At 46.6% G+C, this 72,089-nt stretch overlaps 1 protein-coding gene and 2 pseudogenes across 2 annotated transcripts in view; 1 reads left to right on the top strand and 2 right to left on the bottom strand.

Annotated features, from left to right (window-relative positions):
* Window positions 1–602, top strand: part of LOC136501715 (E3 ubiquitin-protein ligase XB3-like) — a 3,353-nt gene extending 2,751 nt beyond the window's left edge. For both annotated transcript variants that reach the window (XM_066497242.1, XM_066497248.1), the window contains exon 8: window positions 1–602. This exon is cut by the window's left edge and continues 183 nt beyond it. In XM_066497242.1, the coding sequence (XP_066353339.1) occupies window positions 1–213 (213 nt within the window). In that variant the 3' untranslated portion in view covers window positions 214–602.
* Window positions 603–52,620: 52,018 nt separating this feature from the next.
* Window positions 52,621–53,993, bottom strand: LOC136466987 (uncharacterized; annotated as a pseudogene).
* Window positions 53,994–66,966: 12,973 nt separating this feature from the next.
* On the bottom strand, window positions 66,967–69,895 carry LOC136501704 (probable protein phosphatase 2C 31; annotated as a pseudogene).
* Window positions 69,896–72,089: the final 2,194 nt, after the last annotated feature.

Genomic DNA, 72,089 nt, shown 5'->3' with positions numbered 1-72,089 from the left:
CTGGTGGTGGCGACGCGGACGAGGGCTGGCGACGACGACGACGAGGAGCGGGGCAGGCTGGACTCGCCCAGGCACCGGCGGTCCCGCCGGTCCATGAACCTCAGCGGCGACGCGGGCAGCACCAGCACACTCATGGGCAGCATCGCCTCCTCCATCGGCAAGATGGGCCGCCGGCGAACAGATAGCAGCGAGCAGGTCGACGACAAGCCGTAGCAAGATCATTGTTTGCTTTCAGGCATCCATCCATTCATAATCCACATGAAATCGGTGCATATGATCATCCTTCGCCGCCGCCGCCATCCCATCCATCAAGGAACGAACAAGCCGCTGTTTTTGTAGATTATATTTTTGGCAAGCGAGTTATTCACCTGTGTAGATTCATTCAAGAGAGAACCTGTCCTGTGCTGACGTGCTGTAGCTAGGCTAGATCCGATCAGCGATCATCCGAATAAGCAGCTCGTCCTTGCCTGGCAGCCCCATGCGGCCATGCCCCCCGTGGATGGAGTTCTTGAAAGGCTGCTGTACATGTCTGATTCGCAGAGATCTGGCCCGGTCTGGTAATGAGATGAGAAGCCGGTACAGATCCATGTGACCGATTCATATACGATTGCCCCAATGGGGGCTGCGCCGCTCAGGGTTTGGCCAGTTGCTGCCCTCAGAATTTGTCCCAATCTCGTCAAGGTCTTGGTTCCGGTCTGAATTCTGGTGTGGTGAGTGCCTGCCTGAGTGATGGGTGGCCATTGCCCATTGGGCTTTGGATCCCCTGAACATTAGTGGAAACTGGGGACAGCGATCGTCGCAAGTTTCCTCTTGGATCTAACCATCTCCCGTCTCCTCCACCTCGTTCTTTTGTACTAATAATTACATTTTTTTTTATCATGGAGAGGGGAGATTGGACCAACGAAATGAGATTGGGAGAGGGGCAACTGCTGCCACTCATTGACGTCATGGCTTCTTTGTCCCCAGTCAGCAGGTGTTAATGTACAACTATTTAGTACTACTGGCTGCTGACCGTCGTTTGACTTGTTGGACCAACTGTATTGCTTGGGGCCCACGGTGAAATGTGGTTGAGAAAAAAAAATGTAGGACTCACGGTAAGACGTTGAAAGTTAGATTATTAGAGAGCTCTTCTTATATACTATATTTTTTTAATAATACAGTAAAATATGAGCTCGTTTGCTAGCTTAGTTGTTAGAGGTGCCCTTACAAGGTCTTAGGATCAGCCCCTACAAAACAAATTGAGGGCAAAAAGGAGACATGGATTGCGGATTCGGCTTTACAAGAACTCAAGAGGTGAGACTGTCAAGCATGAGCTTCAGATTTGCAGACTGTCAGCGTTCCTTCTCATGGGCCGGTGCCGGATAAGCTTCTGGGCTCGGCGGCTTCAGCTGAGGAAGGAGGACGCGTGAAGAGGCCCAGGGTTAAGAGCACCAAAGTGTTCGGTCCGGAGTGGGCCGTCTAGTAAGCCCAGTAAGAGTAGGTGTGAGTTCCTATATGTGCTATGTTCTCTACCGTGGAAAGGCATGAAGATTGTAAACAAAGAACCCTGAACTCGAACCTGAGATTCATCTGTTTCCTGCCCCTGCTGTTCTTCTCGCCCCTTTTGCTCTGTTCCTCCGATCCGTTTCCCCTTCTACTGCTAACAAATTGGTATCCAGAGCCTATCCTTCCTCGGCCGAACCAACGATTCCTCCGCCTAGATCGTAGGTTGTAATCCCTGCCTTGATTTCCATCCTGGAACCCCATGAAATCATCCACGACCACTTCACCAGGTTTAGGAAACACACCGGGGCCATGGATTCCAATACCAAGCTTCTTCTCGATGAGCTCAAATCGGTGAAGGTCTCCCTCGAGTCGTCTCTCGGCGGCCGAATCGGAGAGGTGGAGGCATCGCTAGGCAAGCGGATCGGGGCTGTGGAGCATTCCATCGCGGACCGGTTCAATCGCTTGGAGGAGGCCGCCAAGGTGCTCGACGAGTGGAAGCCCAAGGTGGATGCGTCGGTGGCGGAGCTGCGCGCGGAGTTGGGCGAGGTCTGCAAGTCCAACGCCGTGGTGGAGCAGATGCGTGAGGAGATGACCGCGCTCCGCAAGACCATGAGTCGTGTGGTGCTCGACTCGGATCTGTCAGCATCCGCTGGGGTCCTCAAGCCTCATCCCATGGTGGCCACGGTGACATCATCTGTCGGACACCCGGCCATCGGCCCGTTTGTTGGGCACGGCGTGGCACATCACCACCGGGGGTCTGAGCCCACGGCTCAACCCTCAGTCAAGGGTAAGCTCATCGAGACCCTTCCCTAGCCCACCCATCAGTATGTTCTTCACAAGTCGCTTTCTAGCTCGGCGTTGGAGTTGGGGAATCTAGAGTTTCATAGTGCTGGGGGCGCCCCGCATGAGCATCGCGCGCATTGGGGGCCACAGTACTCTAGTAGTAAATTACCTAAGATAGATTTTCCAGTTTTTGATGGGGAGGATCCGAAGCTGTGGCTTAGCCATTGTGATGACTATTTTGACATGTATATGGTTGAGCCCAGTCAATGGATTCGTGTGGCCTCCATGCAGATGACTAGAGCCGCGTCTCGCTGGCTGCAGTCCTTAGATCTCAAGGTGAAGAAGATGAGTTGGGAGGAGTTCTGTCAGTTGGTCCTTGATCGTTTTGGTCGGGATCAATATGAGTTGCTGATTCGATAGTTATTTCATATTCGTCAGTTCGGGGCTATTTAGGAATACGCTGACCGGTTCACTGGCTTAGTTGATCAGCTCCTCACCTATGGCAAAACTATAGATCCTTTGTTTTATGCTTTGCATTTCGTGGATGGGTTGCGGGATGATATACGTTCTGTTGTTCATATGCAACGACCTTCTACCATGGATGCTGCCTGTGTTCTTGCCCTGTTGCAGGAGGAACTGGTGGATCTAAGTCGCCAGAAATCACCGCCCAGGGCCATGCCCATGCTGCCATAGGCACCGGTTCCTGATCATGGTGGGTGAGCCCCTGCTGGTGGCGCCGTTGCTGGAGAGGAGCGGCGTCCTCGGGGTGTCGAGGACAAGCTGAATACTCTTCGCTCCTATCGTCGCGCCCGCGGCCTCTGCATCCGCTGCGGTGAAAAATGGTCTCGCGGCCATAGGTGCCCCGACGCTCTTCAGTTACATGCACTGCAAGAATTCTAGGATATGTGCAACAGTGAAGACTCAGAGTGTTGTGAGATCACCCCTAGGGATGATTGTACTCAGGTGTTTGCTGTCCAGGTATTGACCACAGTCGCTGCTCCCACACCTGTTAGGTCTATTCATTTTGAGGGCACTGTCCAGGGCATTCCTATTTAGATTCTGGTGGATTCAGGCAGCTCTTGCTCCTTTGTTAGCACCACTCTGGCCAATAAGCTGACAGGTGCTATATCGCTGGACAATCCGCAAAAGGTTCGCATCGCTGATGGCAGTTTAGTTGAGTGCCCATAATCTTTCAGTGCTTTGTCTTGGGAAGTTGATTCGTGCCAGTTCACTTCATCTTTCCTGGCTCTTCCAATGCCCTCTTATGACATGATCATTGGTATGGATTGGCTGGCTACCCATAGTCCTATGCAAATTGATTGGCAGCACAAGTGGGTTATGATTCCATATGGTCAGTCTACTGTGCGGTTGCAGGGCAAGCTCACGGAGTTGTCAGTGGGTTCAGTTATTCAAGTTATTGCACTATCTTCTGATGATCGTACTCAGCAGGAGTCTGTTCCTCTAGTTGTATCAGAGTTGTTGAAGGAGTTTGAGTCAGTGTTTGCCCCTCCAGCTGGTTATCCGCCTGCTCGGCCATTTGATCATGCTATACCACTCATTCTAGGAGCATCTCCTATGCAAGTTTGTTGCTACAGATATCCACCTTCGCTCAAGGACGAAATTGAGAGGCAAGTCACTGAAATGCTAGATGCTGGCATTATTTAGCCTAGCAAGAGCCCCTTTTCCTCATCTATTCTCCTGGTTAAAAAGAAGGCTGGCACATTCTGGTTCTATGTTGATTTCTGCCACCTCAATGCGATCACAACCAAGGCTAAGTATCCAGTTCCAGTAATTGAGGAGCTGTTGGATGAACTCACCCATGCATCATGGTTCACTTGTTTGGATCTCACTGCTGGTTACCATCAAATTCGGCTGCAAGTGGGCGACGAACCGAAGACGACTTTTCAAACTCATCTGGGTTAGTATGAATTCTGTGTGATGGCGTTTGGATTGACTGCTACCCCGGCTACTTTTCAGAAGGCCATGAACACTACTCTAGCGCCCTTGTTGCATCGCGGGGTACTAGTCTTCTTTGATGACATCTTGATTTACAGTAGGTCTCTTGAAGAACATCTGGTCCATCTTAGGCAAGTGTTGGAACTCTTGCGCTGTGACCAGTGGCAGATGAAGTTGTCCAAGTGTGTGTTTGCACAGCGTCAGTTGAAGTATCTAGGGCATGTGATTTCTGAGCACGGAGTGGCCACAGATCCTGATAAAGTGCACACAGCTTTATACTGGCCCGTGCCCTCATCTGTCAAAGAACTCCGTAGTTTCTTGGGGCTGGTAGGGTATTACCGGTGCTTTGTTAAGCATTTTGGTGTCATCACTCGTCCGCTGACAGAGTTGCTCAAGAAAGGGCTCTGTTTGTCTAGTCCACTATTCAAGATGCTACTTTTCATGCTCTCAAATAGGCCTTGACTTCTACACCCATGCTGGCCTTGCCAGATTTCTCCAAGCCGTTCTCTATGGAGACAAATGCAAGTGGGACAAGAATTGGTGCGGTGCTTACTCAGGATGGCCACTCGCTAGCTTTTCTTAGTAAGTCTCTTTCCCTCCGTTCCTAGGGTCTCTCGACCTATGAGAAGGAATATCTTGCCATTTTGATGGCATTGGACCATTGGCGCAGTTATCTGCAGCACGCTGAGTTCCGCATTATCACTGATCAGAAAAGTCTAGTGTAGCTCTCGGAGCAGCGTTTGCATACCCCTTGGCAACAGAAGGTGTTCACCAAGCTCATCGGACTGCAATATCAGATTGTGTACAGGAAAGGGGATGACAACAAGGTTGCTGATGCTTTGTCCCGCATGCCAGCTGGGAATTGTTCAGCGCTTTCTATGGCTCAGCCTCAATGGTTACAGGAGGTGGTTGCTTCTTATGCGTCTGATTCTCACGCCCAGCAACTCATCGCTAAGTTGGTTATTGATCCTTCCGCGGTGCCCTGTTTTACATATAAGGATGGTCTGTTGTGTTATGATCAGTGAGTTTAGATCGGCCATCAGCCTGATCTGCAGCATCGCATCATTGCGGCTATGCATGACAGCGCCATTGGTGGACATTTTGGCATTCCTGTTACTTACAGGCACATTAAGCAGTTGTTCGCCTAGCCAGGTCTCAAGTCAGCTGTGTAGCAATTTGTCCGTTCTTGTTTGACATGCCAGCAAGCTAAGCCAGATCGCTCCTATTTGCCAGGGCTGCTACAGCCATTACCTGTTTTCCTGATCGCGCCTGGTAGGTCATTTCTCTGGACTTTATCGAAGGTCTTCTGGTCTCTGGGGTTTCAATTGCATCTTGGTGGTAGTGGATACATTCTCCAAGTATGCCCATTTCATGGCCTTGAAGCATCCTTTCACAGCGGCCACTGTGGCTAAGCTATTTTTGTCTCAAGTTTATAAGTTGCATGGCCTGCCCAATGCCATTATGTCTGACCATGAACGCATTTTTACCAGTCACTTCTGGAAAGAGCTCTTCAAGTTGGCAGGTGTGGATCTTTGTATGAGCTCGGCATACCATCCGCAGTCGGATGGCCAAACTAAGCGCGTCAACCAGTGCTTAGAAGCCTTTCTTTGGTGTTATGTTCACGCTTGTCCCCGGCAATGGAGCTCTTGGCTTGATGTGTGGAATTCTGGTATAACACCTCCATGCATTCTGCTTTGGGCCGATCACCTTTTGAAGTGCTCTATGGCTTTGCTCCCCAGCAGTTTGGCCTGCATGCTGCCCAAGACTCGCCCATTTCAGATTTGTCTGAGTGGCTCCATGATCATGAACTCATGACGGATATGATCAAGCAGCATCTCCACCGTGCTAAGCAGAGGATGAAAAAGCAAGTGGATGAGAATCATTCAGAGCGTGAGTTTCAGCCGGAGGATTGGGTGTTCTTGAAACTGCAGCCTTATGTGCAGTCCTCTTTGGTTGCTCGTTCTGACCAAAAGTTGGCATTCAAGTATTTTGGGCCTTTCCGCATCATTGAGCGCATCGGGTTTGTCGCTTACAAGTTGGAGCTTCCTGCTTCCTCTTCCATTCACCCCATTTTTCATGTGTCATAGCTTAAGAAGGTTGTGGGTGCTCACCAAATTGTTGAGAAGCTGCTGCCACCGTCATCTGTTCGCTGGAGTATTCCTGAGAAGATTCTTCAGCGTCGAACAATCATCAAGGGCTTTGCACCTGTCCGCCAAGGTTTGGTCAAGTGGTCTCACTTGCCTTCTTCTTTGTCTACCTGAGAAGATTTGGACTATCTTCGACAGCAGTTTCCTCACGCCGCTGTCTGGGGGCATCCAGGCGCGTAAGAGGGAGGGGATGTCAGTGTTCCTTCTCATGGGCCGGTGCCGGATAAGCTTCTAGGCTCGGCAGCTTCAGCTGAGGAAGGAGGACGTGTGAAGAGGCCCAGGGTTAAGAGCACCAAAGTGTTCGGTCCAGAGTGGGCCATCTAGTGAGCCCAGTAAGAGTAGGTGTGAGTTCCTATATGTGCTATGTTGTCTGCTGTGGAAAGGCATGAAGATTGTAAACAAAGAACCCTGAGCTCAAACCTGAGATTCATCTGTTTCCTGCCCCTGCTGTTCTTCTTGCCCCTTTTTGCTCTATTCCTCTGATCTGTTTCCCCTTCTGCTGCTAACACAGACACCTCGCTGGGCATTTTCCAGCACCTGGCCACCTGGGAGTATGAACCTATGCAATGCAGTGCTGAGTGCAAACCTGTATCAGAAGAGCATCCGACAGAAAGAAACAGTTACCATACTACTACGGCTACTATATCATGTATGGTTTAAACTGGTAATTTGGAGTTACAGACTCCAATGATCAAGGTTGCCGGCGGCCGCCCTCTAGCCGTAGCTAGCCAATATTCTCCGGCAACATTCAAGACAAGTTCAATTCTACTTCCTCTCCACGCTTTATCATTACAGCTGCTTGGCAGCTATACTCCAGATGCAACTAGGCTTGGGCTTTACTTGCGCCATTCTGGACCGGTTACTCTTGTATTGGGTTTCCTGCTCCTCTTCGCTCCTGAGCTCATAGTATTCACCGGCACGGGCCTTGCTATTGTAACATCTCCCCCATCTTTAGATACAGCTTGTCCCCAAGCCGTGAAGTCAGCTTCGTCTTTCTAGGTTGCAAGTGCAAGTGGAACATGGCGCCACTTGATCAGCAATTGATGAAGTAGGCGATTGGAGCGTGAAGTCATACGTTCGTCCAACACTTGCTTCGGAATCTACAGGCCAGGAATGTCTTGGGGTAATGGTGAGATAGAGGGTGTGATGGTACCTGTTACTTTCTTAAGAAGGGAAACATGGAACACTGGGTGGACAGTGCTATAATCAGGAAGCTTCAGCCTATAAACAACAGTGCCAATCTTTTCTTCAATTTCATAAGGACCAAAGTATCGGTAGGACAGCTTCTTACTAACACGAGTAGCAACTGAAGCTTGGGCATAAGGCTGAAGTTTGAGCTAAACAAACTCACCAACACTGAATGAACATTCAGTTCTGTGCTTGTCAGCCTGGGATTTCATACGCTGCTGAGCTCTCATCAATTGTTGCTACAGCAAAGCTTGAATGGCATGATGATGTTTGAACCAGTCAGCTAAATCTAGAACCAGAACATCCTGATTGGGGTCAATGCCAAAATGGCGCGGAGCATGAGCATAGAGAATCTCAAATGGGGTGTGTTGCATCGCTGAGTGATAACAAGTATTATACCAATATTCAACCAAATGCAACCATTGAGCCCAAGTTCCAGGACAAGAGTGGATAAAACATCTCAGGTATCCTTCAATACACTGATTTACTTGCTCAGTTTGGCCGTCACTCTGAGGGTGATATGCTGAGCTCATAGCCAATTCTGTACTAGCTAGCTTAAATAATTCTTTCCACAGAAGACTGGTAAAGATCTTATCCCTATCTGACACTATAGCAGTGGGCATTCCATGCAACTTATGAACATGTTCCATGAACAGATGAACCACTTGAAGTGCAGAAAATGGGTGTTTAAGCTTGATGAAATGTGAGTATTTGGAAAATTTGTCGACAACCACCAGAATGCAATTGGAGTTTGAGGAGGTAGGCAAACCTTCTATGAAGTCCATAGTGATGACCTTCCAGGCCTGATCAAGAATTGGTAATGGTTGAAGTAGGCTAGGGTATGAAACCCTTTCTGCTTTGGCTTGTTGACAGGTAACACAAGCATTCACAAACTCTTTAACAGAAGTTTTCATATTTTTCCAATGGGACAATCTTTTGATTCTCTGATAGGTAACTAGAAAATCAGAGTGTCCTCCTAGAGAACTAGCATGAAACTGATGTACTACCTTTTGTTGTAGCTGTTCAGAATGGCCAACCAAATAGCAGATTTATATTTGATGATACCTTGTTGTAGTGAAAAATGACCCTGAGGGCTTTGTAATGCAAGAGATGACAAAAGTTGTTGTGCATCTAAATTATCAGCATAACTGTCCTGCAGAGATTGCAGCCAAATAGGCTAAGCAACAGAAATTGCAGATAGGACAGAAGTTGCATGTGTAGCTCTGGACAGAGCATCAGCAACCTCATTAGTGTCACCCTTTTTGTAGCAGATCTTGTACTGATACCCCATCAATTTGGTCATAGCCTTTTGCTACCAGTAGGAATGTAACTTTTGATCTGTGAGATGAGTGAGACTTCTTTGGTCAGTCTGAATAATGAACTCAGCAGGTTGTAGATATGCCCTCCACTGATCCAAAGCTAATAAGATTGCCAAACTCTCTTTTTTCATATGTAGACAAGCCTTGAGTTCTGGGACCAACAGCCTATGGCAGAATCATCTAATCTAATGCCTCCCAAAAGTATTTGTTTTCCATTAGACACTAAGTACCCAAGAGGGGACACTAAACTACGCAGTTCCGTCGAGCACACCCCAAGAGAGAACTCAAAAATCTACATTTTTTCATCAGCATCATAAATGAGAGAATACAGCTTACAACATCCTCTTAAATCATTTCTTACATCACTTTATTACAGTAACAAAATATTACCCCAATTGATTATAATAGCGGAATATAACAATGTTATCAGAGTTATAGAGGAAACACGATTAATTTAATGACATGGTGTAGCATTAACATAGTGGATATTTTTATACAAGAGATGCTAGCAGATTTTACATCTTTTCTTATAAAAACCTTTAGTGATGGTTATAAATAAACACTACGGTTGTAGCGGGAAAGGAATCCTCTCTGAGCCCACCAGGAGGTTTCCACACACAAGAGTCAGCTCTATGTATCCTCCTGTTACCTGCAATAGGGGGAATAAAACTCTAAGTACTCGATTGTACTTAGCAAGACTTACCCGATAGGAGAAAAATAAAAGACTCCAAGGATATACAAGGCTTATTTAGCTTGTGGGTTATTGTATCTGCGGAAGCATTACTAAACATGCGTCTTTATATTAAATTTTATTAGCAGTCATCATTAGTTCATTAACTAACCATTCTATGTAAGCACCTATGCTACTTTCAAGCAGGTGGTAAGCAATCAGAATCATTTTATCACCTTTCAAGTTCCAGTTCTTACTATAGTGCTAGACCATAGCCAAGTCGTACCGTCTCATAGAAACGGCGATTCGTGAACCAGTGTATCCCAGCTAGGTACCCTGAAACACACGCCTCGTTTGTACCCTAGGCACAAACAAGATCAACCCATTCTACTCCTATCATGGGGTCTATGTCTCCATCCAAACTTGGACTCAAGCCCCCATACTTGAGACCCTGTCTCAGTATGGTGCTTAGACCTCCACCTTTTCTCACCTCCAATCAGTTGGTCTAGAAAGAGCCAGAACCCCATAACAAGAGCATAACGGGCCTTCCCGCTCTCATAAGCAAGTATGTGCTCAGGATATAAGTCTGTGACCTGACTACCATCCACAACAACAAACGGTCTTCATCGACATAGACGAAACAAGTACAATCCGAGCCTCACTCGAATGCCTAACTAAGTCTAGATCCAAAGTACCATTCCGCTCGGTCTTCAATTATAATTTCATATATATATTCCATGTGGATAGTAATATAAATAACATACAAGAATATCTTGGCTATCTCTCACGAGTGACAGGTAATCGACTCGACTTCTAATTACCGGATCCTATAGCATAGCAATGCTACATGATCCTGACATAATCCAGTATGACTCATAAGGATAAGTATATATATATATATATATATATATATATATATATATATATATATAGGAAGAGGCTATTCAGTAGCCGGCTACAAAATAAGTTATTCTGTTCTGTAGCCACCTCCATTTACTATAATTTTATATACTAATTTACCATAATGTCAATACATATTTACGAGTAGTTGGGTTACTATAACATATGGGAATATTTACCATAACGTTATAGTAAACTATTTTGTAAGGAGTTACTATAATCTCGTAAATTAACATAGTAATTATCGTAACTCAAAGTGGCTACAGAATAAGTTATTTTGTAGCCAGCTATAGGATAGTAGTTCTATATATATATATATATATATATATATATATATATATATATTATATATATATATATATAATATATATATATATATATGCAAGTGGGTTTCATTCAACTCCTTAAAACATAATGCACAAGCATAAGATAAAGTGCAGAATAATAGGGGTTATGCATCGGGGCTTGCATGGGTAAGATATAACCAAAAGTTCGCATTCCATCATAGTGACACGATCATTAAGGCATCATCTTTTCTGCTACATCAGTTGACTCCATGATCCATCGTTGTTCCTTATTATGATATACGTGGATACAACATAGAGGCGCAATTAATCAATGGTAATCGTAACTCTTAAATATACGATTACGCTCCACAAGCTAACAAGCCAGATTTAATGAGTAACGTACTGGTCTACATATCCACATCATCAAGTAAGGCTTTGTCCCCAGAAAAATGTTCTAGTTTTAAAATCCCAAGGTGCTTTGGTATTTTATTGATTAAATATATATTTTCGAACTATGGCTCATTTAGCTACCTTAGCAAACTAATTATTATGGAGCTACAAAAATTACAGTGAGCACCTAATAATGTTAGAGATTTACTGTAAAAAGTTTCAGAGCCAACACTATCACCAATTCCTCACAAAAATTCCTACAAGTTTATATCTTACAATATTAAGCATCTTAAATTAATTAGATAACTCTTGGAAATATTACAAAACTATGTTAACAAAATATACTAGCAGATAGATTACAATTTTAGGAACCTAACAAAATTTGTTTCATAATTTTTGGACACCTACATGATTTTAGATTAATTACACAAAACTGGTTCTTAAATAAAAATACAAAACTATTTCTAATTCTTTACTAAAAAGACGAACCAAACTGGCCCAACGTGGCCCACGCGCGGAGACGGCCCATGGTGGGGAGCCCACCCACACACTGGCATTTTAGCGAAAACGCCCCCGAGCTTCCTACTATGCTCGCAGCCATTATTCGACCTATTTACTCAGTCAGCACTTATGCACGAAAGACCCCGAGAGAAGCTGTCTTCGCATCGAGGAGGTCCCCGTGACCCCGCGCTTGCCGGCGCGGAGTGGACCGGTATGGCCCCGTTACACCGGTCAACCGAGACCCTTGGAGACCTAGCTATGGGACCGATGCTCACCTATGGAGGTGAAGCAGAGCGATGATGGGCGGTGGTTGCATGAATGGAGGTGAAGCAGAGCGGGCTCTCCCCGACGACGGGTGACCTACGGCGGCCCAACCGCATTTTGGTGAGCCACAGCGTGCAACATATAATAGAAGTGATGGGTAAGCATCAGTGATACACCATGATCCTACCCATGGTGGTGGCCTGGCTAGAAATGCCCCGAGCAAGTCTAGCCACGTGCGCACGGCGAGCTTGACGGCGAACCACAGCAACACGGCCATGTCAGCGGCGTGGAGGCGACTATAGGGTTGCAACTTGGGTGCGCACGACGAAGAGGGGTTCTAGGCAGGGCTAGTGGTGCGGTCAATACGACATGAGATGGCAAGGTTGGAGTTGGCCACGGTGAGGCGGACTAGGCCTTAATGGCACAGTGGCAGGAGTAAAGCTTCAAAATAGGAGCTCAGTCTGGCCATAATCAAGGCAGGATGGGGGCGATTGATGAGAGGCTATGAGGACGGAGCTGTGGGTGCATGGAATTGATGGGAGATGACCCCTCATAGGCAGGCGCATTGGCGCGGCTCGGCGGTAGCTGCAGAGAGAAGGAAAGAGAAAGACGGGGTGCGACTGGTGACTCGATGAGGCGAGCCTTGGCGGGATGCGGTTGACGCGACCAACGCGGCCCGTAGCCAAACGCTAATCAATAGGCATGCATGCTCACGACCGGCATGGCCCGCGCACCGCGGTGCCATAAATGGCATGGTGACGACGATCTAGCCTCATGTGCGTGGCATCAAAGTGGGCCAGTAATGCAGCACGGTGCAGTGGCAGACAACGTAGTGCAATGCAGTGGGCAGACACGAGCATGACGTGATGCGACACCAGCGGCAGCGGCTGTGTCATAGCATGAGGTCGGTCAGCGGTGTGGCAGCGCATGGGATAGGGACAGCGCCGCTCAACCGAGCAAGCCATAGCAACGATGGCTCCTCACAGTCGGGTCTGGGCGACTAGGCTAGCCAAGCGCGGCAACGCGCGTGCACACACAGAGCGCGCCAACACGGTGACGGCGTGCCCCTACGGCCTGGTGACCGTGCCCAGCCTAGAGGGCTAGCCTAAGAACGTGATGTGCATGGATTTTAAAGCAGCGACTACCACTAAACCATTGCCTCTAAACCAAAACCGACTTCACCACGCTAAAGTACTCACTTCGATGCAATCAACAATACCAAAACATGTAGCTAGTGTTTAAACATTTTAGCTAGAATTTAAATGTCAAGATAGCATTGTCTTACTACTTTTCCCATACTTAGAAAAGTTAAGGTTCAATTTAAACTAACAGCCATTAACACTTTTGTTACAATTTTTAAAAGGCCTAAACCCTATTAACTGCTACCAACAAGTATTTCATACAATAGTCCATACCTTATACTAACCCATAGGAGCAAAATGTTTAAGCACCATTTAACTATTTTGCTCAATATAATTCACCAAAATGGTATTTTACACAATAGTTCAAGTGTTTGCCGACTTAACGAAAAGAGCTTATCTTAAGGTCAAATTTGATTTTTGAGCTCCCAAAACACTAGTTAACATCATCTATTTTCCAAAAGTTAAAGTTGCATTTCCATCTACTAAACTTATACTTCAATTTTTATTTAAGTACTAAATACAAGTTATGTTTGATCCTTGTTCATAGAAATTGTTTTTCGCCTCACGTGCGTTATAAATTTTTAAAACCCAGAAACTTGTTAGGCTAATCCTTCTCAGACCTAAATCTAGGTGCTAAGCAAGCTAGTAACACTAGGGGTGTTACAGAGCCTTGCTCACATAGGTTATAGGATGACCCTGTTGGTGTAACACAGCACCAATGCCATAATCTAAGGCATCTGTCTCAACCACAAAAGGTTCTTGAAAGTTGGGAAGTGCAAGCACAGGAGCAGAGATAAGAGCCTGTTTGAGAAGATGGAATGCTTGTTCAGTGACCTAGGTCTAGACAAACTATACTCCTTTCTTGAGTAGATCATTTAGAGGTCTGGCTATGAGTCCAAAGTTTCTGACAAAACGCCTATAGTACCCTGCCAAGCCTAAGAAGCTTCTTAGCTCCTTAACAGAAGTTGGAGAAGGCCACTTTTGAACAATGGCAACTTTAGAAGGATTTGTTGCTACTCCATTAGGGCTCAACACATGACCCAAATAGTGTAACTGTTGCTTAGCAAAAGAGCACTTAGAGAGCTTGACCTTGAATTGATGCTACTGCAAGAGCTAAAAAACTTGTTCCACATGCTTGAGATGATCAGAATAATTACTGCTATAGATGAGGATATCATCAATGAATACTATAACACATTTTCTTAGCAATGGTGCCAGGACAAAGTTCATCATGGCTTGGAAAGTTGCTGGAGCCCCTATCAACCCATATGGCATGACCTTATACTCATAATGCCCATGATGAGTCTGAAATGCAGTTTTAAACTGATCATCTAGATTAACAAGTATTTGATGAAAGCTAGACTTAAGGTCCAAGGTGGTAAACCACTGTGCCCCATGTAATTCTTCAAATAATTTCTCAATGATAGGCAATGGATATTTGTTCTTTACTATATAAGCATTCAGTTTTTGAAAGTGCATCTAGCCCTTTAGTGGGTTTTGGATGATTGAATGACAACGTGATTAAAGGTCTAACTCGTTTGCTAAGTGTGGACAGGTAATAGGTTATCTCACAGGTACTTAATGAAAGCCAAAATGATGTGTTGTTGTATAAATAATCTAGTTCAAGCACAAGACAACAATGCAAATGGAATTTATGCAAATGCTCATTTATTGTGGGATTTCCATGTACTATGTGAGAGCAAGCTCATAAGAATTAATTAATAAGATATAAGGGATTGCATATGGAATGGTCTCATATTTGAAGCTTGCTAAATTAAAATGAAAAAGATAACAATACAAATGAATAGATGATTCAACACAAGATGTGACTTGATGGCTTGAGATGGTGAAGATAGCAAGGAAAGGCTTCGAGGTACTAAGCAAGGGTGAAGGGCAAGCGATGGCTTGGTGGCCGAAGAACCTAGCTAGGGTGAAGAAGAGAGTACTTGCATTTAGTTGAGGTACTAATCAAGCTATGATGGTCATATTGATGTGGAGGATCAAATCTATATTGGACAAAGTGTTTGAAGTGACTTGATGCATTTGGAGTTATTCATATTTGATGAATGGAATCAAGTCACATGCTTAAGATGGCTATGCTCAAGTGAAAAGATTAATATCAACATGTTGGCACCCTCACTTGATGAAGATTGGAATACACGACTTCGGTTGAAAGAGATCACCTCAAAGAGGTTTAAATTTGTTATACTATTTTAAATTTGAGTTAATAGAAATGTCATACTATTAAGAGGGATGCATCATGTTGATAGATAATGTTTCAGAAGTGCTCAAGCCAACCCATGTGAGTTTTGAGTGTTTGAGAGACAAAAGAGCTAATCTATTTTTTGTTGGTCTGGCTATCCGGTATTTACCCAACAATTATAAAATTGTTGTTCTTGGGTTAGTTCATTGGGAGTTTTGACGTGTGTCGGGAGTTCCGATGGTCGGGAGTTCTGGCAATGGTCGGGAGTTCTGACATCTCGTGCTTAACTGACTTGGAGAGTTCATCGTCCTGGTCATACCGAACATGTCCGGTATGGATGGCCAGAGGCCAACGACTAGTTTTCAAATGTCTTGAGGGTCGGAAGTTTCGGCATGCATTGGGAGTTCCGACACCTCACATACTTTAACTCAGTTACCATGGTTTTCAAATGTGCTGAGGGTCGGGAGTTCAGACGTGAGTCAGGAGTTCCGACGGTTGGAAGTTCCGACATTCATTGGGAGTTCCAATGCCTCACAACGACATTGTAACTCAGTTATCGTTGGCGCTGGACGTGTTCGGTTTGGCAACGACTATAAAACGGCTAGTTTTTCTAAGGGGGCTATAAATACCCCCAAGCCTTCACCTTTGGAGGCTACTAATTCTGCTGATCCTCTAGCATGTTTTTGAGCTTTGCCAACTCTCCCAACCCTCTCTTAGTGAGTGGTTGATCAAATTTGCCAAATCAAATGTGGGTTGAGTGAAATTTAAAAAGAGAGCAATCCAACCACTTGAGCACTTGTGCATATTGTTAATCTCATGATTCGCATTTGTTACTCTTGGACTCTTCGGTCCTAGACGGTTAGGCGTCGCTAGAGAGCACCCTAGAAATTGTGGTGTGCCTCGGAAAGTTTGTAACGATCGATTCTACCACCTCAGAATCAACTAGTGGAAGGAGGAAAAGGAGTTGGAAAAGAATCTGGCTAGAGTGACCTTCATGGTACCCTCTAGGGCTGACCTTCGCTGGGTCGCCCACAGCCCCCTCAACGGAGAGTAGGACTCGAACGAGTCCAAACTTTGGTAAAACAAATATCGTGTCTCAATTCGCATTTTATTTGATATTTGTATTGCTCTAGCTCTTATGCAGGTTCTCTATGTATATTGTCATCTCTAGTAGGTACCTGTAGTTTTAGCTTGAAGATAGAAATCAAAAGGAGCAAGTTTGGAGCTGCTCTGCAGAAATCGTGTATACCGAACACGTCTGGTATTCATACCAGACATGTCCGGTATTTCCTACCTGTGCTGAAAATATTTATTCTCTGTTCTAACTTTGTGTTGCAGGGTTGTAGCTTCTAGATATATTCTTTATACCTTATTTACTCTGTGGCTAACTTGTGAGGGGTGGTATTACTCTTAATTTGGAGTTTCTATTTTGGAAACTCCCTTTTCTAATTGTTTCCGCATTTAAAGGTGTTAATTATCAGAAACGCCTATTCACCCCCCTCTAGGCGACATCCTAGGTCCTTTCAATTAGTATCAGAGTGAGGTTCTCACCTAAAGCTTTACCGCCATGAGAAAAGGATGTCAACGCCTATCGAGTTAGAGCCGGTGCTTCTCCAAAATGATGCTTCAAACTTTCTACCTTGGTCAATTTATGTACTCAATGCTTTTAGAGATATTAGTCCTCTTGTTGAGCATATTGTGGATGCAAGCATACCTCTTCCTATAGTTGATTGGAGCAACTACAAAAATTTGTCAAAAGAGGAAGAGATATGAGTGCAACTCAATGCTCAAGCTATTAATGTCATTTTGAGTACATTAAGTGTAGAGGTTCAAGATGAGGCAATCTTCAGTGGACAACCACCTCTGGAGAGTGTTCATCTCATTTGGACTAGGCTTGTTGAGTTATATGGAAAATCCAAATGTGATGATGCACTTGAGATCGAGTCAATGAAAAGTATGTCCATTGTATCTTCATGCAGCGAAGAAGCCTCACAAGACCTCAAGAGCGCTAAGCCAGAGCAAGAAGTGCAAGCAACGCATGACATGTTGTCTGCCTGCCGGTATGGCCGTAGCAGCAGGACAACAGGCAGTCTATGATGATGAGGCTCAAGCCTAGTGGTGACCAAGTGATGAGTCAACCTCATTATCTCATGATACTCATCACTTATGTCTCATGGCCAAGAAAAGCAAGAAGAAGAATAATAAGAAAGATCAAGAAAAGGAGAAAGCACAAGTGGATGATCAAGATAAGAGTGATGTTGAAGTTGAAGACAACTACAACCTTGATCATCTCAACCACAAAGACAAGTTCATCATCATGAAGATAGTTGAAAAGAATGATGAGCTTGAAGAAGAGATTGAGAAGTAAGAGCAATCACTTCAAAAGGAAGAATTGTTTCTCATCTCCGAGATGGAAGAACTAAATGCTCTAAGTGAAAGGTATGAAAAATTATCGATTGAGCATGCTTTAGTTACTAACTCCTCTTCTAGTGTTTCACAACTAGAGAAGGAAAACTTTGAGCTCAAGGCAAGGCTAGATGAACTATCAAGCAAGTATGATGTGCTAGAAGCAAACTATGTTCATCTCAAGTGCTCACATGAGGAAGTTGTAGAATTAAGCATCATGCTTGAGGTGGCTCATGAGGTTGTGATCACATCAGTAAAATTTTCTCAACCTCTCAGACATTCACTCACTAGTACACCATCTCAATTAAATATTTCTTATACTAATGAGTGTGCTTCTCAAGCGAGCCAATCTTCGATTGAGCTAAATCTCATAGAAAACATAGAGCTCAAAGAAGAAGTAGATAGATTAAAGAAAGATGTGATTTGGTTGAGGGGTAAGGAAAAAGCACAACCTTCTCAAGATAACCATGATAACATGGTGAAGAAACTTGAGAAGGGTTCAAACCTTGCTTCCTCCAAAGCCCAACAAAAGAATCACATCTCAAGCATGGCCAACACAACCAAGAGCAAGAAACAAGGAAAAAGGTTATGCTATGTTTGTGGATTATATGGACATGAGTGGGCTATGTGTCCACACAAGAGTTGGGCCAACAAGTGTGAAGTGGCTGAACAAAAGACCTCAAACAAGTTGGCCAACCAAAAGAAAAGTGATGGACAAAGCGCTTGTCTCATGAGCAAGAAATTGGGGCATCCTACCAAGAAATGCCCAATGTACAAAGAGGCAAGAAAGAAAGCCCAAGTTGCAACAAGAAGATGCTATGGATGCAATGAGATGGGCCACAAGGTTGATAGATGTCCATACAAGCAAAGCAAGCATAGAGCAAACAAAGGCCGCATATGCTATGCTTGTAGAAGAAAGGGGCATCTAAGCTATGAATGCCCAAATGGTAACACTCCTAACCCGAACATATTTGTTTATAATAATATGCTTAGGAAGACCACAAATGGAGTTAGCACTAGCAAGGTGATGTGTTCACCACAAACTAGTGCTAAAGTCATTTGGGTGCCTAAGCACTTGTTGACTAACTCAAAAGGACCCAACAAGAGTTGGGTACCAAAGTGTGCTTAGGTTAATAAAGTAGGTACTTGGTGATGTGATGAAGGCTTCGGGGTGGTTGAGCAAGTAAATTGAAAATATTCACTCAATCTATCAACTAATTCTTATCATAATCTTTTATATGGTTGACCCAAAGATAATTCAATAAATATATCATCTATTTCATCCTCACCATTGGTAATAAGTACCTAAACCTTATAGGATAGCCACTTTGTTCATTTTGTGTTCAATAGTTCACAAATAGGCATATTTGTGAAATATTGAAAGTGGCTAATTAGATTCAATTGAAAAGTATTTTATTTTGTCATATGATGCTTTTAATGGCTCTCTAGTAGAGCAGTTTATTTGTTGAGATGCAGGGCATAAAATAAATACTATAGCTAAAATGAAGAATCACAAGCAGCGGGTTATTTGGTTCTGACCTACACCTATCGAACATGTCCGGTATTACTATCGGATGTGTCCAGTATGGCCAGGGATAGAAAGAAAGTGTTTCTATTCTGCGTATTCCAAACATGTTTGGTATTGCAGGAACTAGAACACTAATTGGATTGCAACTGAGTCTTTGATCCATATATTTTCATATATCCTTAATTTACTCAGAAGCTTGTGATTTGCCAAATCCTAATGCATTGTGAGCATCTCTTGAACTCAAATTTAAATATGGCAAATCATTTGGTTGTGGTTCAAAATAGAAAATTGACTCCCAAATTCTTAATAGAATAAAGTGCTAGTTGAAAGTCATTCAAATTACTTAAAGCACTTATTTAGGGGGAGCTCAGTTTCTATTTTGCACCTTGTAGACTAACAAATTTACCTAGCATTCTTTGTAGTCCTTTGGATGAAAAATTGATTTCATATCTAGCATGATTATTTGGCAATTAAGGTCAACATAAAGATAATCATACTATGTATTTTCTTAGTGGAATTCTTGTGGGCTCAAGGCAAAGGTATGTATTTACATACACACATTGTGAGTTCATCTAAGGCCCTTGATATGTTAGAATGTGCATTTGTGTGACATAGGAGAGATGTTTTTCAAAACCCATTACTAGCATGTGTAGGTGGTGTGAATTTGAAAAAACTATTTGAATCTTGGTCCTTATGACCTAGCCTTGTCATGTGATGATTATAGCTCTCATTGATTGATTGATTGACTAATCACACATGACATGGCTTTCTTAAGTCCACATTCTACTATGTCTCACTATATCTCTCTTATGGCATTTGGAAAAGAAAAGTGATACTCATGGCATTTGGATAAGAAAAGTAATTACACCTTATTTGAATCAAGGACATACATGTTTTGGATTAAGAAATGATAGAGAAGGGGATTGGAATTAAGTGAATGAAATTTGGAACAAGAACAGCCAGCCCGCAAATACCGAACGTGTCCAGTATGAGCGGGGTTATAAAACGGCCGGTACCCCTTTGGCCCTAGTCCTCTATCTGTCTTTTCTCTCCTCTATGCCGACGCCACCACCGATGTTCCACTGCATTAGGCGATCAAGTGATTCCACCGAGAAAAAGAAGAGAGGGAGATTGGATCGGAGGAGATTGAGCGAAGGACCCTGATTAGGGTTGCTGTCTGCTCATACTAGACTTGTGTGTGTCCGGTATGGGACAGTAGAGCAGGTTTTGCTCCCTTGTTTCAATCTTCTTAGTGGTTGATTCATAGGACTAAGTTTAATTGTCTATTATGTTTTGTGAACCTTGTGACCTAGTTTGGTTGAGGTGATTGCAAAGCATAGGATAATTATTCTTATTTCTATGTTTCAACTAAAATAAGCTATCGTTTGGGCATGTGTCTAAAATTCCTTGTAAATCTTTGGATACAGGACATCAGCCATGAGTGGAAGATAGGAGCCTAGGTCCAAGCATAGGCATGATCCTGCTTTAGAGAAATACAAGAAGGCAAGATAGGATTTGCATCCCAGATTCAGTCAGTAGGAGTAGGGCAGCAGTAGGAGACCCTCTAGAGCCACTAGGGGCGCTCCACAGTATAGAGAGGGTGGCGATGATGATAGCAGCCCCTCTTCTGGTGATGAAACTGAGGATTACAAGCTTGAGCATAGGAAAAGGAAGAGCACTGACAGAGAGACTCAGACAGAGAGTTAGATGATGGTGATAGCTCTGAGGAGATAGAGGAGGAGCAGCAGGCACCTCTAGTGCACCACCTAGGTTAGGGCATGGACTATGGCCTTCTTGAAGTACATGCTCCTATTTTACCCAACTATGTTGTCAGAGTCAACTACAAAGGAAAGGGTATGACTATGAGAGTAAGAGATCAGAGGAGGATTGATCCCAGAGGTTTGCCTAGGATTTAGTATGATCATCGCTTTCACACTATGTTCCATCTAGATTATTACACTAGTGTGATAATTGCTAGGAATCCTTTGGTAGCCAAGTCTTAGTGGATAGATTGGAAACATGTTAGAGGGCTACAGAAGTCCTCCATTGACTATGCTATTGCCACTTGTCAGCGCATAGGTGTATACACACTCATGGAGTTTGTGCATGATTGGAACTCTGAAGTCATTGCACAGTTTTATGCCACTCTGTTTGTGGAAGAGGAGCTAAGGCGTATGCATTGGATGCTTGAGGGCCAGTGGTACAGTGTTGACTATGATGCCTTTGCAACTTTTCTTAGCTTCTTAGAGGAGGACCTTCAGAGAGACATGATCCACACAGAGCAGGTGTTACCTCCTGAGTAGCTCGCCTACATGTACCCATCAAGAGGTGAGAGAGGAGTAGTGGGGAAGGTTCTAGGTCTTCACCCTACCTATAGATACCTAGATAGGATGTTCAGAAAGACCATTGACTGCAAGGGATGAGACAAGGGCAACATTATAGATTATTCCAGGAACCTACTCCACAGGATGGCACCTGATGCACAACCATTTAGTGTTTTTGACTTTATTTGGTCAGAGATCAGGAGTGTGGGAGAGAGGCCCCTCAAGGGCTATGGATTTGGACCTTACATTATGTTTATGATTGAGAAAGTCATAGGACACATTTGAGTATGACAAGAAGTATAAAGTCTTGAAGATAGTAGATGACTTGACAGAGATTGGGGTACCTCCAGTAGGACTAGGAGGAGGAGCAGCACCAGAGGCAGATGCACCTACAGGTGGTGCAGCAGTAGGACGAGCTTCCCCTCTACCACATGCTCTTTCATGTTCTTCTTCACGTCACCGCAGTCCTCCTTCTCCTATTCACAAGATGTTCAGTGCTATCTTTGGGATGTGCAAGGACATATGAACCTATCAGCAAAAGGAGAGGGAGGCTAGGAGGAAGGACACTCGGACTCTGAAGCAGATTCTTGTTAGACTTTAGCTTGATCCTCCTAGATCTCCACTATCAGATGAGGCAACTAGTGAGCCTGAGACTGAGGAGCAGCAGCAGCAGGGTAGGTACGACATAGAGTTTGATGAGTTCCTTCAGCGACAGGAGCAACAACAGCAGTAGGCACCAGGGCACCCTGACACTTTACCGCTACAGGCTTAGGTGCCTACTCACTCTCAGCCATGTTCTAGTGCTGCAAACGAATATGCTTTAGACTGGTAGAGTGACCTCATGGGTAGTTTTAGCTACTACGAGTCTAGTGGCTATGACCCATCTGTTGTGGGTGGTTCTCATCCAGCCGGTGCTCCATGCTCAAATGACGAGGATGTTGGTGGAGATGAAGATGGTGATGAGTGATCATAGCTTTTAGAGACAGCTTGCGGCCCCTTTGTCCTTAATATGTCATTGTTGGACCTTTATGGTGATAGATGACAAAGGAGGAGAGAGACTGATTAAAGCTTTGGGATATTTGTTTCTTTTACTTATCTTTGTACCTAAAAATATATACTGCATGCTGTAATCTTTTGAGTTTCATTAATGTATCTTGAGTTTGAGATAGATTGTATCATGTGAGAGATGAGACTTATTTATGCTTTATCTATGTATCTCTTGAGACATGATCTTTATTTATATTATATTAGTGGTCTATGGACTTTAGAAAATGTGTAATGAGTGCTATGTGTGACATACATATGTTATATTTATTTTCATAAGGACTATGAAAGCTAGAATGAAAATATTTGATGCGATGCCTTTATATTTATTCTTGTGCGATATATCTTATCATATGCATCACGATTTTACTTTATCACACACACATGCACTCCATGGATGCAATGATTTAGGGGGAGTCTCCTATATGTTTTAGTATGTGCAATTGACATTTGAGGTCATTTTGTGAATTCTAATCATAAGCACATATTAAGGGGGGGGCCTCTCATAAATCATTGAACCCAAAAGCTTAAATGTTTATATTCTGTTGTAAGCTTTAATCAAGTTGTCATCAATCACCAAAAAGGGGGAGATTGAAAGTCCATCTAGCCCTTTAGTGGGTTTTGGATGATTCAATAACAACATGATTAAAGGTCTAACCCATTTGCTAAGTATGGACAGGTAATAGGTTATCTGACAGGTACTTAATGAAAGCCAAAATGATATGTTGTTGTATAAATAATCTAGTTCAAGCACAAAACAACAATGCAAATGGAATTCATGCAAAGACTCATTTATTATGGGATTTTCATATACTATGTGAAAGCAAGGTCGTAAGAATTAATTAATGAGACATAAGAGATTGCATATGGAATGGTCTCATATTTGAAGCTTGCTAAATTGAAATGAAAAAGATAACAATACAAATGAATGGATGATTCAACACAATATGTGACTTGATGGCTTGAGATGGTGAAGATAGCAAGGAAAGGCTTCGAGGTACTAAGCAAGGGTGAAGGGCAAGCGACGACTTGGCGGTCGAAGAACCAAGCTAGGGTGAAGAAGAGAGTACTTGCATTTAGTTGAGGTACTAATCAAGCTACGATGGTCATATTAATGTGGAGGATCAAATCTATATTGGACAAAGTGTTTGAAGTGACTTGATGCATTTGGAGTTATTCATATTTGATGAATGGAATCAAGTCACATGCTCAAGATGGCGATGCTCAAGTGAAAAGATCAATATCAACATGTTGGCACCCTCACTTGATGAAGATTGGAATACACAACTTCGGTTGAAAGAGATCAACTCAAAGAGGTTTAAATTTGTTATACTATTTTAAATTTGAGTTAATAGGAATGTCGTACTATTAAGAGGGATGCATCATGTTGATAGATAATGTTTCAGAAGTGCTCAAGCCAACCCATGTTAGTTTTGAGTGTTTGAGAGACAAAACAGTTAATCTATTTTTTACTGGTCTGGCGTCCGGTATTGATACCGGACGTGTTCGGTATTTGCCCAGCAATGGTAAAATTATTGTTCTTGGGTTAGTTTGTCGGGAGTTCCGACGACCGGGAGTTCTAGCAATGGTTGGGAGTTCCGACGTCTCATGCTTAACTAACTTGGAGAGTTCACTGTCCTGGTCATATCGGACGTGTCCGGTATTCATACCGAACGTGTCCGGTATGGATGGCCAGAGGCCAACGGCTAGTTTTCAAATGCCTTGAGGGTTGGGAGTTCTGACGTGAGTCAGGAGTTCCGACGATCAAAAGTTCTAGCATGCATCGGGAGTTCCGACATCTCACATACTTTAACTCAGTTACCATGGTTTTCAAATGTGCTGAGGGTCGGGAGTTTTGACGTGAGTCGGGAGTTACCATGGGAAAACAAATATCGTGTCTCAATTCATATTTCATTTGATAGTTGTGTTGCTCTAGCTCTTGTGTAGGTTCTCTATGTATATTGTCATCTCTAGTAGGTACTTGCAGTTTTGGCTTGAAGATAGAAATCGAAAGGAGCAAGTTTGGGGCTGCTGTGCAGAAATCTTGTATACTGGACATGTTTGGTATTTCCTACCTGTGCTGAAAATATTTATTCTCTGTTCTAACTTTGTGTTGTAGGGTTGTAGCTTCTAGATATATTCTTTATACCTTATTTACTCTGTGGCTAATTTGTGAGGGGTGGTATTACTCTTAATTTAGAGTTTCTATTTTGGAAACTCCCTTTTCTAATTATTTCCATATTTAAAGGTGTTAATTATTAGAAATGCCTATTCACCCTCCTCCAGGCGGCATGCTAGGTCCTTTTAGTTTCCTATAATCAACACATAGTCTCTAATCTTCTGTCTTTTTCTTGACCAAAAGAGCTAGAGAGCCAAAAGGACTGGAACTCTCTTGAATCATATTGTGCTTCAGAAGATGGGCTACTTGTTTCTCTATTTCATCCTTTTGAAATGGTGTATATCTATAGGGTTTCTGCCTAAAAGGTTGTGCACCAGGTAATAGAGGGATGGTGTGAGTATGAGATCTAACTGGTGGCACTCTAGTGGGTTCAGCAAACAATTCCACATACTGATCAACCAATTTCTAGAAACCTTTAGGCAGAGGTGTCATACCAGAATCAGTAGGAGTATCCATAGCATATACCTGAACAGCACCCCAAATAGCTTCATCTTTTTCCATAGCCAACAACTAGTTAACAACAATTTCAAAGGGTTTACTTGGAGTATCCTGAATACCATGCAGAGTGATAGGCACCCCATTGTACAAAAAGCTTAGCCACTTTTGCTTCCACTAGATCTGCATAGGACTAAACATCTCCAACCACTCCATGCCTAGAATAGCATCATAACATTTCAGTGGAAGAATGATGAAAGAAGTGTTGAAAAGAGTACACTGGGCAGACCACGAGCAATTAGAAATTTCATGGGTGCACATCAACTGAGTACCATCAGCTACCCTTACTGCCATCTGATGCTTCAATGGAGTCCATGGCTAGAAAAGAGATGCCATCTGCTCACTAATAAAATTATAAGAGCTACCAGAATCCACTAATATGACAGACTGGTGAGAACCAATGTAAGCATGGAGTTTAAGAGTTCTAACAGAGTTAGTACCCCTCATTGCATGATCAGATATTGCCATAAGTTCATCATCATCATCAGACACAGCTTGAGTGTGAGTAGAGGTACCTGACTGAGTTTGATTTTCAGGTAATAAGCCCTAGATTTCTTTCACTAAATTGAGAGGGACAGAGGTAGGACACTTGTGCTGAGGTCCCCACTTGCCACCACATTTGAAGCATAAGCCCTTTGATCTTCTATAAGACATTAAGTTGGCCAACTTGTCATCGATCTTTACTGCACCTGTTGATGATTGTGCATGCTCAACTGACTTAGTATCGTTTGTCTTGGAATGCTGATACATGGAAGAGTGTCTTGAGACATTGGGGGATTCAAGCTTCTTGTATTCCTTTGAAGATGACGTAGATAGCACTTCTTCCTGCAAAATGGCCAAAGAGCTAACAATATCTAGATCTTTTGGTCTGTGTAACACTACAACTGCTCTAATTTTAGGCTTTAGACCATCAATAAATTTGCCAGTGAGAAATGCAATGTTAACACTAGGATCATGAGCAAGGAGCTGGTGCATAAGGTCATCAAAATGGGAAATATACTCCATCACTGGGCCAGTTTGTTTAACATGAAGATACTATCTAATAAAATGATTGAATTGGTCTCTATCAAATCTAGACACAATATGAATACATAGGTCTTCCCAAGAGCACCGACGAAGGTTGATTTCAATAGTTTACATAAAAAATGCCACAGTGCCCTTGAAATTAATGGTGGCTAACTTGACCCAGTTATCAGGAGGAATGGTATATAGATCAAAGTAGGTTTTAGCTTGCTTAATCCACAACTTAGGATTAGAACCATCAAATTTAGGAAACTTAGACTGTGGTATAGCATGGTGACAACCCGAAGGCATGGCGTGATGACAACCATGTGACATAGCATTGCAATTGCAGTATGGCATGTGAAATCCAACATTGGTAGTAGGGGATTTGGGTTCCTCACCTTTGACCGAAGGTGGTTCGAGGGTAAAATCGCCCCTTGAACCATCCCTCCGGTGACAGGTTGCATCGTCGTGGCCTAATGGCCCTTCCGCCGCTTTTGATGACGATGAGTTCAGATGGGTGAATCCCAGCAACTTGATGCAGACAGATCCCTCACTGAGAACATGTTGTTTGGCTGGTGATGCTGACTTCAGAGTGTCAACCTAGATGCGGAGGGAATCTAGGCCGTTGCTCAGATCCTCCACCTTGGAGTCGACTTGAGGGCGCCAATGATCGAAGTCGTCATTCGCTGCCTTGAGGTCATCGATGGAGACTTACACATCATTGATCCGGTGGTTGCCTTCTTTTATCCCCGTCGTCTGCTCGTCGAGCTTAGATAGGATAAGAGCAAGTTGATCCTCAACCTTCATGGTAATTTGAAGATAGGTGCGGTGGTCGTGCGCCAGAACTTCGATTGCCGACCCAACAGACCTCGGCTTGGACCTATGAATTCACGCGCTCAACACCAAAGTGGATCGCGGAACCCTACTGACAGGGATTACAATTATAGATCAAGGCGCTCGAAGAAGAGGCGAATTGGGGGCAAATCAGAGGTGGATGGAAGTGGAGTGGATGGATCGAAACGAATCTGATACCAAATGTTACGATACTAATACGACTACTATATCATGTATGGTTTAGAATTGGTAATCTGGAGTTACAAACTCTGGTGATCAAGGTTGTCGATGGCCGCCCTCTAGCTGTAGCTAGCTAATGTTCTCTAGCATCAACCAAGACAAGTTCAATTCTACTTCCTCTCCACGCTTTATCGTTATAGCTGCTTGGCAGCGATACTCTAGATGCAACTAGGCTTGGGCTTTATTTGCGCCATTATGGGCCGGTTACTCTTGTATTGGGCTTCCTGCTCCTCTTCGCTCTTGAGCTCTTAGTATTCATTGGCACGGGCCTTGCTACTGTAACAAAAACCTATAGTTGTAGGAGTCCATGCGTTGATAGTGAGCGAGACGACCTTCCCATAAAACGAGGAGAGCCGACATGATATCACTTGGACATGAATGCTATCACCCTTGCCAGAAATGTGACGATGTCAGCAGCCGATGTCCGTAGAAAGCAAAGAAAGGCACTGCACAAACTCAGGCTGGCTGACTGTTCACATAGATGACATACAGATTTTCTCCTCTCGCGAGGATCTTCTGAACGCGAGCCATGACCGAACCGAACCGAACCGAACCGATGCATCTAGGGCTAGAGGAATTCCGCAAGGAGTCGAACAGGGTGGATCATGTGTTGGAGCTAAAGGTCCAAAGCCGTATGGTGGGCAAGTGTGTGCGGTAGTGGCACTGTCACTAGCATATACTCCCTATGTCCAGAAAAGAATGCAATTATGGATTGCGTGCCAACAAAAGTGGTCAAGTGGTTCACGTTTGACGAAATTTGTTGAGACAATGGTTCCGAACGGGGTTGAGAGTAGAAAGCTCCTCGGAGAATGCTAGCTGGAGAAGGTCCCTCGGAGAATGACGACGGGAGAGGGTCTCCCGGAGAAGGCCGGCGGGAGAAGGCCTCCCGGTGAAGGCCGGCGGGAGAAGATCCCGAATGAAGATTTCGGGTGAAGGCCCGATGATTGTTCTGTGTGAAGGCTCCGCGGAGAAGGCTCCATGACGAAGGTCTGGTGCGGAGGCTCCACAGAGAACGCCCTGCGATGAATGTTCCGTTTGGAGAAGGCTCGGCCAGAGATGGTCCGCCGACGAAGGCTCCAACACGCAAGAGGGGAGAGTGAGGCGGTGACTAGGGTTTGCGAAAAATGAGTGAGAGAGGAGAGAGACCCCCCCTTACCCTTATGCTCTTAGCATTATATAGGCAAGCGGCAATTTACAAGCGACCTCTTGGTGGGGGTGGGTTTTATATGCCGCTCTAATGGCGCTAGTTGGGTCTCTTCTGGGAGGGACTTGGCCCATATGAATGTGGCTGTCCCAACAAAATTTCTAGTGAATACTATCCATATTTACAACTCCAAAATAATTTATTATGAAAATACATTTCATAATTAATCTAATGATATTTATTTTATATAAAAAATATTGATACTTTTTATCTATAATTGATCGAACTTAGGATATTAAACCATGACACTATATTATAATTGTATTTTTTCATGGGCGGAGGGAGTAGTACTTTACCAAGCAAGCAGGCGGCTACTCTGCTACTGTGACCAGAGAGCAGATAGATACACGAAGACGCATCCACAGTTTGGACCGACGTACTGCTCGGAGCTGTTGCAAGCAGCAATAGAAAATGCATCAGCTGGCGCATGTTCTCTGTAATAGCCAATCACCGATGTACTATGGGCTGACCGAAGCAAAGCAACGAACGACGCATCGAAAGAAACGGTAGGGTTTCCCGTCTAATGGCCGTTGACAGTATAGCAATACACTCCATTGGCAACAAATACGTGCTGTTACTGTACTCATCTTAGATGAGCAGACAGCCAGGCAGGCAGCAAAGGAGATGTAGAAAGTAGGCAGGCATGAACCGGAGCCGCGAGTAATGCGTCTCGCGGTCGACACCATGATATGCAACGGACAAACGGATTGATGTATAATCGACATGCATAGGAGACACTGCTGCACTATGCACCAAAATACTGTACCATTATGTCACCAGTTCTATCCTGTCAGCATGGCACATAAAAAGGGAGCCAAAGCCCAAAGGATAAGCTAAAAATCCTCAGAAAGATTATCCATGCTCTTTCTTCCCTGATAGTAGTACAAGTGATGAGACCAACCATCACAATAATTCGTAGCGGCTGTACCTCCCATGGTCATGTCCCTGCAACAGAGTGGTTACTTGCAACTGCCCCAAGGATTAGCCGCGGCGAAAAGCGAAGCTAATTGAGGAACAGATGAATAGATTGGCCTGGGAGAGCATCCAGGAGACACGTCAGCCAGGGGCGACTGCCGTGTACGGTACGGTGTACCACGGCACTGCACATAACTTGACGAGCAGAGGAGGAGACCTGAACAGACGTGCGACCTCGTAAATGCCTCGGAGTGAATTGAGACGATGGGATGGGACCAGAGTCACCGCACTGCTGGCGTCTTGTGTTTGTAGTCGTGTCCAAGCACAAGCAGGCAACTAGGCAAGGAACACCAGAGTGTCTCCTACAGTCCTATCCTATACTCCTACTATGCCATGGTTAGCCTATGGTATAACGGCGATAACGCTAACTCTCTCCGAACGAACGCATGGTGTAACGTGCACCGTAACTTTATCATTGTTTTATTCTCTACTTATTCTCATCCTGTCATCGCCTTCTTATCTGCTTCTTTCTACTCTGTTTTGTTTCCTCCAGATTCTAAGGCTTAGCTTCTCGTGAAGAAGATGAGTGTCGAGGACCAATGCTAGGGTATCTGAAGATGATGAACTAATGATCATCAACATTGACTCATCCGACTAGTCAAGAGCACGACTACAGCTTCAACCGACCTCTGTTGGGGACCAATACTAGGGTACCCGAAGAGTAGGAGCTAATGACCATCAACATTGACTCATCCGAACAATTAAGAGCGCGACTACAGCTCCAATCGACCCTCCGGCGCGCAAGCTTCGCTTCGCCTGGCCTCTGGGAGAGGGACCGCCTCGCCCGACCTTTTGGGTATGCGCTCTGCCTCGTCCGACCTTTGGGTCTGCGCTTCGCCTCGCCCGGCCTTTAGGGGAGGACTCCGTCTTGCCCGACCCCGAGGCCGCGGGCTCCGCCTCGCTCGACCCTTGCCTGCGCTCCGCCTCACTTGACCCTTGAGTCTACGCTCTGCCTCACCCGACCCTTAGGTCTGCGCTTCGCCTCGCCCGACCCTTGGGTCTGCGCTTCGCCTCGCCCGACCCTCGGGTTTGCGCTCCACCTCACCCGGCCTCTAGGGGGGACTCCGCCTCGCCCAACCCTTGGGTCTACGCTCTGCCTCGCCCTACCCTTGGGTTTACGCTCCACCTCGCCCGACGGAGACCCATACCGCCACCAACCACTCTAGGTCCAAGTGTATGGGCCTGAGTCAAAGCTCTGACACCATAAAAGAGACCGGCACGCCCTGATGTAACTCGTGGCCTTGATAGGCCATACCGGAGGATTCACATCAAGAACAGCGTCGGGCGTACTGGTGCTGTTCTGCCTAACCCTCGTACGAACACTGATGGGCGCGTTAGTTAACCACGATGTTCGCTAGGACAGAGTGGAGCGACCGACCATAACACAACACAAGCACACGACTAAGCGGCAACCGAGCTCTCGGCACCCGTTCACTCTTTCCACCAGAGACTTGGGACCTATCCCTCTCTCGCCCATTTGTAACCCCTGCTATAAACTTTCGGTGCTAGTAACACGAGCAGCAGCAATGAACTGGACGTAGGTATATTCTGCCCGAACTAGTATAAACCTCGTGTCCTCTAAGCACACCATCCAAGCCAGACACACAATATTACAAATTTACTTGTCGGTGGTGACTCGAAACACCGACAATTGGCGCGCCAGGTAGGGACCTTTTGCGTATCTCGACATCCACACTAGGCCTCGGATGGCTAGTCGTAATGTCAGCTGGGTCTCGGGCGTGCGCGTCGGGGACCTGGACTTCATTATCATGACGGAAGGAGAGTTGGTGTAGGCTCCCGCCGCCATCCAATCTCTCCACTCCGCCAGCCTTGGCATGATCGCCGAGGTGCTGGAGGAGCTACTGCTACATGCACCAGAGGCCCGCGCCCCCAGGAGCAACTAGCTCCTCGGCTTCGATTACGGAAGGTTAGAGTGCCAGCCGGGCACCTTCCTGGGACCCCGATCGTCCTAGGAGGACCTACGCCACCTCACCTTCTCCTTCGCCAACATCATGGCACAACTTGTCGGGGGAGAGCCCCTCTCCCTAGAATACCTCCCCCGGAGCTCCACGATAGTGCTCCCGTTCGGTCTCCGCAATGCCACAGAGACCGTTGACCACCCTGTGGTGCAACGCACGCCTCCATCCCCCATGAACGATGAGTTTGTGGGGATGACCGAATATATCATGGAGTCTTTCCATGACCTCCTCATAGGAGAATCAGAGTCGCCCTCTAGCTCTAACTATAGCAGGGGGAGCCATCACTCCTCTCGTGAGTGTTTCATGGCGGGTACCCCCGAAGGACACATCGAAAGCATCCACGAGGAAGAGGCTACCCCAACGAATGACCTCGATGATGAGGTCGAGGGGGATGCAGGGGCCCCGCCTTGCCTGTGGGTGGAGCAGCTGAAGGCCCGACACCAAGAGCTCAAGGAAGCGTGACTCCAGCTCGAGTAGGAACGCGCAGAGCTCGATCAAGAGATCGAGCGCCACGAAGACGATGGGCGTGCACGCGCCATGGCCCATGACATGAACCGGAGGATCATCAATGATGATGAAGCACTCCCATACTTCGCCTGGGCGAGACAGAACATCACCGCTGTAGCAGACTTGCTCTAGGGGCTTTTGAGGCCCACAATGCTCAAAGACCATCGGGCCCATCATGAGATTCACATGCAACTCGAGCGTGTGACGACACAGTAGGTCGAGAGCTTGCTGTCTCAGCGATGCGAGCTCGACGCCAGCCAGCGTACGCCCTCAAAGCAACCCGACAAGGACATGTCAGTCCACCAGGCGCCACAAGGTGGCAAGCTACGCACCATGGTCCCAGTACATTAGCGTCTCGGTCACAACCATGACGCGCGTGACACCCTCGACGCCCATAGGCGTGTCCACGGTGATCCGAGGGAGGGAGCTAGCCATGGCTACCACCCTCGTTGTGGCGGCCGCTACGACAGTGGCGAGGACCAAAGCTCGAGCCCTGGCCTGCCGGGACCTTAGGCCTTTGGCCGACACATCCTCAACGCTGCCTTCCCGCTACGGTACCGACCACCAACCAACATCCCAAAATACTTTGGGGAAATGAACCCCGGACTATGGCTCAAGGATTATCAGCTTGCTTGCCAAGCCGGTGGAGCAGATAATGAGGATTTCATTATTTGCAACCTTCATTGTTCCTGGCTGATTCGGCAAAAACATGGTTGAAACACCTTCTGCCCAACAGAATCCAAAGTTGAGCGGACCTAAAAGAGATCTTCATGGGAAACTTCCAGGGCATGTACAAGCATCCTGGGAACCCATGGGATCTCAAAAACTACCAACAGAAGGCCAGAGAAACCCTTCATAGGCACATCCGGTGCTTCTCCCGACAATGCAACGAGCTACCCAACGTCACCGATGCCGACGTCATAGGAGCCTTCCTGTCTGGGACCACCTGCGAGTCCCTAGTTCACAAGCTAGGACGTAAGGGTCCACGAACCACCAAGGGGCTCCTCAACATCACCACCAGCCATGCCTCGGGCGAGGAGGTAGTCAGAGCGATCTTCGACCATCTCAAGGGTAAGGCAAAGTAGAACGAGGGCACCTACGAAGGCACCTCCAACCATCCCAGTAAGAAGAAGAACAAGCAACGATGTGAGGGCTCACTCGTGGCTACCGCCAACCACAAGGGGGGCCTTCAATGTCAGAGACCTGGTGCTTTGCCTCATCCAGAGCAACAAGGACCTTCATAAGCTCTCTTCACTGGGAGGGGCCGTACGTTATCGTGAAGGTGCTCCCTTGAAAGGTCCTTGTTTGGTTTTGGTAATTGAGTGACAACCTAGGTGGACTAATTGTGTTTATGTGAGATACACAGGTGATTAGTCCACAGGTACATGTGTATGAGCAACATATGCCATGGAGGTGAAAATGGCTTGGAGATGTTGCAAAGCTCACACATGTGATGATGAAGGAGCTTAAATGCACATGCGACATGACATTGAGTCATGTGATCAAGGTGGAGAAGATCAAGACAAGACTTGGCTTGATGGACCGGTTGCAAGCGTGAAGGGCAAGTCGAAGGCTTTGGAGTGATGGACCGCGTGGCGGTGAAGCTTGAGCAAGACTTAGCGCCGATGGACGATGGCAATGGTGAAGAGCAAGTAGAGTCAAGATCGATGAACCAATATGATCATGTGATGATATGAAGTGGATCATATCATTGTTGATCGTGTTGGTGCATGTGTTGCATCGACATTGAAGGAGATGGAATGGAATGCGCAAGGCAAAGGTATAACCTAGGGCATTTCATTTCACCGGTCATAGGTGTGTAGAGAAGTTTATGACCGGGTTTAGGATAGATGGCCGTACTATCAAGAGGGGCAAACTTGTTTGCATATCGGTCATCTAGTGCCACTCGAGTGATCTAACTTTGCATTGTCGCTAGGATCGAGTGGCGTGGCAAGTTGAGTGGCTAACATCCTTTGGGAAATGATTGTGAAAATGCTAACACACATACACATGATGGTGTACACTTGGTGGTGTTGGCACATTTACAAAGGACGTGGTGTTTGTAGGGGTGAGATGGGTTTTGGGTCCCTCTCTCCCTCCCGCCGAGCTTGCAAGGTGGGATTCGGCGCTTTCGGGAAAATGGAATGCCTATTTTCTATTGCGCCGGATGCAAATTCTTGTGGTTAGCACACTTGAGCAAGAGTGAAGAGAATGAAGAAGATGCTGGCGTCAGTCAACTGACCGGACGCTGGATCTGAATGCACCGGATGCTGGCAAGCTGCGTCCGGTCGCGCTGACATGGAGTGTAGCAGTAGCTGGAGAGTGACCGGACGCTAGTGCTGCGTCCAATCACGTTCGACCGGACTCGTCCGGTCATGCTTGGGAGCTTACTAGAAATGACCGAACGCTGAGGGTCTAGCGTCCGGTCAGTTGAAGCTACTGCGTCCGATCAAGTCAGTGACCATTGGAACCAGGACATGTGGTCGTCTGCGAGCGACTGGACGCTGAGGTCCAGCATCCGATCAACACGACTGGAGCGTCCGGTCGGCCCGACCATTGCCTAGTGAAGGGGTAACGGCTAGTTTAGCCCTTGGGGGTATAAATAGAAGTGGCCCTCGGCCATGGCTGGTGCTGAGCACCTCAAGGGACTTAGTGTCCATGCTTGTGAGTGCTTGGGAGCCCTCCATCTCACACATACTTGATAGCGATCATCCGATTGTGTGAGTGAGCGATTCTAGTGCGATTGCATCATGAGGTTGCATCGAGTGGCACTAGGTGATCGAGTTGCAAGCCGGTGGTGCTTGTTACTCTTGGAGGTTGCCACCTCCTAGACGGCTTGGTGGTGGTCTCCGTCGAAGCGCGCAAGAAGCTTGTGCAGCGCTCCGGAGAAGTGCTTGTGAGGGGCATTATGCTCGCCCCGCGGGAGCCGTGAAGAGCAACTCTAGTAAAGCGTGTCATTGAGCTACCCTCACTTCCGGGGTAGGTTCTTGCGGCGCCCGACGTGCGGGCTTAGTGGGTGATGCTAATTAGCCGCCGAACCACCAAGTGAGCGGTCGACACAACGGGGACTAGTGTGTTGGCAAACACATGAACCTCGGGAGAAAAATCATCGTGTCAACCTTGTTCTTCCCATTGGTTTGCATCCCCGTTACACAAGCTTGCATTTACTTTCATATACATTAAGCTTGTGTTGTTGCTCTTGTAATTAGATAGCTTGTGTAGCTTGCTAATTACCTTCTTGCTTGTGTAGCATAGAAGTAGCTCCCTTGCGTGGCTAATTTGGTTTTAGTAACCTTGTTAGTCATATTGCTTAGTTTGTGTAGCTAAGTATTTGCGCTCTATAATTAGGCATTGGTTGCCTTGTTATTGAGCATCGTTACCTTTGAGCTTTTGCTTACTAGCATGTGTAGGAGCTCCCTTGTTGCTTAAAGTACTAGTGGCATAGGTTTGTGTAACCTTGCTCCTAGAATTGTTTAGGAGAGCTCTAACTAGCCCGACACCTTTGTTGCATAATTGTTATCTTTGCAAGGTGCTAGTGAACATATATAGTGGGGTATAGTCTTGGCTAGACCGATAGTTTTAATTCCGCATTTGTATCGGTTAGCCGACGCGATTAAGTCATAGAAAAGACTATTCACCCCCCCTCTAGTCGCCATCTCGACCCTTCATCTAGACAGGCGCCTACAAGCTCAAGACCATCGATGGCGAGGCCTTCATCAATGCTGGGAACATCGAGCAGCTATGTCACTTTTACCCTTAATAAATGCACACTTTCTGTTATCAGTTTTGCTTTGAAACTCCCCGATCTTTAGTAACACCCAACACCAGCAACGGTAAGGGTTCGGGCCTTGCTCGGGGGCAAGTAAGAGCGTATCTATCTGGAAGACATTCTCTTCGCCTGACCCTTTCTCATGTTAAGACCCAGAAGCAAAGTTTGTAGAAATAAACACTGAGTAAAATTGGTCGGACTGTGAGAAACCTATGCCTTGGTTGCTACAGCGTCTTTGCTCACCAACGTGATCAGAGTTTTTTTGCACCCCGTGCTTTTTGGTCTTAGCTATGGAAAGAGTCAGTATGCGTTTAAGAGTCTATCTGCCTAGCAAGCATTCTCTGTGCCTGACCCTCTCTCATGATGAGACCTAGAAGCTAGGCTTGCCAAAATAAACTCTAAGTAAAACTGGTCGGACTGCGAGAAACCTACGCCCCAGCGGCTATGGCGTCTTTGCTCACCAGCGTGATCAGAGTTTTTTTGCACCCCGTGCTTTTTGGTCTTAGCTATGGAAAGAGTCGGTATGCGTTTAAGAGTCTATCTGCCTAGCAAGCATTCTCTGTGCCTAACCCTCTCTCATGATGAGACCTAGAAGCTAGGCTTGCCGAAACAAACTCTAAGTAAAACTGGTCGGACTACGAGAAACCTACACCCCAGCGGCTATGGCGTCTTTGCTCACCAACATGATCAAAGTTTGTTCACTCGCACCCCAAGCTTTATGGCCTCAATGATGGAAAGGATCGGAATGCACTAACCATTTTATACGAAAAGGGGAGAAGGGCTAAAAATCTGTTAGGCCTTAATAAAATTTAAGAGCTTGTCCACTTATTACAAGTTTGCCGCATGGCTCATCTGCCTAACTAAATTCTTGGGGGTGATCTCATCCTCTATCTCCACAGGAAAGCCCTGTGCTAGCGGGTCACCCAAGCCTCTCGAACAGCTCGGGCCACTGCCGAGAGACGGTTAGGGAGCAATAGATGCCCCACGCGGGTTATGTCGACCCTGTCACGAACGATGAACCTAGATTCCACTCGAACATGTCTGGTAAGAGCTCCCCGAACCCGTCACTTGTGCCATCAAGGTAGGTCCTATGCCAGCAGGTTGCCCTTAATTTATGCATGTTTTCTCTTATCAATTTCGCTATTAAGCCCCTGACCCCAGCAACAGCACGGGGTTGGGCCTCACTCGGGAGCTAGCAAGAGTATCTATTCGCTAGACATTCTTTATGCCCAACCCCTTCTCATGTTAAAAAACTAGAAGCAAGGTGTGCAGAAACAAACTCTAAGCAAAGCTAGTCAGACCGCAAGAAACCTATGCCCTAGTGCCTATGTCATTTTTGCTCACCAGCATGATCAGAGTTTTTGTCTCCACACCCCAAGCTTTAGCCTTCGCCTTCTCGGGAAGTGTTTGGAGGGGCCCACCTATGGAATCTCCATCGAGGAGAGGCCGACAGGTCACCCAAGTCGATTGAATGGCTTAGGCCACTACCAAGAGATGGATAGGGAGCAGTGGGATGCCCTATGCAGGTTACGCTGGCTCCATCACGAATGATGGACTTGGACTCCACACGGACATGTCCGGTAAGAGCTCCCCAAACCCGTCACTCAAGCCATCAAGGTAACTTTACCGACCCCCACTTTTCTTTTCCATTGCATGATCATTTATTCATCCATTCTCATGCATGCATTCATACATTCATTCATTCATCCATCCATTCATCCATACATTCATCCCATACATCCAAGCCTTGCATATGGAATTGTTGCATCACAACGCTTCGCTCATTCGATATGAGCGGAGACGACAGAGGTTCGAAGGTCAGCCCACGAAGGGCTCGAGGTTGCCTCACGTCAAATAGAGCTAGGGGAGAAAAACATAGATGAGCCCCAGCGGCCTTGTCCGACCTTGCTTAGAAGCAGACAGGGACATCTAGACCTTTCTCGTTCAATCCTAACCTCAAGCCAAGCCCAAAGAATCTCCATCGAGGAGAGGCCAGCGGGCCACCTAAGTCGCTCTCTGGAGTGACACGGGCATCTACCAGGAGGCGGGTTAAGGAGTAGTGGAATGCCACATGAGGGCTATGTTGACCCCGTCAGCGAACGATAGACCCAGATTCCACTCGGACATGCCAATCAGCGAGCTCACCAAGCGTGACACTCAAGCCATTGAGGTAAGTGTCATTAGCTCAATCCCTTCGGTTGTGAAAACCGTGGATGGGGTGACGCATGAAACTCGGCCGACCCCTACCGAGCCTAATGAAGCTCGGGGGCTCGAGCCGCCCGACCCTAACTCGGGAATCCAACTGACCGGGGTCCGAAGGCCGACCCACGAAGGGCTCAAGGCCACCTCACATCAACCAGAGCCAGGGGAGAAAAACACAGATGAGCCCCAGCAGCCTTGCCTGACCCGCTTAGAAGCGAACAGGGTGATCTCAACCTTCTCGTTTGATCCTAACCTCAAGCCAAGCCCATAGAATCTCCATCGAGGAGAGGCCAGCGGGCCACATGAGTTGCTCTCTAGAACGACCCGGGCATCTGCTAGGAGGCAGGTTTAGGAGTAGTGGAATGCCACATGAGGGCTATGTCGACCCCGTCATGAACAATGGACCCAAATTCCACTCGAACATGCCCATTAGCGAGCTCGCCAAGCACGTCACTCGAGCCATCAAGGCAAGTGATGCTAGCTCAATCCCTCTGGTTGTGGAAACCACAGACGAGGTGATGATCACAAAGATGAGCCAACCCTCGACCAGACCCCTGCTACGCGCAAGGGCTCAAGGAAAGTTGGACTCGCAAGGAGACCGAATGCGCGATCACAGAACGATGGCTCAGATCCTAGAGAGGGGGTACGTGTAAAAACTAAGAATAACGTTTCTAAAACAAGAGACGCTTTAGTGACACCTGACCCCAGCAACGGCAAGGGGTTAGGTCTCACTTGGAGGCTGATAAGGGTATATATACACCCTTTCTAAAATAGTCACTGTGCCCGACCCCTTCCTCATGTTGAAAAACCTAGTGGTAAGGTCTATGGAAACGAACGACTGAGTAAGGCTAGTCGGACTTCAAGAAACCTACGCCCTAGCAGCTACGGCACTCTTGCTTACCAGCGTGATCAGGGTTTCCCTCTTACACCTCGAACTCTATGGTCTTAACAAACAGAAGGGTCGGAATGCATGAACCCCTTTTCACACATAAAAAGGGAGGAAAAACAAATTCATTTGCACCAAAATAAAAGAACAGATTTGTTCAAACGATACAGAAGGGTTGAAACTTGTTCGCTTATTACAAGAATGACCACCCGACCTATTGAACTAACTAACCCCTCCGAGGGAGAACTATGCCTTCGATCCTATCCGCTAGGTCCTACGAAAGGGGAACCACCGCCGCTTCCATCTCCTCTAGCTCATGTACTTCATAGCCAGGTGCAAAGCCATGGCTTATTGTCTCTAGATCGATGTTGTCCCCATAATGAGAATGAGCAATCATTATGGATTGATTGACCCCGGCACAAAGGGCATTCCTCTCAAGCTAGTGCACCCGAGCTGTGATCTCGAAGGCATGGGCCATGAGCGAGCTGGTCCCCTCTGATCACACCACCTTAAGGTCATCGCAGACCACTCCGATGGCAGCGCTTAGGATATCGAGCTCATCGCTCTCCGCTTAAAGATTCCTCCTCGCCTCGGCGAGGTCCACGACTAGCTCGGTAGAAACGCTCTTGGCCTCCAGCTTGGCCTGGAGGGAGCTGACCTTCTTCTATGCGTCATCGCTCTCTTGGCAGGCCTAGTCACGCTCTTGGAAGGCCTAGTCATGCTCCTCATGAGCCGTGCCATGCTCCAAGTGGAGCCTCTTTGTGGTTTGGAGCAGCTCATCCCCTCCTTGTGCAGCCAGGCGACCACCATGGCATCCAGGCTTACCCTCTTCTCTAGGGCTATGAGCTTCTCCTTGGCCCCTAGCTTTAGCTCCCTTTCCTTCTCAACCTTGGCCAGAAGGTCGAGGATTGGCTGGTGGGTCTCAGCATCCTTCTAGAGCAGCTCATCCTATTCCTTCCTAACCTTGGTGGCCTCCTCGTTGTCCCTCCATGACCTCACTGATAGGGCCTCGAACGCCTTCTCGGCCTTGTTAGTGTCCCGACAGGCCTCGGCCACCCATGACCAAAGACTGTCTACTTCCTCGGTGAGGGGAGTCAGCTTAGCCACCCTCTACTGGGTGGCAATAAGCTGAGCGATCACCTCCTCGCATAGCCGTGCCTCCTCGATGAGGCAATCCTAGGTCTCCTTCTGTTGACAAAGGAACTAAGACTTCCCCTGGCTATGAGCTATGAGGGACTATAGGGAAACAATGGTCAGAATACAAAAAGTATATAGAGAAAGAAAATGGCAAGAAGTAGGATCAGGTAAATACCCAGCCGGAGGGAACGACAACATCGCGTAAGGAACCCTTGATGTGGTCCAAGGCTTCCAGCACGGATGTGATCCCCATGTTGAGGCTCTCCCACTCCATGCTCTTAGTGACAGCGGTGAGGGTGAAGAGCATCAATGCCGAATCTTGTAGATTTGTCCACCGAAGTAGGGGCTCGCCCCACGTGGGTGAGTCATTGCCTATCGATGTTAGGGCTAGGGTCAACTCCCTACCGGTCCCAAGCGCCGCTGACCCCTCTCACCGTGACGTCCCCACCGAGGGACCCCTCCGGTGATGGAAGGGGTTAGCAGTGTGGACGCCGACCTCTCTGCCACCACCATGACTCCTAGGGACCCCTCGACCATGTCCCCCTCCATTTGGCCCATGCAAGGCACCATCGCATGGGATGCCGATGGCTCGGGTCACACCGATACCTTAGGCACTGCTATGGCTGCGCTCGGTTGTGACCCGTCTATCATGGCCACTGCCACCTCCACCTGCATTGGTGGGGTCATGATCGGTTAAGTCGCGCCTACCACGGTCGGCGCCATGAGCGCGGTCGGTAGCCCCGTCTGTCAAGTCATCGGCAGTAGTATCATGGCCATCACCACCTGCTGCGCAACCTCTGAAGGTGCCCTTTGAGCCCCCGTGTCCACCCATCCTGCTGAGGGCATGGGTGTCACCGTGGGCAGCATCCGATCGGCCGACGACACGGTCACACTAGTGTCGCTCTTACCCAAAATGGGTGCGACACTAGCCGATGGTAGCTACCTCAGTTGGAGGGCGATGCTCTTCTTTGATGCCAGTGCCAAAGGATTGCGTTGCCGGCCGACGCTACACAAGATGAAAAGCAAAAGTCATGATGAAATCCAACTAAAACAGGAAAAAATAGAGGAACTGATAACTCACCTTAGCGTCGTCAGGCGACAGATGCGATTGGGGGGCAAACCCCCTGACCTTTGCTCTGCCTCATCAGAATGAGGCCTTTTTGAGCCGACCCCTTGCTCCTGGGTAGTGGGGCTCACTCCCCTTGGCTCTTGGGGTGCGATAGTGGAGCCACCTGCCTCCATTGGCACCTTGGGTGTGGCGGCAGAGCCATCCACCCCTGTTGTCTCCTAGGGCTGGCCAACGGTATGGCCCATCTTCACTGGCTCCCTAGATGTACCCTCCCCTTCGTGGAATAGGAAGGGTTTTGGCGCCAACAAGGATGAACCGATACCTATCAGTGCATCCTCGTTCTTCAAGTTGTCCCACTCAATGTCGTCGGCTACCTCATCGTCGGTGTCATCATCATCATCATCACTATCAGTGTCCCCCTCATTCTGGTGCTGTAGCTTCTGCTATTTCTTCCTCTTCCTATCCTCCTTCGCCTTCCTTAGCCGCTCACCCTTAGCGCGATTCGCCATCATCATGGCTAAATCCCTTAACAAGGTGATCCATGAGGATGAGATCCCTCAGCTGGCCCTGCCCCTTTCAAAGTTAGTATCAAGGGGTTGGGAAATCAATTGAAAAGAAGGCAAGAAAAGGGGAAACTTATGAAGATGATGTGGCCTAGTTCTAGCTGCCTCAGAGGATGTCCTAGCACCATGAAGACAAAATTGAGGGGGGCACCTACATCATCCTGCATGGGCTCCATTGCCTCCTTGATGCATTGCGCGATCTTGAAGTTGGGGAGCGCCCCCTCGGCGAGCGCCGTTCCATCGAACGACGCCTTGGGCACCATCGCGTATAGCAGGAGCGTACGCATCATCAACGGTGCCACCCTGCTTGCATGGTAGGCCTCGATGATGCCTGACCCCTTTAGGTCGTTCTCCTTTAGGATGTGGATGGCAGCGATGTGGTCTCGGATCTTCTTCTTCTCCTTCTCTGGGATGGCCCACTTCCTCCATGACTCTAGGGCCTCTTCAATCAGGCGCCCGGTGAACTTTGGTAGAGGGGCAGCGACATCGTTCTTGAGGTAGAACCACTGTGAGTGCCACCCCTTGTTGGACATCAAGAGCCACATGGGCGGGTACTCACCGACCCGATTATTCCAAAGCTGGATGCCGGTGCACCCCATCGGCATATGCACCTCCTGCCTACCGCTCTTCACCCTCTTCTTCTAAAGGGTGACAACAAAGAAGTACCTCCATAGATCAAAGTGAGGGCTAATCCCCAAGAACACCTAGCATAGGGCGATGAACATCGCCATGTGCTGGATCCCATTGGGGTTGAGATGTTGTAGCTCAATCTTGTAATAATGTTGTAGCCCCTAAAGAAATTTGTGGGTGGGGGTCACAAACCCACGCTCATGGAAGTGGGTGAACGACCCCACATAGCCGTCGAGCGGCGATGGCAAATCCTCCTCACTAGGCTGCAGCCACTCCTCGGCCGAGGTCCATGAGCAGAGAAGACCGCGATTGATGGCGATGGGCAGACACCACATTGCCTTCCATGCGCTAGAAGGTGATGTCAGAGCAGCACCACGAATCCATTGGAGGTGGGGCAGACGGATACGGGCTCGATGGCGATGGGGATGCGAAGGCAGGAAACCTAAGCAATTGGCAACGTCGATCATGGCTGCAGAGGCAAGGTATGGATCCTAGGGGGTGAACCCTTGGGTTTTATAGGGGCGATGGGTGTGAGAAAACCAACCACCCACCTAGATCTCCGCACCTACCATGATCTGCCACCACATCTTGCCATGGGACACGCGCACGCAATCTCTGTCCGTTCTCTCAAAAAACTCGCCAGACGTTTCACCTCTCTAGACAGGCCATGACCCATCGTAGGTAAGGGATATAGAGCTAAAACTCTACTGTGGCCCGTCTAGGCCTAGGAGTTCAAAGATTGGCCCACCGACGGGTTCGACAACCACTCTAGGCGCCTTTTTGAAGTGAGGGTGGAAAGGGATGGGCCCACTAGGGACTGATACCTAGGCGCATGAGCGCTGCAGGCATCTCGACCCACGTTCGAGTCTCGACCAAATATGATCCATGATTTTTTCCTCGAAAGAAAGGCAGAAGGCCCTCGAGACTGGTCAAATAGACCTGAGAACTATATAGATTGACCACCGAGGGTCTGGAGTCGGTCACTAGTTGACCCAAGCTAGATCCCCATGAATGGGATGCCAGGGCCCCACTCAAACTAGCCAGCTAACAACTCATCGAGCACCGTGGCTCATCCATAGAGCAAATTCATGGCTCAGCTCCTCCGCTTACAGAAACCATGGATGGGGTGACGATCACAAAGACGAGCCGACCCTCAATCGGACCCCCGCTACGCGTGGGGGCTCAAGGAAAGTTGGGCTCACAAGGAGACTGAACGCATGATCACAGAACGACAGACCCCCAAAGGGGTCAAAATCTGGGAAGGACCTTTTCTGATCCATCAAACCTCATGGCTATACCCCCAAGGGGTCCGATCTCAATGAAAGGGAATCACCATCCCCAGGTCATGCCGTGGGTGACAAAATAAGGCCAAGGCCATCAGAGTCCTCCCACTCGGAAAAACCTACGGAGGACTTTTCTACTCCTCGCAAGCTTAGGGGCTACTATCGAGGACCAATACTAGGGTACCCGAAGAGGAGGAGCTAATGACTATCAATATTGACTCATCTGAGTAGTCAAGAGCATGACTATAGCTCCAACCGACCCCTATCGGGGATCAATACTAGGGTACCCGAAGAGGAGGAGCTAATGACCATCAACATTGACTCATCCGAGCAGTCAAGAGTGCGACTACAGCTCCAACTGACCCCTCGGTGTGCAAGCTCCACTTCACTTGGCCTCTAGGAGAGGGACCACCTCGCCCGACCATTTAGGTCTACACTTCGCCTCGCCCAACCTCTGGGAGAGGACTCCGCCTTGCCCGACCCTGAGGTCGCGAGCTTTACCTCGCCCGACCCCGTGGCCATAGGCTCTGCCTCGCCTAACCCTCGGGTTTGTGCTTCGCCTCGCCCAGCCTCTGGTGGAGGACTCTACCTCGCCTAACCCTTGGGTCTACGCTCTGCCTTGCCCGACCATAAGGCCGCGGATGTGGCAGAACTGCCTAATCTAATGCCTCACAGGAGTACTCGTCTTCCATTAGACACTAAGCACTCGAGGGAGAACACTAAATTACTCGGTTCTGTCGGGCACACTCCAGGGGAGAACCTGAAAGTCCACATTTTTGCCATCAGGATCACAAATGAGAGAATAAAGCTTACATCATTCTTAACCATTTCTTACATCACTTGTAGTACAACATCAGAGTATAATATTTATTATTATAACAGCGGAATGTAATCATATTATCAGAGTTATGAACAATTTAAATTAATAGCGAAATATAAACATGTGATCAGAATTATAGCGGAATCAATATTTATTCATGACATGATGAAGTAATGATATATAAACCATGACAACTGATTATGAAACTTTCATTTATAAAAGCATTTGGTGAGAGTTATAAATAACAACTACGATCGTAGCATAAAGGAATCCTCGCTGAGCCTACCAGGAGGTATCCACACATAAAGGTCAGCTCTATCATCCACCTGTCACCTACAATAGGGGGAATAAAACCCTGAGTACTCAATTGTACTCAGCAAGACTTACCCAATGGAGGGAAGAAAAAGACTCCAAGGATATGCAAGGCTATCTGGCTTGTGGGTTCATTGCATCTGTAGGAAGCATTACTAAGTGTGCGTCCTTATATTCAATTTTCATTAATAGCCGCATTGGTTCATTAACTAACCATTCTATGTAAGCACCTGTGCTACTTTCAAGCAGGTGGTAAGCAATCAGATTTCCTTTGTCCATCTTTCATCTTTCAATTCTTACTACGATGCTAAACCATAGACAAGTCATACCGGATCGCCCGACGATTCATGAACCGATGCCTCTAGCTGGGTACCCCAAAAACACATGCCCCACTTGTACCCCAGGCATAAGCAGGACTAACCCATCACTCTTCTGTCCCGGGTGTCTAGGTCCCCATCCAAACTAGGACTCCAAGCCCCCGCCCCTGAGTTCCAGACCCAGTGCGGTGCAAGAACCTCCTCCACCAAAATAAAACCCTAACAGTCGGTCTGAAAAGAGTCGGATCCACGACAAGAGAGCAACAAGCCTTCCAAGCGCCCATACACAAGTATGTGCTCGGGATAATAAGTCTGTGACTTGCCTAGAATCTTATGCAATGATCGGTCCATAACCGACCAGATAGGAAAAACAGTGTAACCAAGCTATGCCCCGTGTCCACGGCGACACAACCCCTTACACTCACCAATACCCAAACCATATCCCTACCTGGTCACCATTTTTCCTTTCCACCATTTATATTTTCCGAGTGATAATATTATAGTAATATATTTCCTATCTCTCGCGAGCGACACACAATCACTCGACTTCTACCAGAGTCCTGTAGCATAGCATTCTACACGATCCTATTATACTAATAAGACTCATAGGATAAAGATATATATGCAAGTGGGTTTCATTCAACTCCTTAAAACTTAATGCACAAATATAATTTAAACTACAGAAAGTAGGGGTTATGCACCGGGGCTTGCTTGGGTAAAATATAATCAGAAGTTAGCTTTCCATCATGGCGACATGATCTCCAAAAGCACCATTTCTCCAGGAACTCTCGATGACTCCGTATCCATCGATGTCCCTATTATGATATGCCATGTAATGCAATGCAAAGATATAATTAATTGACTGCAATCGTGACTCGTATAAATACGCTTTACGCCTCTCAAGTTAGCGAGCTAGTTCTAACGACGACCGCACTTAGGCTACATATTCATGTTGTCGAACAAGGTGTTATTTCCCAACAATTAGTTTTAGTCATATAAACCAAGGTGTTTCTTTATTCTATTCTATCAATTTAACCTTTATTCGCAATAAGACATCATTGTCTATTTAGCAAACTAATTATTCCAGAGCTACAAAAATTATAGTGAGTACCTAATAATATTAGTAATTTGCTATAAAATTTTTAGAGCTAACACTATTACCGATTTATCATGGAAACTCCTACAAGTTTATATTTTTTAACATTAAGTACCTTAAATTAATTATATAGCTTCCACGAATATTATCAAACTATGTGAACAAACTATAATAACAGGTAGATCATGATTTTTGGAGACTAGCAAAACTAGTTTCACCATTTTATGATTTTTATTTGAATTATCATGGATTTACAAACCTCAGCCATTTCAAACAAATAATAAATCTAGCAGAAAAATAGAAATGCTTCCCAGCCGCCTTAGGCCCAGCCGGACAAGGCCGGCCAGCCCGACGCGGAACCCAGGCCGTGATGACCCAAGGCTAGCCCAGGCAGTGCAACACCCGCCGGTCAAGCGACCAGCGCAACCGATGGCCCAGCGGCACCCACGGCCCGCGGCAGGCAGGCAGAAACTGGCCCAGGTGAGGGCGCGGCCAAGACAGGCCGGCCAGCGTGCAATAAAGATAGGCCAGCCCCAATGGACGGGAACGTGGCCAGCGGCCCAGCGCGCGGGCAGGTGCACAACACATTTTGTGAAAAGGCCCTTGCACTTCCTCGAAACTAAGCACAATCCAGCATGTACTATTCATTTTAGTCGCGTATTTCACAAATAAAACCCCGTATAACATTTCAGCTTGGACTTATATCCTCCTCACCTCATCATCTTCATTCTTCAAACAAAACACCGTCAGGGGAGGGGCACCGGCAAACGGCGAGGCAGCTCCGGCACCGGCGGCCAAGGCGTGCTCGCACACGGCTGAGGTGCAGGCGCACAGGAGAGATGGTGGCGGTGCGGCACCGGCAGGGCAGCTCCATGTGGTAGGCGATCGGCTCGGAGGAGCAGAGCGCGCTCGTGGTGGAGGCATAGCGACGGTGGGCGCAGGACACACACGTGGGCAGCCATGGTGGTGGTGCGGCGTGGTGCGGCGCAGTGGGGAGCTGAGAGCAAGGAAGGCGGCGTGCCGGCTGAGCAAGCTAGGATGGAGAGCAGCACAGCGCGCGAGGGGAAAGCGAGGCGCCACACTCGACTTGACCGTGGATGAGCAGCGCGGACTCAGCGGAAGGGAAACGCGCTAGGGGCTCGGTCTAGTGCGCACGTGAGGGAAACCGACGACAATGGGGCACTGTGAGCTACCATGGTACGTGGCGTGGGGCAACGTGGGCAGCAGCGTGGAAGCGCTCGACGCAGGGAGGAAGAAGGAGAGGCGCCGGTGCACACGGATAGGCCAGTGCCGACAGCGGGGAAGAGACGCGCGCGACCGAGAGAAACGGCACTGTGGCTGTGGCCCAGCGCGGACCAGGGCGGGCGCAGCGATTGTAGCGCGAGCACGCGACGCGGGCAGCGGTCCAGGGCTCGCGTGCGTAGCGACGCAGGAGCGGACGACCAAAAGACAGGGAGGTACCGCGCTAGAAGAAGAGCAAGGAGGCGTCGGTGGTGTAGGTGCGCCTGCGCTCGCGATGGCCAGGCAGTGGCATCGGCGGCCGCGGAGTTCGGCAGCAAAAATAGAACAACAAGGGGACAGCAGCACGAGGAGAGAGTGAGAGGCCAGTCTGGCTCAGCTTGGCAGATGCAGAGGATGAGACAACACCGAGGCAGGCAGCAGAGGCAGCACCTGTCGGAGGCAGTCCAAAGCAAGGAAGAACGGGCGATGGCTCAGCTGCTGGTGCTCTATAAAAAAATGTGCTAGCTGCTGGTACTCCCATTAAAATACTTGGACAAGGCCACTCGCTGATAAGCAAGAAAGCGTGCAGCACGGATAGCGGCAGTAGTGTATGTGTGTGTGTGTATATATATGGGTATATATGTGTGTGTGCTTCTTTTTGGATTCCGCTTGCGTACGCACCGCCTCTGAAGCATTCAAGGCATAGAGACGGAAAGAAAAACAAACAAGGCAAACACGACAACAGATGTATTCATGGTGCCGCAGAGCTAACACGACGGGACAACGGAGGCAGGGCAGAGCAGGGAGCAAATGCACCTGGCCTACTACGCTCGTCCAGGACAGCAGCAATAACCGGCAGAGGCAGACAAGCGGAGAAAAGAAAGAGCAAGCAAGAGAGGAGTAGTCGGTCAATTGTACAGTGTTGTACAGAGAGGACATACACAGACTGGGACGTTTACTGCTGCACTAGCACCGCTGTTACGTGTTCTTTGATTTAGAGCTATTGTCCTAACGTGTATATATATACACATGCATATATATATATATATATATATATATATATATATATATATATATATATATATATATATATATATACATGCATATATATATATAACGGTTTACTACTTTAGTCAATCTGCAACGTCTAGACACAGGAAAATTTCAGCAAGCTCGAATCTAAATTTGATTCAAAAGCTATATATATATATATATATATATATATATATATATATATATATATATATATATATATATATATATATATATATATATATTGTTCTATTTATTAATGGATTTTATTTTATTTATAAAAGTTGCTTTTAATGCTTAATCTAATAGAACGAACGGTTTGCTAACGATTGGCCAGAATGGTCGTTCGACATTCCTAAATATTTCTACGCCCGGCATGATTTAACTTGAGCATTTACTTGAGTCCGCGAAACTAAGTCACACATGATTCGCTTATCGCATCAAGTACGTTTTAAATTAAAAATTCCGAAAAACTTGTTACGAAAATTTTTACTTATGCCTAAATCGCGGTGCTAAATAAGATCGTAACACCGGGGTGTTACAGCGGACTTCACCTCGCCCAACCCTCGGGTTTGTGCTCCGCCATGCCCGGCCTCTGGTGGAGGACTCCACCACACCCGACCCTTGGGTCTGCGCTCCACCTCGCCCGACCCCAAGACTATGGGCTCCGCCTCACCCGATGGAGACTCATACCGCTGCCAACCACTTCAGGTCTAAGCGTATGGGCGTGAGTCAAAGCTCTGATACCAGGGAACAGACTAGCACACCCTGATATAACTCGTGGCCTTCATGGGCCATACCGGAGGATTCACATCAAGAATAGCGTCGGGCGTACCGGTGCTATTCTACCTAACCCCCATACGAACACTAACGGGCGCATCAGTTCACCAAGATGTTCGCCAGGACAGAGTAGAGCGCCATAACCGGCATATGACGCATGCGCATGGCGCTAGTGACACACAGGACCATGATGTGAGGCCATTCCCGTTGACATCTACAGGGTCAGCGGCACCCGCATGAAGGAGAAGGACCCGGCGATCCTGAAGACCTTTGGCTCTCTCTCTCTCTCGATCTTATTTTTCCTTCGCTATAACCTATGCTTTCCCTTGGCCTATAAATGGGAAAGCAGGGCGTCCCATAAGGGCCATCGCAACACATCGGATCGATCTAGGCCAGACCCAATCAAATCATCATGAACCCATCGAACCTCAAACCGACCAGAACACAACACAAGCACACGACTGAGCGGCAACCGAGCTTTCGGCACCCGTTCACTCTTTCCACCAGAGACTTGGGACCTATCCCTCTCTTGTCCATTTGTAACCCCTACTACAAACTTTTGGTGCTAGTAATGCGAGCAGCAGCGATGAACTGGACGTAGGGATATTCTACTTGAACCAGTATAAACCTCGTGTTCTCTAAGCACACTATCCAAGCCAAATGCGTAATATTAGAAATTTACTTGTCAGTGGTGACTCGAAACACCGACAATGAGGTACCTAGAGGTTGCTCGCATAAGCCTAGAGATGTCCATTGAAGTGGAAGGCGTATGCGAGGTGGAAACGTGCCACCCGCGCCGCGCCCACCCATCCTCTATGCCACTGCCGCCCGTGCCGCGCCCCACCCAGCCCTCTATGTTGGGCTGCCCAGCTCTGGGTTACCGGCGAGCTCCGCGCCACTAGCGAGCACACCGGTGACCTCCACGCGCCAACCACCCACCATCTGCATGAACCTCGCACTCGTGCTGCCCCCACACCCACCCTCTGTGCGCCGACGCCCAGCTCCGCGCCATTGGCGAGCACACCGATGACCTCCACGCGTCGACGAGCCTCCATTTGCGAAGCAACAAGGAGATGTTTGCGCTGAAAGAGCATGCTGCAAACGTATGTTAGGAGTGTTTCAGAGGTATGTTGCAAGTGTTTTATATCGATGTTGCAAAAGTAGATCGGGATGTTGTATATGTTGCAATGGTTGTACACGTATGTTGCAAATGTTTGTTATCAATGTTTCATCCGTGTTTTCGGACGCATGTTACAAGTTGTTTATCTAGATGTTGCACATGTTTCACTCATATATTGTATGTGTTTTATCTGGATATTGCGTATGTTTGCAAAGGTTTTCAAGTGTTTCAGGTGTTTTTAGTGTTTTAGAAGCATGTTTTTTTCGAGTGTTTTAGAAGCATGTTGCAAGTGTGTGTTTTAAATGTTCAATTATTTTCAGACATATGTTGCAAGTGTTTAATCTAAATGTTACATATATTGTAGGGCTACACACATATGTTTCAAGAAATGACTCTTTTTTATGCAAATCATAGAATAGAGTAGCCACTCGAATATGTACACTCACCTCTATATGGTGGCAAATCTAGCTCGAGAAATGACCTATGGTGGACTTATCAGCACAGGGCAGCTCCGCAGCTAGGCAGGAGCTGGAGCTAGCGGCTGGGTGGCCAGGTGGGGCCTGCCAAGGCGTAGGGCAAGGCGACCGCCGACGGCCGATGCGAGCTCCGGGTGGCAGGGCTGGGTCACCAAGCGCCGGGTGGAGGCGGGGAGGCATAGCCACGGGGGGAGCCGCCGGTGGTGGCACGACAGCGCCGAATCGGCCGGCGGGCGCCACGGGATCTAGGGAAGTGGGGATGGTGAGGTCGCGCTCGCGTGTCGCAGGACGACAGGAGGAGGCGCGACGACGCGGCATCGAATCGGCCGAGCGGTGCCCTAAGGCTGGGACGTTGGGCGTCTTGTTGGGCTGTGCTAGAAGGTCGCGGCCCAATCTCAGGCGCTAGGCCCATCACGCGTCCATCGTCTCGAACAGAAGGGAAGTAGCGCTTCGCCACCGCCGCCATCTTCAACCTCGCGCCTCGACTGCTCCACAGACGCCAGCTCCGAGGGTGGGGAAGGGGTGCTCGGCGATAGGGACCTAGGGCGGCTGCCCTAGCTCGCCCTAGTGGTGGCTCCGCCTCTGCCTCTATAAGCATATCCGTATACATTCTACCTCTATAAGCACCTCTAAAAGACTTAGACTGAGACTAAGATAGTAAGTCTTAAAATTGATTCATTTGCACGCTTACGGACCAAACTATTTGCATCTCTATCCTTGGTAATATACACTAGCATTCCAGCAAAAACCCATCGAGAGCCCTGTTAGACCACACGGCGCTTTTGCTGCAGTCTTTAACAAGACCATCACGAGCTCACACAAAACCACGATACCAAGCACAATTCTTATGCCCCAAGCAGGGTTGGAGACCAGCGGAGGTAAAACTGGGTTCCGCCCCCCCCCCCCCCCCCCCCCCCCCCCCGGCCCAGCACAAATTTTCAAGGCCCAACGATACTCCATGGGTGGTCTTCAGCCTGTACTCTAAAATTGCCTCCTGCGACGACTAAAACAAGAAGCAAATATGCAGCAGCCAGCAGGCAACTCAAACGCACGCGCACACAGACTCACACGGGCCAGCGACCACCACCGCTGCCGGCTCGTTTATTCTCTTTTTTTTTCTCCTATTAAATTGACTCACCCTCCGCCACTGCCCCAAGCATAATCTGTAGACCACCATGCTCTTTATAAAACCGAAGTTTACTTGGGACATAAGGATTCGCAAAGAAAAAATGCTCATCATCATGTAAAGAAGTGGACTGCGTACTTATATAACCAGTGACGTTGACTACAGAAGAAAATGGAAACTATATTGCTGAATGGCCAATGATACCGTTAGCACTTAGCACAGCACACATAGACATGGGTCACGTCTCACGTCTCGATGCAGCGCCAGGGCAGATCACTAACCCAAGTACTTTTATCCCCACTTGCGCAAAATGAGATGGGCGATTACATTATAGGCTTTCAACTAGGCGTGTGCTTTGTGCAAGAGTGGACCTACGAAACGAGACAATAAACTACGCCCTTCGCCCTTCTGGAAGGTTTAGGAAGGTATCGAGCTCTCAACTTGGACCGACGAATTCAAACGAGATAAATCAATGCTGATTCTTTTCATATCTCTGTCTCTGGAGTATATATACAACTCCTTTAGGGCATGTACAACAGTGAGACAGCTGTTGTCTATAAGTTCTTGGAATTTACAATACAGACGGTTAAACAGACAGCTCGTACAACCCACAGACAATTTGACTGTCTACAAATCGTTTAATGCTTGCGTATAGCCATGATTAATTATGAATATTATTTCTATACACCATTGTGTTGCTAATTAATCCAAAACAAATCCGGTAAAGTAAATCATATATTATATATATAATATAATATATTTCATAAATCAAATATAACATACGATCTTTTTCTCCATAAATGAAATATGATTAAAACATTTATGTCTAATTTTCTTTGTTTCCGTAGTGTTGCCATATGTGCTCAACAAGATCATTCCTAAGTTGTCTATGTGTTGACCGTGCTCGGATAGCGAAATTCCTTCTAAGTACAACTGCGAAGCATGGATTGGGGCTATCACTTGTATGCACTTCAAGCGGGAGCACTATCATCGCACTTGCATTCTTATTCAAATCCAAGGAAACTCTAACTAATTCCTTCTCATCCTCCACTTATCATATTGTGAAGGATAACACAAGCTTGCATTATGTTGATAACGTCCCCCTGCTTCCATAACCTTGATGGTCGATGAACAATATCGAAGCGGGATTGCAATACGCCAAATGCGCATTCAACATCCTTCCTCGCCCCTTTTTGCTTCAATGCAAACAATTTGTCTTCATCCGTCTGAGGGGCTGATATTGTCTTCACGAAGACCACCCATTCTGGATATATTTTATCAGCGAGATAGTAGCCCATATCATATTGTGTTCCATTTACGGTGTATTGTACCCTTGGAGCTTCCCCTTTTAAGACATTGATGAACAGTTGTGACTTGTTTAGGACATTAATGTCGTTCTAAGACCCGACGGTACCAAAAAAAAGCATGCCATATACGAAGATTATGAGATGCCACTGCTTCAAGGATCATAGTAGGAACACCTTTGTCACCACGTGTAAACATGCCTGCCCAACCTTTCGGACAATTCTTCCATGCCCAATGCATACAATCGATGCTTCCCAACATTCCTAGAAAACCACGAGCCTCATTTTCTTGCAAAAATTTTTCTAGTTCGTCGCTTGTAGGACGGCGTAGGTGCTCTTGACCAAAACATTCAATAATCCCTACGGCAAATTTTCCTAGAATCTGCAAAGAAGTGCTTGCGGCAATTTTTAGTACCTCATCAAGTTGGTCAGCCGGCGAGCCGTATGCTAGCATCCAGATTGCCGCGGTACACTTCTTAAGGGGTGAATGTCCCTCCCTACCAGTTGCATCAGTTCTTCGGGTAAAATAAGGATCCCAATTGCTAAGAGTTTCCACGATGCGTAGGAATAATGATTTATTCATCCGAAACCTTCTATGGAACATCTCATCGGTGTAGATAGGATTTGCAGAAAAGTAATTAGCAACAAGATCATCATGACCTGCTTCTCGCTGCCTTGGTATGTACCTCCTTGGTCCACTCTGTCGTCGTCAATGAGTCACAGACGATGTTCCTCCTTCAATGTTGGCCTTCAATCCATCTCCAATCTTCCTCACAAATTCTTCTACGATTTCATCCTCCGCTAGAAAATCTTCCATGGTGAACACCTCTGTAGGATCAAAGTCATCGGCTTCTGGTAGATCATCTTCATCATCGGCTGGTGGAAGTGGTTCCATAATACTGGAGAAAAACAACTACAGATCCTATGCCAACTGAATGGAGTCAAGCCACCTTTTTATAATCTGCAACTTACGACTGGATGGAGATTCATACAGTCCGTGGACAATTTGACAAGGAGACATGTAGACAGTGGACTGTTTCACAAGGAGACATGCATACAGTGGACTGTTTCACATAGGATACATGCAGATAGGTGACACTACGGGAACTGAAAATTCAAGTGACATGCAGGTAACTGAAAATTCAAGAGACATGCAGTTTGACACATTCACATAGGAAGACATGCAAACATTTGGCAGGTTCACACTGCATGTTCCGTATGGCAGGTTCCATACAACTGATTACTAACAGAACTAGCAGAATGTTTCAAGGCATAGGACACAAGCAAAAGACAGGATTCAAGCTGTCCTGTAACACAAGCAAAAGACATTGGTTTTGCAAAAGACAGAATTTCCCTGTTGTCCAGCAAAAGACAACTTACCATGGCTTCATCTTGAAAAATTATCAGTTATCCTATAATTGAAAACATTCAGTTATCAGTTATCAGCTATCCTGTAACTGAAAAATTGAATTGCAGAATGTGTGCTAGATCATTTCAGAAAATAAAGTGATCCTACAATACTTCATGGCAGCAACACGCTTAGCTTTTTCTTCATCGGATATTGAACTTGTATCTTGAGAGATGAGAGTGTTGTAAGCCTGCATCATCTTTGATTCCTTCTCAAGCCTTTTTGCCTCTGTGGTCTCTTTAGCTGTAAGATGTGCCAGTCTCATGGTTTCAAGCTTCTCGGATGATAACTTCTTTTGCAGTTCTAGTACCTTCATGCGGTTTGCATTTAAATCTTCCTGGATTTTACTAAATTTGTCAAGCTTCTCCACATCAATCGCCGAATCCTTTGATTTTCCATCATCATCTAAATTTGATCCTTTGGACTTCCTTTTTGCAGCAAGAGCGGCCTTTTTGGCCGCCTTCATTGTATGTTTTCCACTTTGGCACCTCTCGACATATTTTCCAAACATTCTTTAGGACAAAGGGCCCTAGCTTTGCCTTTTTGTTGTCTATCAAATAGAACTTGTCTGCTGCATCAATCCACATCTAATCAGAATAACCACTTGTGAATAGTCTGTGAGCCTTCAAATATGCACATTCATATAGATCAGTCCACCTATTAATCTTGTGCCAGCAATCCCTGGCTTGCTTTGAATTTCTTTTCCTATGTGACGGGATAGTCCTATTGTATGACTTAACAACATCACCACAATAGTGCTTGTTGTTCCTATCGACTCCAACAGATGAGTCTGTTGAAATTTTCAACCAAGCACTCATCAATTTTTCATCTTCTTCTGGTGTCCACATGATCCGCTTCTCAATCCTAACATTCTCAGTATCGCTATCAACGTCAATAGCCTGCTAGTCAGATAAAACTTCCACTTCTTGAGACGAACTTCCACCGTTGTGCTGTGGTGCATCCATTGAGGCAAAACTAATGCCAAAATCAACAGGCCTTGGTGCCTTGAAAGGTGCATAATGAGATGGAGCACCAACAAAATAAGAATTCTATGATAATTGGGGTTGGTTGTTGAATAAACCCATAAATCCACCAGGGGATGTGTGTTGTTGTCCCTGCAAGAGTTATACACGAACTCAGTAATACTCATAGGAAACTAAGCAGTATATATTTCTTATCAAATTTCTTACTGAACTTGTATCCATTTGCTGGATATGTATTTATCAAACTAACAGACAAGTAAAACAGTAGCTTCCTTTTAAAAGCTCCAAATGTCATATTTTAAGAAGAGATAGAATCAGCTTTGTTCTATTTAATTTTGTGAAACCAGAAAAAATGACAATTGTCTTACTTCCTATTTATGTGCAGGAGAAACATGCAGCTCTATTGACTGAACATTTAGTTACCACTGATAGCAAAAATACTACACCAAAAACAGAAGTAGAAATAATACCACCTCATGATTGACTAAACACATTCAGTTATCAATTCAGTGATCATGACTGAGCACATTCAACATGAATTCTATTAAACTGAAAACATTCAGTAGCAAGAAAAAAATTCAGTGATCAGTGATTGTACACATTCAGTTATCAATTCTATTGAACCGAACAAATAGATCTTGTAGTTGCTATCCCAAAATATATTAGCACTATCAGTAACTCAAAATAGTATCATAGTGCATACCTAATTACATACTTTTAGCAAAAAAACAAGAACCAACACATGTAAACAAATGAATTGAAAATTAGCAAATATTTTTGGAATTACCATGCAGGATCCCAACTGGATTGATGCCCAAACGGAGGGGAACTTGGACTGATGGAGCCACCACATCTGCTAAGTGAAGAGCCAACTGCACCAAATCCGACTGGGAAACCTCGTCAGCCATGCATAGGTGAAGAATTGAAGCCGTCTGCCATGGATTGAGGATGAATTGAACCTGCAGAGGGGTTGGGTGTTGGGGATGAGCTGCTTCCGCAACCGACGAATGCCGCTGTCGTGCCGTTGCTGAGACCGGCGAGGTTGGGTGCTAGGGCCAAGCCGCTTCCGTGAGTAACTCTGCTCGTAGCCACAGCCGTCGCCGCAACCACCCCCATCACCGCTGCCACCGCCGCCACTGCCGTCGCCTTGTTCTTTGAAGGAATCATAGCCTTCCTCTTTTAAACCAATGACATCTTGCTAGACATCGCCGGAGAGGGAAGGGGCGGCTCCCAGTGAAGGCGCACAAGGGCAGCAGAGACTCGGGAAAATTAGCAAAGACAAAACATATATGGCGGGAGATTTGGCGTGTAATCTTCACCCAGCGCGCGCAGCAGGATCCGTGCGGCGTCGACTAGAGACGGCGGCTCCGTACAACACGCGGCCATCCTTCTTCTTCGCCTAGGAGCACGAGCACTTGCTGTCGTCTCACCACGCGATGGCTTCATTATCTCTCTTTATTTACTGTAGCGACAGGGGGTTCTGCAAAATTCGCAGCTCGGAGACGACGGCTAGCACCCTGTTGTACGTGCCCTTATTGAATTATTGTCAGTTTTCCAGGCATGTAGCTAGGAATCTGTCAGATTACTCGATTTGATGTCTCTTATTCTGCTATTCACCTTGTTACTTGTGTGGAGGGGTGAAGGGTCGAGATGGCGACTAGAGGGGGGGTGAATAGTCTTTTCTATGACTTAATCGCGTCAGCTAACCGATACAAATGCGGAATTAAAACTATCGGTCTAGCCAAGACTATACCCCACTATATATGTTCACTAGCACCTTGCAAAGATAACAATTATGCAACAAAGGTGCCGGGCTAGTTAGAGCTCTCCTAAACAATTCTAGGAGCAAGGTTACACAAACCTATGCCACTAGTACTTTAAACAACAAGGGAGCTCCTACACATGCTAGTAAGCAAAAGCTCAAAGGTAACGATGCTCAATAACAAGGCAACCAATGCCTAATTAGAGAGCGCAAATACTTAGCTACACAAACTAAGCAATATGACTAACAAGGTTACTAAAACCAAATTAGCCACGCAAGGAAGCTACTTCTATGCTACACAAGCAAGAAGGTAATTAGCAAGCTACACAAGCTATCTAATTACAAGAGCAACAACACAAGCTTAATGTATATGAAAGTAAACGCAAGCTTGTGTAACGGGGATGCAAACCAACGGGAAGAACAAGGTTGACACGATGATTTTTCTCCCGAGGTTCACGTGTTTGCCAACACGCTAGTCCCCGTTGTGTCGACCGCTCACTTGGTGGTTCGGCGGCTAATTAGCATCACCCACTAAGCCCGCACGTCGGGCGCCGCAAGAACCTACCCCGGAAGTGAGGGTAGCTCAATGACACGCTTTACTAAAGTTGCTCTTCGCGGCTCCCGTGGGGCGAGCACAATGCCCCTCACAAGCACTTCTCCAGAGCGCCGCACAAGCTTCTTGCGCGCTTCGACGGAGACCACCACCAAGCCGTCTAGGAGGTGGCAACCTCCAAGAGTAACAAGCACCACCGGCTTGCAACTCGATCACCTAGTGCCACTCGATGCAACCTCATGATGCAATCGCACTAGAATCGCTCACTCACACAATCGGATGATTGCTATCAAGTATGTGTGAGATGGAGGGCTCCCAAGCACTCACAAGCATGGACACTAAGTCCCTTAAGGTGCTCAGCACCAGCCATGGCCGAGGGCCACTTCTATTTATACCCCCAAGGGCTAAACTAGCCGTTACCCCTTCACTGGGCAACGATCAGGCCGACCGGACGCTCCGGTCGTGTTGACCGGACGCTGGACCTCAGCGTCCGGTCGCTCGCAGACAACCACGTGTCCTGGTTCCAATGGTCACTGACTTGACCGGACGCAGTAGCTTCAACTGACCGGACGCTAGACCCTCAGCGTTCGGTCATTTCCAGTAAGCTCCCAAGCATGACCGGACGTGTCCGGTCGAACGTGATTGGACGCAGCACTAGCGTCCGGTCACTCTCCAGCTACTGCTACACTCCACGTCAGCGCGACCGGACGCAGCCTGCCAGCGTCTGGTGCATTCAGATCCAGCGTCCGGTCAGTTGACCGACGCCAGCATCTTCTTCATTCTCTTCACCCTTGCTCAAGTGTGCTAACCACAAGAATTTGCATCCGGCGCAATAGAAAATAGGCATTCTATTTTCCCGAAAGCGCCGAATCCCGCCTTGCAAGTTCGGCGGGAGGGAGAGAGGGACCCAAAACCCATCCCACCCCTGCAAACACCATGTCCTTTGTAAATGTGCCAACACCACCAAGTGTACACCATCATGTGTATGTGTGTTAGCATTTTCACAATCATTTCCCAAAGGATGTTAGCCACTCAACTTGCCACGCCACTCGATCCTAGCGACAATGCAAAGTTAGATCACTCGAGTGGCACTAGATGACCGATATGCAAACAAGTTTGCCCCTCTTGATAGTACGGTCATCTATCCTAAACCCGGTCATAAACTTCTCTACACATCTATGACCGGTGAAATGAAATGCCCTAGGTTATACCTTTGCCTTGCGCATTCCATTCCATCTCTTTTAATGTCGATGCAACACATGCACCAACACGATCAACAATGATATGATCCACTTCATATCATCACATGATCATATTAGTTCATCGATCTTGACTCTACTTGCTCTTCACCGTTGCCATCGTCCATCGGTGCTAAGTCTTGCTCAAGCTTCACCGCCACGTGGTCCATCACTCCAAAGCCTTCGACTTGCCCTTCACGCTTGCAACCGGTCCATCAAGCCAAGTCTTGTCTTGATCTTCTCCACCTTGATCACATGACTCAATGTCATGTCTCATGTGCATTTAAGCTCCTTCATCATCACATGTGTGAGCTTTGTAACATCTCCAAGCCATTTTCACCTCCATGGCATATGTTGCTCATACACATGTACCTGTGGACTAATCACCTGTATATCTCACATAAACACAATTAGTCCACCGAGGTTGTCACTCAATTACCAAAACCAAACAAGGACCTTTCAAGGGGGCATTTGGTTCTTTAGTCGCTCCTAAAATTTATGTCACATCGAATATTTAGATACTAATAAAGAGCATTAAATATAGATTAATTATAAAACCAATTACATAGATAGAGGCTAATTTGCGAGATGATGTTTTAAGCCTAATTAATCTATCATTAGCACATGTTTACTGTAGCATCACGTTGTCAAATCATGGACTAATTAGGCTTAAAAGATTCGTCTCATAAATTAGTTGCAAGTTATGTAATTAGTTTCATAATTAGTCTATATTTAATACTCCATATATGTGTCCAAACATTCGATGTGATAGGAATTTTAGGCGACCTATAGAAACCAAACACCCCCTTATTATTTGGTCTTTATAGTTATTGTATAAAATGCCCTATAAGGTACGATTAATCGACTTAGGTCGATCATTTTTATTGTAGTAATATGATAAGAAAAATAATCTCTTGTGATCAAACACCCTAAATTATGGAATCAATTATATAATAATCTTATAATCCCTTCAACCAACAATAATCTACCACATACAAATTTCAAGGTTCCAAACAATCCTAATTCACAATCTAGATATTAATAATCCAAAGTTATCCAAGCAAGGGGCTTAGACGTGGCTTCTAAAAGTAAATTTTACCTTTAATAGATTCTAGTAGGCTTTAATCACCATTGATAAGAGTAGTAATTGGATCTATTCTGTTTTTCTTAAAAAAAATACTCACACCTATTATTATGCAAAATAACATAAAGTAACTGCTATATTTGCGTCTAAATTACCAAACTTTATCTTTATGAAACATAATACAATGTAACTCCATAAATTTGCATCTAAATTACTCAACTTAAATATTACTGAATTAAACTAAAATACACCCTCCATGATAATCCTGACTAAAGAGAAAAGATATATAAAATTCTCACAAAAATAAAAAGATATTATCATCAATTTTGATCTATTCTATTTCTTAAATTTGAGACTCTTTATCTTGATTGATAAAAACTATTCACCCTTTTATTATGAAAACTAATACAAAGTAACCTCCTATGAATCTACATTTGGATTATTGACATCGTTACAACATATAATCCAATGATAATGCTTCCACGCGAGCGCCGCGCACCATACTCTGCCTCGCCACTTCCGTCGCGCGCTGCTCGCTCTCACCTGCGACGATGCCGCGACCGCGACACTTGCTCCCTCCCTTGCTCACCTCGCCTGTCGTGCGCGGCCCGCCTACAGTCCCCATCCCTCGCCATGATCCCATCCTGCGCACGCTGCCTCTGCTCTCCCCATCTCTCGCTCTCTATCTTGCATCCGCTGACAGCAGAGCGCCTCCCTGGTTTCTTCCTCAAACCCCAACGCCATCGATGGTCGTTGGTCACATGTTCTAGGGAGCCTCGGGTCGTCCCCGGTCGAGCCAAGGGCACCCACGAGCGCGGCCGGATGCTAGTGGTGCTCGCGCGTCACCGGCTCCCACCCCGATAGCCAAAACCAACTAGCCTAGGCCTTCCCTCCCCTATGTTCCAAATATATGTTTCAAGTGTTTCAGACGTTTCAGAGGTATGTTGCAATTGTTTCATATGGATGTTGCAAAAGTAGATCGGGAATGTTGCATATGTTGCAAGTGTTTCAAAGGCATGTTGCAAGCGTATGTTCAAAATGTTTCATCCGTTCCAAATGTATGTTGCAAGCATTTTGATCTGGATGTTGCATATGTTTTGCATATGTTGCAATAGTATGTTCCAAATGTTTCGTCTGTTTCAGTCTTATGTTGCAGCAAGTATTTTAATGTTGCAAGTTGCAAATGTTTTATCTGAATGTTGCATATGTTTCACACATATATTGTAAGTGTATGTTATAGATGTTTTATCAGACGTATGTTGCATTCAAGTGTTTCATGTTGCACGTGTTTCATGTTATTCGAAGAGTCAGGGGGCGTAGGGAGTGATGGTGGCACGTCACGGGCACCGGAGAATGGCGTGCGGCGAGCCGAGGGCCGACAGACATGGCGCACGACATGTTGGGAGCAGGGGTCAAGCGCGACAGGGTGGGGTGCATGTGCGGGGTGAGGCGAACAGCAAGGCAGATGGGGGCGCATCGAATCGAGGCGGATGGGGCGGACTGCGCGTGCAAGGTGAGCCGACCAGACGTGTAGGCACAGCGATAGGGGCAGGGTGCGCGTGCGGGGCAGGACGAATTAGCGGACGGGGGTAGGCTACGTGGGCGTCCGTCCACGTCAGGACGTCCGGGCGCTAGCGATGACGATAATCCAAAGTAGCCAAAGAATTTTACATTCAAATTGCACATGCTATCATTACGATACATAATCTAAGAAAGCTATTGATTTTCATCTAAATTAGGCACTTCTACCATTATTGGACTTAAACTTAAAAAATACCCACTCATCCCGTCGGTGAGTATTTTAGTTTAGTCTCTACTATAAGGGATCAATCAAAACTATACTAGGTCTCCCAAAAAAAAGTCCGCTGATGAGAGACTACAATCATTGTGCACCAACGAAATTATACCCAGGACTACCGTATCATTAAAATCTATGGCTCCTAATCCTTTCTCACAGGCTTCAACTTGATCTGATGGCCAGCGTTATTTGGATCTCCCCCACCCAGGCTTCAACGCACGCCTCACACATCCCGGAGGCTACAGTAAAATGGAAACAAATGGAAGTCAATCAAGGCAAATATAGAAATCAATCAAGGCGAATAGGAAGGAGGGATCCGTGACTGCAATCAAGACAATTTCCAGAATTGTCATTATAATAGAAAAACCCGCGCCGAGCCCGGCCCCATCTGACGCGCCCCTTCCAAAACTCTCCGTGCCGTTCTGGTATTGCATCAATAAAGAATGGCGACAGACCTACCAACATACCCATCTCTACTATAAGGGACCAATCAAAACTATATTAGGTCTCCCAAAAAAAAGTCCCCCGCTGAGAGACTACAACCATTGTGCACCAATAAAATTGTACGTAGAATTACCGTATTATTAAAATATATGGCTCCTAATCCTTTCTCACATGCTTCAACTTGATCCGATGGCGAGCGTTATTTGGATCTCCTCCACCCAGGCTTCAATGCACGCCACACACATCCCACAGGCTACGGTAAAATGAAAACCAATGAAAGTCAATCAAGGCAAATATGGAAGTCAATTAAAGCAAATAAGAAGGAGAGATCCATGACTCTAATCAAGGCAATCTCTACTATAAGGGATCAATCAAAACTATACTAGGTCTTCAAAAAAAAGTCCCCCGCTGAGAGACTACAACCATTATACACCAACGAAATTGTACCCAGAATTACCGTATCATTAAAATCTATGGCTCCTAATCCTTTCTCACAGGCTTCAACTTGATCCGATGGCCAGCGTTATTTGGATCTCCCCACCTAGGCTTCAACGCACGCCTCACACATCCCGCAGGCTATAGTAAAATGGAAACCAATGAAAGTCAATCAAGGCAAATATGGAAGTCAATCAAGGCGAATAGGAAGGAGGGATCCGTAACTCTGATCAAGGCAATTTCTAGAATTGTTATTATAATGGAAAAACCCACGTCGAGCCCGGCCCCATCTGACGCGCCCCTTCAAAACTCTCCGTGCTGTTCTGGTATTACGTCAATAAGGAATGGCGACAGACCTGCCAACACACCCACTCGCATGTTTTCATCGAGAACACGTGGGACCTGGTTTGGTGACCCCACGCGTCAGTAGAAGAAGTGGAGTGTCTACAGCGTGGCTAAACCTGGAAAGGTCTACCCCTTTCTTCTCATAAAATACCAACGGTGGCACCCTGGACAAGGAAGCAAAATGAGTCACTTACGGTCCGGGCCCACAGAGAGGAGATCGATGAAGAGGTTTAGCACATTGGTTTTGCCCATTTAAAAAAATAGAAGAAATATCCAGTTTCATCCTCCAAAGAGAGGAGTTAGACCACTGTGTTATAAAAGTAACACACTACACGCCCCGACCGAGTTTACAAAATAAACGAACCGACTTGACATGTGATTATTAAAATAAAAGGCCATTGTGAAATAGAACACGCAAGCTAGAGACAATTAGTTTTGTTCTAATTTTTAGATATATAGCTTTTGCTATGCACCTAAATATACATTATGTCTATATACATAATAAAAACTACTTCTTTCATTTTAAATTATAAGTCGCTTTGATTTTTTTTTGTACATCTATTTTATTATGCATCTAGATATAATAATATGTCTTGATACATAGCAAAATGAATGAACCAAAAAAGTCAAAGCGACTTATAATTTGGAATGGAACGACTTACAATTTAAAATAGATTGAGTACTTAAAACTTACTTTGATAAATCAATTGATTATGCCAAGAAGAAATGTTTTTTTTCTTTTGTCCAATAATTTTCATTAGTGAGCTTTCTAATACCCAAAAATCATCTGAAGAAATAAAAACAGGATGGGAGAGAGGGAGAAACCGAGGAACAACCAGATAAATATCCATCGCGGTTGCGCACATATATTTACGACTATATCTACTATTTAATTTTTAAAAAGATCAAATATAATTTTTCTTTCATTTATCAAAAGTAAATTATAGAGTTATTTTAAAAAGCTATATCTACTTTAAGAAGCTTGGTACGGCATCTTTGATTATTTGGGACGAAGTTTGCATGAAGTGGCCATGAAGATCTCCAAGACATGTTTAAGCACTTAGGCAGATTGTAAATTATATGGTTAATGTGAGAAATAACTTTATTATGCCTTGTTACGTGTAAGTGTTTTCCGAATTGTATATACATGGTCATATATAATTGTGTGAAAGTTGAACTCTGAAAAAAATCGTTGTTTGATTGTTTTCATGTACATCCCTGAAACAAAGCCGTAGCGTTAGCATAAGCACTGTACTAGCTCTAATAGTGGTAAGGAACATGATGATTATAATAAACTTTTCTACAGCATAAAAAAAGAACAAAACCATGTTCCCTGCCCGTCCTTTTACAGGTCGTCAGGATTCCATCGCGGAGGCCGGAGAGCCAGGGATCAAAAGCGTTCCAGTCTTCGCCGTGCGTTCTCACATCCCGATTCCCGCCTCGCCGCCCGCCGCCGCCGCCGCGATGACTCACACGTCCATCCGTCCCATGCATGGGTCGTTAGCCCATCTGCAGCTATATCATCAGTATATTTACGGCCTGTTCGCTACTTGGTTTCTAGGCTAGTTTGGACTGACTGGTGCTGAATTGTTGTGAAGGAAAACCGTTGGCTAGCTGATTTAGGCTGGCTAAAACCAATAAGCGAACAGGCTGTCAGTCGCACGACCGAACATTGGGCCCGTTCGCCGCGATCATCACTCGCACGTGTCCAGACGGTTGGCTGTTCGCCCATCTGCAAGCGATTAGTTGCACGTCCGGCCGTCTGCAGCCACCGGCGTGAGATCGATCTGCTGCCCCAGACTACGTAATCCTTCTCATTATTCCTACCCGTATGAATCGTGTTGATAGACTAGTCAGTGTACCCTATTACACTTGGATCACGATCACAGAACAATATTTACAATCATGTGTCCAACTATACTAATTTTCTAAAACAAAGTTCAAAAATTATTAGGCTAGAAGAAATGGAAAGGATCGTAATGGAGTCTTGGACAGATGGAGCAACCCCCTTGCCCAGGTGCATCATTGTCATCTCGGCCAAGCCTTGCTCTTCAACACGCTGAAAAAAGAACCCAGCAGACCAGAGGCCCTCTTATAATAAATGAACAGAAATGTTAACGCACACCCGTGTGTTTTCAGAGCCGGTGGCACACTATTTTTTACCGTGCCTCTGAGTGTAGGGCCTACACCTGACTCCAACTAAAAACAGCGAACGCGATGTGAAGCTCCTTCCTCGCGCGACTCCAACGCGGCGGCGCATCTCTCTCCCCGATGTTCTCTCTCTCCCCGATGCTCCTCTCTCTCTCCGACACTCCTCCCTCTCTCTCTCCCCAGCGCCGGCGAGCCCCACCCGCATCCTAGCGACCACCCGGCGAGCCCCACCGCGCCCGGATCCCCACCCGCGCGCGAGCTCGCCGGCCATGGTGGATCCGGCGAGCCTCTCCTCCCAACTTTTGTCCTTGTCCTTCCATAGAAAAAAATTATTTCTTATGATCTGTGATTTGTGATCTGTGATCTGTGCCAAGGAGTAACCGGGGGAGAGGAAGAACCTGGGGGAGAGGAGGGCCGCGCGCTGGGGGCTGGGAGAGCGGCGGCGGCAGAGCGCTCGCCGGGCAGCGGGGCAAGAGCTGGGTGCGACCGGAGGTAGAAGAAGAGGTGGAAGCCGTCGTATGGTCAAAAAAAAAAGTCGTGTGCTAGAACAGGATGAAACACCCGTGTGCCAGGTAGATGGAGCTCCTTGTCGTTCGAACTTCCAAGCAACATAGATGGGGTTTGCGCCTTTTTTTACCGCCCTGAATTTCGCAAAACTTGTACGCAAAACCTCGCGTGTTCATACATGGTTCAGGCTAGCAACTTGCCCGCTATAGTTTTCTTTTAAAAGAAGTGAAGAAAGGCACTACTACTAGTGCGTGTTTAGTTCGCGGATTTTGAAAAGTTGGTTACTGTAGCACTTTCGTTTTTATTTGGCAATTAGTATTTAATTATGGACTAATTAGGCTCAAAACGTTCGTCTCGTAATTTCCAACCAAACTGTGCAATTAGTTTTTTTTTTCGTCTACATTTAATGCTCCATACACGTATCGCAAGATTCGATGTGATGGCTAATGTAGCATTTTTTAGGAATTTGGTTGGGAACTAAACAAGCACTAGTTAAAGAATTTAATTTACTTTGTAACACTAGCAAATTTTGGGGGAAAGAGGGGACTAGGATTCGCTTGTAAGTCACACTTGTTTAACACGTGATTTCTCTAGTGGTGGTTCGTTGTAATTTCACCTCCGAACAGTATGATTGGGATAGATAGTATTTGACGTACATAATCGAATTGAACGTTGAATCGTTAATGAATCATTGGGGGATAATTTAGTATATCTTTTTGCGAAAGCCACGAACAGAACTGTCTTTTGCACTGAAGAAACCCGTGACGGCTCTGCTAGCCTGTGTGACGTAGAGTAGGCTGCATCAGACAACGATGTTTGGTCACATTTTTTTCCTTCATTCAGAAGACACGAACGACTAACCAAACCAGGATCCATCGTTCGACTGACTGATACTGTCACCCCGTTCGGCTTACTCAGAAACCGGCTTATTCGACTTATTTTTTCAGTCGGAACAATGTTTTTCTCTCATAATAATTCAGCCAGAACAGTGTTTTTCAGCCAAGCTTCAGCAAGCCGAACGGGAATATTGTAACCTATCTTTGCCCCAGATGTGCTGGAACATGTCGATTCCATGTTTCTACTGTTGCTAGGCTGAGACTAAGAGCGATACACACAGCAGTAACTACTTATTAAATATACTATTAGCCGCCCTTCTTTGGATCGCAATCATGCAAAACCCCTAATTAGATACTACTACTACATTTCCTTTGCCTTTCTTTCTTTTCTTTGGGGGTTACTACTTACTACATCTTGCGGAACTATGCACAACAGTTTCGGCAAGAACGAACACGGTTTCTACTACTAGTATATAAGGTTAAAAAAAACAATAGCCGAACACTGAAGGAAGCTCATGGCAGCGCTGCGCCCTCGCCCTTGAGACTGTCGACCATCGCCACTTCCTTCTCTTCTCATCTGAACTACGAGGACGCCTTGGACCTCTGAAACCTCGTCATCACACTCAGACACCGCCTAGACAGACGACCTCCAGATCCGTCCCTGGAACGAGATGACGATGACGGAGACGTCGTGGTGGTAGTGCCTCCTCGCGCCGCGCGGGATCTCCAGCAGCTGGCGCGTCTCCATGCCTGCAACGCAACCCAAAGAGAAGGAGTTCGTCAAGAGACCCGTCTGATCATGCTGGGGTCCATGCGTGTGCCGCGCGTGCTCGTGGACGGTTGGGTTACTCACCGGCCTTCCTCGCGGCGCGGTGCACGAGCTCCCCGACGAGGTGCTGCGCGGGGTCGCCGTCGGGCTCCGCGGCGGTGAACGCCTCCACCTGGTCCACCACCTCCTTGTTGGTGAAGTACTGGTACAGCCCGTCGGAGGACAGCACCAGGAACTTGTCCTGCGAGCCCGACGATGCGGTGGTGGCACCGCGACGGCGCGCAGGTCATGTACGGGTCCGTGCCGACGTAGTTGATCCTGAAGGCTTCCAGAAGCCTGCTGTTCCACTTGGGCTGCCAGAGAGGGGGGGTGTTTAACGAACATCGACAGAATCGTCAGGTTTGCACATTGACATTTGAGCCAATTTTGACGCTTTGGGATCATGAGACCGCACAATGCGCAGAGCATGTCAGCTACTCCTACAGTCCTACTCCACCAAACCACTGTTGGACGGCCACTAATCAGCCATGATTTGGAGCGTAGGGCCTACAACTATATGATTGGTTACTCGCAGTCACAGTTCTAGTCCTAGACTGTGACAGCACAATGCACAGAGCATGTTCAGAAGAACTGCACATCTTAAACGCTAATTATGCAGAACAAGCTGCAGAAGCCTGACCGACAACAGAAATTACGTACTTGAGCATGCGCGCTGAAAACGAAATACTAGAACCGAAGTTACCTGCTTCAGGTAGGCGACCCCAAACGCTCTGGTGACGTTGATCTTCCCCTTGACCCGGCCATTGACTATGGCGTGCCGATCATTCAGATGCTGGCCCTTGATCCTCATCACCTTCTGCATCATCCCAAAATTCCGACAAGAGCGACTCGGTGAACCCAAAAACTCAATCGTGCAACAGTTTTTTCGTCGGTCTTATAATGTGTGCTTCATTCAGTACAGTTTTTCCGGTTCATGAGCAGTTGTGTCTCGTAGTCAAAACTCAAAAGTTCTTTTTTTTTACGGATGAGATGAGATGGTGACAAGAATATACGAGGATGAATTCTTGTTCCGAAATCAGTCATAATTGAAGTTCTGGATAGGAGAGGAGAGGAGCAGAGGAGGGAAAGATGGCGTACCTCCTGGACCGCGGTGCTGTGCTCTGCGGTGAGCTGCACGGCCTGCAGCTCGCGCATGATCTCGGCCTTGAACTGCTGCAGGTCCTGCGACGCCTTGCCGAGGACGTTCTTCAGGTCGGGCTCCGGCCTCCGCGCCAGCACGGCGCGGCTGTCCCCGACGTTCATCACGTAAATGTCCTTGCCCTTCATCACCATGACGAGCACGCAGGAGCCCATCAGCCCCAGCTCCGGGCTATCGGCCGCGCGTTCCTCCGCCGCCGCGAAGAACGCCTCCTCCGTCCTCTTCAGTGCCCGCGCCAGAGCCCTCAGGACGTCGCGATGCACTGGCGTCGTGGCGTTGTTGCCTGGCATGGGCACTTCCGTTCGCCTGCGCTAAGCCTCCGCGCTGTCGCCGTCGGCCCCAGCATGACAGAGGCGTTCGGCATTGCCTGCAGCCCCTTCTTGCTGACCGCACCTGGCGCCGTCGCCTGTTTTGATGTCGTCCCAGAGCACGCCTTTGAGCTCGTTGTGGACGGCGATGTAGAGGTTGGCGAAGAGGCGATCGGTCGCGTCGGGCCCATTGAAACCGTTGTAGATTCCGACGAACACCCAACCGTGCTCCTCGGACACCGCGATGTGGAACCGGTCCTCGCCGGCCATGCCCTGAGCCCACTCCACATTGTCGTTTGGCGGTGAGCGGTAGTCCCCATCGCTGAAGGAGACCTTTATCGGCTCAGCAGGATGTTCCTGTGGCCCACGGCCATAGCGCGGCGACCCGAGCTGGAGTTTGGAGGCGGTCCTCACGAAAAAACGGAGCAGGGATCGCTCGTCACGGAGACGGGAGCGCGCGGCACGGCGCTCAGCGATGAGCTGAGAAACGATCGGTTGGACCCCCACGGCCACGGACGAGGAGGCGGCCGAGGATTGGTCAGGTGGACCCGACATGAATGGTGAGTCTGTGGTGGTGGACGCCGAGCCTGATGTCTCGGAGAACCGGCCAGACGTGAACTGGACCGGCCCTGACATGGAGAGCCGAGGTGGCGCCGCCTGGAGTGGAACGGCGGTGAAGGACCGTGAGCTCTCGAACATGCACGCGATCGACAGCGGCCACGTCATTTCATTATAAAGACGGAACGAAGGCATGGACGCCGACGTCACTTGATTGGCGCTGATGGCGGCGCCAGACAGAGAGAAGAACGACGACTCCGACGACATCGCGGCAGCCGTCGTGGGCTGGTCGAAGGCGGCGCCCGATGGCACGTAGGTGAAGGAGTGACCCTAGCTGTCGTCCGGGAGCGGGTCCGACACGATGGCGGCGGCGTACGGGTCGCCGGAGAAGCATGGGTTCTTGGTGATGCCATTGCCCATTTTGTTTTCTTGGGCTTTGGATTTTGGGGATGGGTGGAGTGGAGGGTAGGGGAGAAGATGATTTGTTTATGCGAGTTGACTATAGTTGGAGTCGAGTGATGTGATGAGGGGCAGGCCCACCTCCGAGTGAATGGTGGCGCTCTTGCTTGGGGTACCCAAAGCTAAAACACCATGGTTTCTCTACGTGCTCTTACCAATTCTCATGGAAGGGCTTGTATGCTAACTCAGGCAATGAGGCTTTGGTTCCAACAACACTATCTAATTCTCATGGAAGGGCTTGTAGGCTACCGAAGGCGTTGAGGCTTCAGTTCCCACAACACTATCCAATTCTTGTGGACTGGCTTTCTAAGGCACTGAAGGCTCTAGGATGAATCAAAGAGGCTTCGGTTCTCGCTTTATATAGGCCCAAGCCGAGGGGGAGGGTGAAGAGCGGCGAAGCAACGAGCACACTCAACAAATCTAAGAGGTTGGATTCATTGAGAAAATTAATGATTGCATATCTTGAAGATACGATGATGATCGGTGCATGCATGTCTAGGTGCCGACTGCAGACATGCCGGTTTAACTTTTAGGAACTTATAGTACACGACAGAGTGGGATGGTAAATAGGTTACAAGTTGAGCGGTGTGCATTCTCTTGGATGGTTAACGTGAGATATGCAATTACACTATAATTTTATAGGTGTCATCTTTATATAGTATAGTATAGCTTAATATGTTACATACATTGCATAGAATTTACAACGAGCAATGTATCGACCTATGTGTTATAGTTAGTTGCGCCAATGTTAGTAAGGTTATGTACAACACATCCCTTAATACAACATCATGCTTGATATGTGGAGTATCCCTTTTTGTCTTAGCAAATGAGGTGTCGTCTTGCGCTCTAATACTAACAACTAACCCACATTTTTATGTCAAGGCATTATTACTTTTGTTAAAAAAATAGCAATTGGTGAGAGCAAGGGTTTTACACTCTAATAACATCAAGTAACAAGTTTTCTATAATTAACATTTACCACTAATATGGCTATCATTAAGATGAGGGGGGGTACATTTGCGTGACTTTTACCTAAACTTTCTATGCATGTAGCCATAGCTTGAAGTACTACCATTTAGGTTTATTATTTAGGTCTCAAACATCTAGAATTTCTATCATTCGATTTTAATCTTTATTTCTAAACCCCACTAACAACCCAAAACTAGAGCTGGGTTCAATCTAAGCAATTTTTATTGAGCTCATACTTGGTGTAAAATATGTTTATCTGTTCTTGTTAGTGTTATGTTACCTACTTGAACCCGGTTTGAACTTTCATGATTTTCACTGCCATAGATTCTCATTTTGTTAATACATGTGAATAACGTATAATTCACACTATTAGTGTAGGCGTATCCAAAGAACAGATATGTTAAATATATCAATACATGTGAATAATGTATAATTTACACTATTAGTGTAGTCGTATCCAAAGAACAGATATGTTAAATTTATTAATACATGTGAATAACGTATAATTCACACTATTAGTGTAGTCGTATCCAAGGAACAGATGTGTTAAATTTATTACGACACAAGATTGAAAGCATATCTTTGGGATATGATGACGAGCGGCACACTTATATCTAGGTGCAGGCATGATGATTCAACTCTTAGGAAATTAGTACACGACAAAGTTTGGCGGTTAGGACGATAACTCATATGTTCGATCGGTAGGAGATATACCATCTGGACAACCTACATGCATATTGTGAGAGCAAGGGTTTTACACTCTAATAACATCAAGTAACATGTTTTTTATAATTAACGGTTACCGCTAATATGGCTATCACTAAGATGAGGTAGTTACATTTGTGTGACTGTTACCTCAACTCTCTACGCATGTAACCATAGCTTGAAGTACTAGCATTTAGGTTTATTATTTAGGTCTCAAGCATCTAGAATTGCTATCATTCGGTTTTAATCTTTATTTCTAAACCACACTAACAAGTCAAAACTAGAGCTGGCTTCAATCTAAGCAATTCTTATTGGGCTCATACTTGGTGGAAAATATTGATTTATCTGCTCTTGTTAGTGCTATCTAAACTACTTGAACCCGGTTTTTTAAACTTTCACGATTTTCACTGCCATAGATTCTCATTTTGTTAATACATGTGAATATATAACGTATAATTCACACTATTAGTGTAGGCGTATT

The sequence above is a fragment of the Miscanthus floridulus genome, chromosome 1 (genome assembly GCF_019320115.1).
Source record: "Miscanthus floridulus cultivar M001 chromosome 1, ASM1932011v1, whole genome shotgun sequence".
Classification (NCBI taxonomy): Eukaryota; Viridiplantae; Streptophyta; class Magnoliopsida; order Poales; family Poaceae; genus Miscanthus; species Miscanthus floridulus.
Note: the sequence above shows the minus strand (reverse complement) of the source record. Positions and strands in the feature narration are given on the sequence as shown.